This window comes from Porites lutea, chromosome 2 (genome assembly GCF_958299795.1).
Source record: "Porites lutea chromosome 2, jaPorLute2.1, whole genome shotgun sequence".
Taxonomy (NCBI): Eukaryota; Metazoa; Cnidaria; class Anthozoa; order Scleractinia; family Poritidae; genus Porites; species Porites lutea.
This window is the reverse complement of record NC_133202.1, coordinates 14,375,274-14,447,362: the sequence shown is the minus strand read 5'-3', so window position 1 is coordinate 14,447,362 and position 72,089 is coordinate 14,375,274. Positions and strand designations below refer to the sequence as shown.

The following is a 72,089-nucleotide window of genomic DNA, read 5'->3' as shown; positions in this document are numbered from 1 at the left end:
GGTTCCTGACTCTTTAATATAATCGTTTATTAATAACCTCAGTAAGGCTGCCTATCTTTTTAGCCCTCAATGGTTATTATGGGCAGCCTGTAGTCTCTCCATATTTTAGCTATTTTTTGTATCATGTAAATCAACTGGGGGTACCATTAAAGTTGTGGTTGTTGTTGTTGTGCAGTGCGTCAGACATGTCAGAGAGAAAGCACTAGAGCTGGAATTGCATAACAGTTTGTTGCTTCAATGAGCCCGCCTTTACAGTTGGTCATGATCGGTCACCTAACGTAAAAAGCGCTCTGCTAGAGGGGAAACAGCGTAGCAGAGCCAAAAAAAGGGGGGGAAACAAGACAACAACAACAAAAATAGCGACTCAATTCCACATTTCTCTCCTTTCTCCTGCCCATAGCCGTTCGCCCTTGCGTTCTTGCGAGGCTCTCTTCGCTTCCAATTTAGAATGGAAAGCTTGCTCACAGGCTTGTCTGAATAGTCTTCACTATCGTCACAAGCACTTTGGTAGGATGGGAATTGGGTCAGTTTGAGCCCACACTACTGAAAAACAGTGGTGTGAGTTTCAAAATGCATGTTTCTGTATTTCTTTGAAACCGTTCTTACCGCGACATTGTTTTCCATTTCCTGTATACCCAGCTTTACATGAACACGTGTGTTAGCCCACGGTATTTTGACAAAATAGCATTGACGTCAGATATTTATGGGAGTTAGCAGTGCGCTCATTTCTGTCTAAAAGTATTATGGCGGAAAAAACTACAAAAAAATGTTTTTCCAAAATAAACATTGACAACGCCATATTCACAGAGACGGCAAATATACCGTTAACACTAACGTTGACAGACCTTATCCCTTCCGCATTTTTACTAACAACTTCAGTATACCATTTGAATGAAGTCATACTACTGATGTTGTTCTTCATAACGTCGAACCATTTTCCTTTTAAAAAGAAACATAGGCGCATCTAACACGATCGATGTTGTCTTCTCAGAGAGGGTGGATGGGATGTCCCTCATCAATGTACCCGTATGTCACGCCCTTTTAGGTGGAGCTTTACCAGGGAAGTTCATACAATAGTTTTCAATAAGGTGAAAATTTAGAAACGAAATTGTTGCATTCATAAATCCATATTAGATATCGTCGGATACCCCTGAAACTAATTAGTGAAGATGGGTGTGGAGGGTCTTTTACGATTACATCACGGATCAATCCTCAGTTAAGGACCAAGATTTGTAATCTGTACAGCACCGAGGCCAAAAAAAAATTTCTTAAAGCTTATAGCAATGACCCTTTTGACTCAAAACTTAAAATCTCATCGCAAAAGCTGCTCTATCACCTTTACAAACCTTTGCAAGTGTTTCCGTTTCCAGAATAACCAACTTTGCATATGCAGGTACATGTATAAGACCCACGATTATTCGAGGAGCATTGAGAGAAAAAAAAAAAAAGAAAAAAAAGAAAACGAATCTTTTAATTGTATAAAACCTGTCTTCACTAGCAACATACGCACAATTATTTTTCCAAAAAAAGGTTTTTAAAACACTTTATATTGTCAACCGTAATTAACAATTTACACCAAAAAGCCTTATAAAAGCTACGTGCAAGCAGGCGCAACAACTCTCAACATTGTTGGACATTGGTGTGCAAACTTATGCATCAACTCCCAACAACACGCAAAAACATGCAACAGGGTGTGCAAACGGACGCAACATGTAGCATCCAACGATGTTGGGAGTTGTTGCTGGAAACAGTGTCGCGTCAGTTTGCATAGGGCTTTACGTTTACTTAACAGTACAAAGGCACAGAGTTAGGTTTATAAAAGATCGTAAAAGAGAAAAAAGAGGGAGAAAAACGAAAGGAATCATGGCTGCAAGATGAAAAGAGGAACAAAGATGTGTGTAAGCTATTGCACAGTAGCTTACGCGGATGATTTTGTTACTGAAAGGAAAAGCATCGCAAGCCCTGACAGATTTGATTGTATCCAGTTTCAAATGAATTTTGTCTTCTTTCCTTTGAATTAACCCTTCAAGGTTTTCCCCGACACTTGTAAGTTTCCCCTCATATCGTGGTGCGTGTATTGCACTTTTCTCTGTCTTCATTACCGAGAACATGCAGGGTGGATCAAGGCCGATTATTCAAGTTCAGTGTCCAAAAGCTCCTCGGAATCCATTTTAGACTATAGTTCAATGTGTGTCGAAACTGACTGAGCTGGATGTGTTTTATCACACACACAACCACAAGATGAAGTTTGGCCTTCATCCACTTTGTCCGGCGGAGTACCGTCAGGGTAATAGTATGGAAACTGTTTTACCCAAGGCCCAAAGTGACATGCTTCTTATTAAGCACACTGAATCACTGTGCTCATTTTCCTCGACTGATAAGATCTTACTTGAATAAATAAACAAGAAGTGAAATGAAATAAGGGAATACAAATCCCAAATGAAGAAATAACAGTCAAGACGACCTTAAAATAAACTCAGAAACAAATATTTTGCTCTAACAATTATTTTGCTCACGCGAGAGAAGCAATAGAGAGCTTGCTGTCAGTCTAGCTCTAAGAAGAAAGGGAAGTTATGATATACACCTGTTTCAATTAAGGTTGCCCTCCTGAAACATGATACACGGTCCATGTTTCATAGCCTACGGTAGGTGCATTATGGGACCAAGCACAGTTTGTAATATGCCTGGGTCGCGTACTCGGAACATCTCCGTTGGAGGGCAATTTGGTTTGGGCATTTTTGAGGGTATTCAGAGGAAGACGCCTGTTTTCATCATGGAATATCCAAATGGACTCCAAGGCGCTACATGCTTGGTTATTTTGTTTCGGGTTAAGTGGACGCAAAGAAGATGGTAAGATGGAGACAGCAACCCTTGAAGAACGTCGAAAAAGCAATTGGTCAATAAAGCAAAACAACAACTCTGCACGTGCATCAGGCTTTTTTTGTTCGTTTTGTTGCTGTCAATGCACGACCACGACGTGAAAAAGCTTAATTTTCACGTTTTATGGAGGACGTAAACAAGCGAAGACGAAATTTTCCCTCTCTTTCTTAACTTCTTAGGAATCTAGCTCTTAAAGAGAGGTCGCCTACATTTGACAAAGTGAGTTGGAATAATCGTATCCTCGGAGACCTAGGGGCAGTCAGTTGGGTCGAAAGTTTTGCAAGTGCAAGCAAAAGAGCCCCTGGGTACCGACTCTCACCGAACTATTTCCAAAAATTGAAGCAGATGCCGGCTCCTGATTGGGCACAAAAAATGCTTTGTATTATTGTGCCCAATCGGCGAACAGTTTCTCCTGAGTTCTTTTCGTGAGTTTGTACACGACGGCTATTGTCTCGATCAGAGCTTGTAGGGCTCATGCACCAAAGAAATGCACGCAGTCAAGAGACTTTCAGTTTGATATAAAATCCCCATCTGATTTTAAAATATTGTCTGCCCAAAACTAACGACGCTTTTCCAAAAATACAAGCTTGAGCTTACAACAGGTATTCACGATTGCATCGGTCACGTCTTGCATAAAGATTAGGGAGTTTTTAAAAGATACCACGACGGCTGACAGCCACGAAAACGTTGCATGGAATGGAGAAGTGAATTCACATTTTTTCAGTCTCTATCGTGATTATTCCAACTCGCTTACTCTTCAAATGCAAGCGAACTCTTCTGGAGCTGAATTTCTATTAACCATATTCAAGTTCATGAAGAGAATGAATTTTGTCATTGCTTGTTTACGTCCTTCACAAAACGTGAAATTCGGCATTTTCACGGGTAGTCGTGCAGTTGACGGCAAAGAAATGTACAAAAAAGCGTGATGCACGTGCAAAGTTGTTGTTTTGCCTTGTGAAGCCATTGCTTATTTGACTTTCTCGTCGCCGCCGCATCTTAAACCTCCCTATTATTTACGATACATTGTGATCCGTCAAAAACAGAATATTCTCGGGGCAAATTGAAGTGCTCCTGCTGATAGCATCCCAAACGTTTTTTCGACTCATCCGTAGTTCCTTCGTCTCTGTTAGGAAAGTAGAAAATAAAAGTTTCCCTTGCACGCACAAGCTTGTTGAAAAAACCGGGCAAGTGTGGCGAGAAAATAGCCGTCGTGTATGATTTCACGAAAAGAACTCAGGAGAAGCCTGATTGGCTGTTCGCCGATTAGGCACAATAATGCAAAGGATTTTTTGTGCCCAATCAGGAGCCGCCATCCGCTTGAATTTTTGGAAATAGTTCGGTGAGAGTCGATACCCAGGGGCTCTTTCGCCCGTATTTGAAAACTTTCATCCCGCCTTTTCTTCCGACCCGACTGACTGCCCCTGGGTCTCCGAGGATGGAATAATCGTGATGAAGGTTAAAAGAACGCGAATTAGAATTCACTTTTAATGCAACGTTTTCGCCGCTCTCCTCAGATCTTAAGAGGCTGTCCGCGTAAGAACCGATAAGGCAAATTTCGGTCTATCACGGATTGCCCTGATTTTTTCAGTGGAAGATAACTATCCTATCCCATGAAGAAATATCACATTTATTTGGACCAACTCAATTTTTTCTCTATTTTACAGGAAGATTTTCTCGGTCACATAAAAGTGGCCCGTTTGCCGTCAGAAGTGGTGCGATTTTGGTGAAACTTTAGAGCTCTGTCAAACCTACCTTACATAGCCGAATAAGCTGATTATTTTACAAACAAAAGTTTTAGCTCTGATTGACAGTTTCAAGGTTTAATGGTTGTATTCTGTAAAAAGTTGGCTGAGATATGATTTTTTTAAAATGACCTTTAATTTGCTCAGCAGGAAAAGTAATTTGCATAACTAGAGCTGAACGGTAATTTCGCAAAAGTGGCACCTGACCCAGACTCAAGTCTATGATAAATCAGAAGTACTAGGACCAGTCTACTTCTTAACGCAATAAAATTTGTGGGCACTCTTCTCTGCGTACCGTGCAAAGTTCCGTTAATGTTCCAAAATTCGCCATTTTGACATCAAAGCTGGAATTGTAACGGGTCCGCATCTGATCGACTTATTTCCACAGCTTTAACGTTTCTAGTTATCACTAAATGTCATTACACCCTTTAAAAGTTGGACGTTTGAAAACATGTGGAGAAACCTTAGTAATCGCTTTTCCATGGGTCTTTTTCTTGTCGACGATGAACGTTACTTCATTCTCGGTATGCAAATTAGCTTTAGTTGCGTTGATTCAACAAATTGACAGGAAATATACAGCTGAATATAATCCTTACATTTCACATTTCTAAGGGGAAAAATAACTCTCCTTTCCACAGAAAAACACAAACCATCACTTAGAATCCCCTTAAGGTCTGTTTTTCTTTTTTAAACGAGGAAGAAGCAGCTAAATAATATATCATGATATATGTTTGCGTGGCTTAAAATAATCCAATTACTGTGGCCTGTCACGCATTCCTTAAGAGGGGTGGTCGATTAGAAAACAATAGCGTTGTGTCGATCATTTCTATAATATTATCATCTTTTTTTTTAAATGATAGTTATTGATAATGATAAAAAATAAGAGTTCACTTGCAAGGTAAGTCCTCTTGTCAGCACACGAAAACTTTTGGGCACTCTTTTTTGCGTGCCTTAAAAAATAGCGTTAACGTCGAAAGCTTTATAATGATATTTGCTTATCAGGAGAAGGCAGATCTTTGTACATGGCACTATGATAAAAAAAAAATGCCCCACACTTTTTCTATCTTAAATTAGCAGTAAATTTCAGTTTCATTCAAAGATCTTTAAAGCGTTTATCGGCAGCAGAATGAAACGGGAAAAATAGTTCCTTTTTTCCGTGAATAAACGCAAAAGGGAGTATCTTTCTAGTTTTTGTTAGGGTATAACATCCGAATTCCAACGATGATCTTGTTTTGGTTTCAATCTGATTGAATTATAATGCTACAGGTGCCAGTTTCAAATATAGTTTTGTCAATGAAATCGCCGAAGAGATCAATTGTAAAAAATGGCTTTTTCGGCTATTTCATCAAGCAGTTCTTCCGCGAGATTGTAGGCAGAGTGAGGTCCCAGTAGGGGTGTGGAGGAAAATGTGTTGGTCACAGAGTGCATGGATGATATTACGTCGCCCTTAGCCAGCTGTCACTTGTCTAAGTTTAGCAAGTGTAGCAAAGACAATGAAAATCAACTCATTTTAGCGAGAGTACGTATTCGAGGCTTGGTGGGTATTCGGAACTGAAATGACAATCTGCCCAAGGCACAGACACCTACTTGACAGGTTTTTGCGAGCACCAAGGTCTTGTTAGGCTCGATTGTAAGCCGCTGTTCTGGAAAATGAGCCCCCAACGGACGGGGCCTAAGGTATTGTCGATACCCCGGTCACACTCTGGATCATACTGGCAAAATAACTTCAGTGGCAGGAAGACATGTCGTAAATTTCCAGATAGCCAGCGAAATAAGTCCAAGTTTTGTTCCATCACGTAAGTATATATCATTCTTTTTTTTTCTTCATGCCAAAAAGTTTCTTAACGTACAGAGATATTCTAATTTCTCTATTTAACATTTTATCTTGCGATGTTTTCTGAAGATAGTTATTGTTATTTCTATTTTTTTGACAGCCGTGTATCTTGCCCTAATCAATTCTTACCTTTAAAATACTATACATACCGGTTAATCCGTGTGTTTTAAAAGATAGTTTTCTGATGATTGTTTGAAGAGAATTATAAATGGGAAAAATAGAACTTTCTACACGGAGTCAGGATTCAACCTCGTCCCCAGGGCTTTCCCGCCCCTGCCATTTTCTAAGAAGAATGTCCTAGGGACGAAGCTAGGAGTGATTGTGGTCGAGGAGTCGTTCACGTGCACGTGTATAAAAAGTATTTCATTCTTGCAATAAAAATAATTTTTTTGAACTTAAACAGTGTTTAAAACATGTCTCTGATTTTGTAAAAATTAGTGAGACTTAAAAGTACCTTAGTGTTCAGTTCAACTTTATATAGCCGATTTTCTCCTCCTGTCGCAAGAAACTTGAAAAAACTTGACGCCGAAGGGTCGAGAAGAGTACGATTGAACAGTCAGCAACCATGTCCACACATTTGGCGGAGAGGTTTATTGGACAAGATTTCTCTGTTTTTCTTGTTTTGATAACGTTTTCAGTCTTCAAAAATGCCTCCAGATTGCTGTTTTTTTTGTATTTATACCCTCTAGAACAATGTGCTCCATCTCATCTCTCCATTTTTAACCTACTTTACCATCCACCCTCTCTCCCCACTGTTCCACCTCTACTTTTAAAAGCGTTTATACTTAAGGGGATGAAAGATACTCCTTTCGGGCGGAACCATCATAGGGAGTTCCCCCCACCCCCGTACCAATTCCGTGCTCACCTATTACCAGCCCATGTTGGACTCTAGGCCCGTTTGAGTCAACACGTAAACATAGTCCTAAGTGTATACAAGTTGAACTTGACCATAGAGATCTGTTGCAAGAAGACGAGGAGTTCGAAAGGCAAAAGCTTGTTGCAGAAATCGCTGAAGAATTGAGACCACAAAACCCTCAAGCAGAAGCTTTCAACCTATGTGTATGTCAAAGGAAGAACAACCTAGTCAGTTCAACGTGGTAATGCTAAAATCTTGTGTCACTTTAAAATACCATTCAAATCCAGGGAAAGAAAAGGAGACCTAATTGACAAACTTTCGTCTTTTATACAAGATTGCACGTGCTTTTCTCCATCAGCTCAGGAGTGAACATAGGGATCCTTAATTTAGTGTGATTAACAGCCGGCAAAAACTTTTGGGATTTAACAGGAGACGGACCGTAAACAATAACTTAATACCTTTTCTGTATGCTATTCCTCATTTTAACTCAAATGTTGTTAATTGGCGATAAACACAATGCTCTGTTAATACCACCCTAAAGTTTGTAGGGTAGCCTATAGTTAGCTAGGGATCTAGGAAATGTTTATGCGGCTTAAAGGACTTTGCAGGTGTAGTCCTGTGGTGTCGCACGGTATTTCTGAAGTTGTTTGCGAGCTATTTCCAAAATACTAATTGTTAATTCTGTAATTGAAAATATTGTACTAGTGCTCGTGAATAAGAGTGGCCGTGTCCAAGGTGACTACTATACTTTGTAGCTAATTGTCGTGTATTACACCATGGGCTGTCATATTAAACCCCATCCTCACGGTGGCGCCCGGGGATACTGACTCAGTTAAAAGTCGTAGAATGAATAAATACAACAGCACGGTATTTCCCACCCAGTAAAGAATCGGAATTAACAGTGATTAAATTGTATGATTATCAATAACTATCACTTCAAAAGAAATATAATCAGATAAAAGAACTGATCGACACACGGCCACTCTTGGGGAATGCGTGACGGGCGATAGTAATTGAATTATTTTAATTCGCGTAAACATATCTTCTTCTACTGCTTCTTCCTCGTAAAAGAAACAGACCTATGGGGATTCTAAGTCATATATCGTTCGTATTTTTCCGTGGAAAGAAGAGCTATTTTCCCCTTAAAAATGTGAAATATAAGCAGTTATGTTTCCTGTCAATTTGTTGAAACGACGCATCTAAGGCTAATTTGCATACGGAGAATGAAGTCGCGTTCTGATCGTCGACAAGGAAAGAAAACAAGAAAAAGCGATTACCAAGTTTTCTCCTCATGTTTTCGAAATTTCAACATCTAAAGGGTCTAATGATATTTGGTGATAACTAGAAACGTTAAAACTGTGGAAATTAGCCGATCAAATGCGGACCGTTACAATTCCAGCTTTGCTGTCAAAATGGCGAATTTTGGAACATTAACGGAACTTTGTACAGCGCGCAGAGAAGAGTGCCCACAAATTTTATTACATTAAGAAGTAGACTGGTCTTAGTACTTCTGATTTATCATAGACTTGAGTCTGGGTCAGGTGCCACTTCTGCGAAAAAAAAAAAAAATTGAGTTGGTCCAAATAAATGTGATATTTCTTCATGGGATAGGATAGCTATCTTCCACTGAAAAAATCAGGGCAATCTGTGATACACCGAAATTTGCCTTATCGGTTCTTACGCGGACAGCCTCTTAAGGTCCCTATTATAAGGCTTGTGTATAATAATAAAAAAACCTAGTTTGCTTTTCGAGTTTTTTTTCTTTTAGTATTTATTAGGGCTGAAAGATTTACAACACAAGCTACATGTAAGAAGGAGGACCGTAAATTTCAAAGCTGTCTCAAATTAAATTTCAAAGTAAATTTCAAAGCTGTTTCAAAGCTGTCCACGTTGACGGCTCTTAATTTCTATGTCACAGTATGAAATTCTTCAGCTATCTTGCACTTGAGAATCAATTCGGTATCTTTTTGAGCTGAAAACTCATTTTCAGTGCTTTCTTATCGTTTGTTAGTACTTTCAACAGCTGTTAATTTGCATGTCTTCATTATTTTATCGGTTGCCGAGCACAGGCGTGCACAAACATTACTAAAAGATCTACCACAATACACCGCAGGCCATGAAACGCGAATCATCATGCATCATGCATCATATTTCGTGGGAGCAACCTCGATTGAAATAGGTGTATAGAGTGTTTTCACTTACGTGGCCAGCATCTATGCAAATTTATTGAAAAAAAAGATCCGTTTGCATAAGAAAGGAGTTCAACTCCCACATGACGCATATTAACGTCGCACTGTAAACCATTCTTTCCAAACAACAAAACTAAGGTTCGTGACTACTCTACCTTCAATGCAAAGTCTTTCATTGACGACTTGCAGAATATTAATTGGAATAATATTTGCAAACATATCGATGCTAATCAATCGTTCTCCAGGTTTTACAAATGCGTCAACAAGACAATTAACAAACACGCTCCTTTAAGAAGTATATCCAATCGTAAACAAAAATTCCTTGCTAAACCATGGCTGACTGCGGGTTTAAGAAAATCAATCAGGGTAAAGAATAACCTCTTCTATACCTCAGACCGTGACAAATACAAATTATACAGAAATAAAATCATTTATCTTACGAGATTAAGTAAAGCGAACTACTACCAAAGTTTCTTTGATCTCAACATATGTAATATGCGTCAAACTTGGAAAGAAATTAACGAGCTAATTGGAAACTGTAAAAAGAAAAACAAGCGCAACTCAACTAACTCTATTCGCTCAAACCCGAATGAGGTTCCAACTAGTGACCCGAAGGAAATAAGCAATATTCTTAACAAATATTTCGCCACTGTTGGGAGCAAACTGGCTTCTAAAATTCCTCAGACCATAAATACATTCTATGATTATTTAGATCCGCCACTTAATCGCACTTTCTTCTTTGATCCTATTATTCCGGAAGATATCAATTTAGAAATTTCAGTTTTGCAAGACAACAAGGCCCATGGTCTTTACTCATCTCCAGTTAGGCTGCTGAAATTGGCAAAAAGGGTCATATCCGTACCTCTAGCCACGATTTTTAATCAGTCTATTTGCTCATGGATTTTTCCATCTAAACTAAAGTGTGCTAAGATTATCCCGATATTTAAGGACGAAGATGACACGCTGCCCGAAAACTACCGACCTATTTCTCTGCTCTCGATTTATAACAGGATTTTTGAAAAACTTATGTACTCCAGAGTTACCAAGTTTGTCAAAGATTGCAACATTCTCTATGATCAGCAATACGGTTTTCGCAGTAAGCACAGTACTCAGCATGCTGTACTTGAGATGGTTAACACAATTCTCCAAAACATGGACAACGGTAAATTTTCGTGCGGTGTTTTCATCGATCTCAAAAAGGCTTTTGATACTGTTAACCATGAAATTTTGTTAGCTAAACTTGAAAATTATGGTATTAGAGGTGTAATCAACTCCTGGTTCAGATCATACCTGACTGATCGGAAGCAAACTACGGAAGTTAATAATGTTGTGTCTGAGGCTGAAACGACCTTGTGCGGCGTGCCACAAGGCTCAGTCCTCGGACCACTCTTATTCCTACTGTACATCAATGATATTTACAAGTCCTCTTCGTTATTTGCCTTTTATCTATTTGCTGACGATACTAGTATAATACTTGCAAATAACAACCTAAAGGAACTCGAAAAACTTGTTAATCGCGAGCTTGGCAACGTCAACGAATGGCTAAAGGCCAACAAACTGTCCTTGAACATAAAAAAATCAAATTTTGTAATCTTTCGTCCCCGGCAAAAGAATATGCCCTTCATACCTAGGATTAGAATTTTTGACTCCGTGACTAACACCTACGCAAACCTTGAAATGAAAGATTATGTAAAATATCTTGGCTTAATGATTGATTCAAATCTTTCATGGAAATACCACATCGAATCTATCTGTCACAAAATCAGCAAGTCGATAGGAATTATAGCTAAAATTCGACATTATGTCCCGCGTCGTGTTTTACTTTCAGTTTACAACTCATTAATTGTCCCTTACTTGACTTATGGTATTTGTGGTTGGGGAAATTGTGCCTTTACATTTCAAAGAAAGATCGTAACTCTACAAAAACGCGCCTTACGTCTCATTTACTTCAGTAAGTCTAAGGAACACGCCGTACCCTTCTTTCTCAAATCAAATTCCCTTCCCCTGTCTAGCATATTTTTCAGAGATTGTAGCTATTTATTGTATGATATCAACAGACAGATAGCACAAGTTAGTATTCTCAATCAGTTCGTTAAAACAAGTCAGATTCATAACTACAGAACAAGATCTGTCTCTAGCGACTCGTTTTAAGTTAAGTTCTCTAGAACCGATAAAATGTATGCCTTTTTCACGAGAATCGGTGCCCAAATTTGGAACTCTATTCCGTATTCGATTAAAATACTTAAACGTTCGTCCTTTCGTAAAAAAATAAAGGAATTATTACTAAATTTTTTGCGGTCAGAAGATGATTATGTCGAAGTCTCCCGTCTTATTAAGTTATTTAATACTTTAGGTTAGCCTCTCTTCGTAATCGTTATGTACATGCCTTGTTTTATGTTAGTTTAAATTCTATTTACTGTATTGTAGTGTCTTCACTGTTATTTAGTCCATCTATATATAAATCTTGTTTTGTAAATTGTGTTCAGCTCCCCCCGCCTCGATTAGTTCATAAGCTATTTGCGGGTGGGAAAGTAATGTAATTAGTTATTTTCCGATTTTCAATAAAATTTGTTGTTGTTGTTATGACTGGTTTGGGACGTGAACATGGCCGCCGTTTCACTGTTTTGGGACACCAATATGGCCGCCGTGACGTTATGTGAAAACACTCTATACTTGCTCAAAAATCTTGCTCTCATGAGTAGATGTGGCCCAAGTCTGGTACAACTTCTCGCTAAATAAGTGATTTCAAGATCGTTTGTATCTTACAAATCTGAGGAGATTAAGGGCACCATAGAAAAGTCTTTGAAAAAACTACACCAACGTGCATATTAATGATGTCTCAAAGGTTCTATTAATGATCATCGATTTGATGCCGACAATTTCATTTCGAATCAGGGCCGTAGCTACAATCTTTGACAGAATAAAATGGAACAGCAAATCTCCATGCCCCTAAATCTAGGAAGAAGCCGCGCAAAAACCAAAACGCGCCATTTTCTCATCCTTGATTTGGGGAAGGGGCGGGGGGTACAAATTTCCCGTCTATTTTGTCCAAGGTGCAACGTCATGAAATAGTGGTCACTCTCTATTAGAGAGTCATCTTTCAACACATTTATCGCTTGAAAGCATTGGTCTGTGACCCAGTCACAGGCGTCATCGAGGACGTTCAGACTTACTACATTTTTGCACATCGTGTCCAGGAGGTTAGAGAAAGGCGTTCTTGAGCATGGCATTACTAGTAAATTATAAAAAGATCAGTTCTGCGACAGGGTAAAAAGGACCATTAAAGTCATTTCTCAGGAGTTACTAGACTGTGGACTTTTTAGACCTCGCTGAAATAACAACAATGAACTTAAAACAACAACAACAGCAACTTTAAATCGTGTAGCACACTCGAAGTTTGTTAAAATGACACGGTCGACGTTTCACTGGCGGTTTACAAAAGGTTTTTGTGGGATTTAAGATGCATTGCAACGGTTTTCAACGGTTAATTACGATTACCAGCCACATGAAATAAAAGTGACTCACGGTCTCTTTCTGTACCGTACCACGACAAAATCGCAAAAAAAAAAAACGATAAAAACCGTGACTGTTGTAAATCGTGCTAATCCTTATGTTTGTCAACATAAATCGTGTTCAATTTCCTAAAATGAAAAAAGAAAATGTGTATAGATAAAATGTCACTAACAATGATCTGTAAAGGCACCGATACACAAAATAGTGCCAAAGGTAACGGCCTCTCCATAGATTGCCTACAGGTCCAACGAGCAAGAGTAGCGTATCTGTGAGGTTTTTCGGCAGGTTCGATCGAGTCTCGTTCGCAGACATTAACTATTTTTTTTTCTTACTGTAATTATTCCTGCAATTACCCGCCGATGCAGTTTCTATTACGTTATAAAGCTTTCTGCCGTTAACCGTGTAAAAAAAATTACAATGTATCAGGCATAAGCATGTCTTTTTTTCGTTGTCCACGAAGAAGAACTCTCTCGTAGTTAATAATGCATCCTGCACTTCATACAGGCTTATGATAAGTGAAGTTTTTTTTCATTTCATATAAATCAAATAAGGGCAATTCTTCTGTTTTGTAGGAGTTCACTGATAAATGACCAGGTTTGTTTTGAAAGCATTTAGCTTTGAAGCGTTAAAAGCAGATTTCTGCTATGATTGCTACATTTGTACACATGAAGCTGTGAGGAACTTACCAGATTGACATGTCGAACGCCACGCCGCTGTGTTTTGCTAAAATTGTCATTTTTTGGATGAGCAGTGAGCGTGGGGAGGGACAAGCCTATTTACCAGATTTATTGCACATTGATTTTTCGGATTAGCGCGTTTTCGACACCTGAATTATGGAGACATAAAACAATAATCTCATAAAGGGGGGTTATGAGGGGCACCCAAGAACTCCCCGTAGTTCCTCTTGGTTTCACTCCTGAGCTGCCCACTGAAACATGCAAGTAAATCAAAGCAAGCGAAGGATAAGCAGAGAGCAAGAAGTACTGGCTGAGTACCATTTAACCTGTTTCTACTGTGCTCGCTTATTGAGATATGAAGACTGAAGATAAATAATTAAAAAATATATACATTAATTCAATAAAGGCTGCTTTTGGCAATTGGGCATTGGGCATTGCTTGAGTGAAGACAAAGCAATACCGATTACCAGTGCCCAAAGCAATTTTATTGAATCAGCTATATGGGAAATTTATTTCTGAAAGAAATAAATGGTTTTATGGTTAATGTGACTCATTAATATGTCATTTCTCCAGCTTCTGGGAAGAGGGCGTTACTGCCATCCGGGACATTATATATGTGTTTTTATGACTTGAAAGCGAGGCACAAGGCCTCTCTGCTCACTGCAACAAGAAAGTTGAAGAGCATTTTTCCCTCCCTTCCCTTCCCTTTGGCTCCACTTTCATCTCCCGGATGGCGGGTGTGCCCTCACCTTTTAGGATAAATCTTCTTGTGTATCTGGATTTTACTAGCTTGATGTGCTTAAAATGAAATAAACGGCCACTCTTGTGGCCAGATTTATCCCAAACTGGAATTGTCACTTTTCGGTATCCCAGCAAGCAGAGCTCAACCAAAGCGAGACTCCACCAACAGCAATAACTGACTCTATAATACTATATAAAGGAACATGGAGCATAAATGACACTGATTCTTTCCTCTACTAATTCGAGTAAACGATCATTGAAGTCAGTCTAAAGACTATAGAGATGTGACCGTTTTCGAAGAGTGCTTATATTCTACGTTCTTTATTTTTAATTACAGTCGAACAGTCGGAAATTCAAATCATAGGCCGATATCATGTTATTTTTAATACTAGGCAGACCGTGGCTATTTTACAGTCGTGGACTTAATATCCTAGCCTTTAAGTGAACGTTAGGCTGAGGTTTGACCTTTTGATACAATCCTCCTTCCTTTTCTTATGGAAACTATGCTTAAAAATACTAGTTAACATACGAACAACACGTTATACATAATAAAGCAGGAAGGGTTGTATCAAAACAAGGTCAACTCCAGCCTCGTTTCCACCTGTATAATTTTGTGCAACTGTAAAACTGGGTAACTGTAAGTGCTCTCCTTTGTACACGCATGAGCTACTAGCATGCCTCCTCGGAATTTCCCCTTTCTGGATCCCTGCATGGGCAATAACTTAATAATGCATTGTGGAAGGTATTACATAAACCTAACTAAGAACAAGCCTTACTGAGAAGATAAGTCTTCAACACCAGATCTGGCCATTCCATCGCAGATGTAAACCGTTCCAGAGTTTAGGCGCAGGAGCAACAAAATTGCGGTCGCCCAAGGATTGTTAAAGTTTTAAAATTTGGGAATGAAAGCACTATTGTTGCTGTCAGACCGGAGACTATACACTGTATCCAGAACAAGATCACTCAGTAATTACGATACAATTTTTGAAATTTTCACAGCACGATAAGGCGTGGTAAAAATATTCAATGTAATTACACAGTGGACAAAAGAGAGCTTACGTAATATTCACACTTGGTGCTCGGACGTGGAGCCCGGCATACCCCTCTGCTACTCTCGCCTTTCAAGATGGGGAGTTTATATGATTCAAAGCAAGGGGGCATTGTACTGACGGTCAGTCCAGTGATGAGAAAAGTCTTTACTTTGATATCTGTCCTTTGTCGTCCCGTACCTGCCGGTCTTATAAGCTCTGCACTTTACCTGGCTTCATTTTTATTATTTTTAGTAGTGGCTAAAAAGTGACTATAAAGGTTTCAATACATGGACAACAATCTCGATATCCACACTGGTTCACCATGCTCTACAATCTTAGGAACTTGTTAAACCACACTACCTGCTAAGTTACAGTTTGAAATCTATATCAATATTATGGTCACCTGACCATGTCAAGCTGTTTTATAACAGCATTCATTTCGCTGATTATTTCCAGCATTGTAAGATCCTCCCCCTCCTCCACAGGAGTCAGCTAAATTATTCCCGCTACTTCCCCCAGAGTAGCCTCCTCCACCTCCAGCACCTCCTCCCGCTCCATAAGCGCCACCACCCCCTCCAAACCCACCAACAGCATTGTAATACCAAGCTCTTCCACCCACTCCTCCCTGAAGAAATCCTTTGCCTCCTTCTCCGCCATATCCCATTGAGCCTCCGAACTGCATTGAGCTTCTTCCACTAGAATAAAATCCACCACCGCCTCCACCTAAAATGTAATTAAATAACATTATTATTCATTCAAAATATTTTCCCGATTCTGATTGGCTAAAAGCACTCGTTTAATTCACCATAACCAGTTACTGATGACCAAATTTGGAAGAATTTTGTGTTTAACGAGGAAATGACGTCAAAAATGCAGCGTTTTCGCAGGTTAGGGCACCGTTAACCGAGAAGACCTGGGGACGAGGTTGAGTTGTTTTGATTGTGAACTTGTAAAATGGCGGACATTTCACTCGTTTCAAGAGTAAGAACTAGTCGAAAACGTAGCTAAAAACAGGACAAGAACAGAAAAAGGACAACTCGAAGGGCGACATCTGCTATTTGGAGAATATTTGCGGAGCTGAACAAACCTAAACGTGCTCTATCGAAGATGAACTTAACATTGATGGATCGATGGAGGTTAGCATGTTTGAGCCATGTTTTTAAAGTAGGAATTATTTTGAATGAATAATAAAACAATTATTGAATTCGGCTTTCGTATCATATGAAGAATTATGGAGATCTCGGAGGGTGTTATCCGTCGAGGCCGTAACACCCTCCTCGATCTCCATAATTCTTCATAAGATACTCAGCCTCATTAATTAATTGTTAATTAAATAACTCTTAACTAAAAAAAGGTAACATGTGCAGGTGGATTTCCTGAAGCTTTTTCATTCAACAATTAAAATAAAGATTCTATTGACAAAAGTAAATATAGTCACATCACCTATATTTATACAATGTATTTTGGGCGCTGTAAATGCTGGGAAAGCTATTAACAATTATTCTTTTCAGCGACCCGTACTTTAGGTCTCGATGTGAGTCACTAATATTCCTTATTATTTGTTAAATACCACAAATTTCATCATACCATATGTTTGTATGTATTTATCTAATATTATTTGCCTTTATATGTATTTCATTTTATGTCCAGAAATCTCGCACGTCAAATTTCGCGCGACTTACATTCAGACTGTTTCGTAGTTTCGCAATCGTTTTACTGTGATTCCCGGGTTCATAATGTTCGGAAAGTTCGAGTGGTCAAATACGTACTGGTTTATGGTCAAATAAAAGCCGCTGGTCAAAAATATTGCCACAAACAAAAATGGCCACGAAAACTCAAAGAAATAAGCTTTCGAACAAGAGGTTTTTGAGACAATTTAGATGATTTTGGCTGAGATATTGTAGAGGGAAGGTCTTGGATTCAAGCCGTGTAGTAGAAGCGTATTCATAAATAGAATCAACTCCAACTTCTTTAAACGTGGGAAGGAAGAATATACTTTTTCAGTGGACAAAAAAACTCACGATAGAAACATAAGACTTTGTACTTGAAGATTTAATCGCATCCTCTGAGAGTTTCCCAGCGGAATTGTCATTAATTACCGAAGGAAAGAGGTTAATCAAGGTGGCAGTGCTCCATTTGCAATAGAATCATATGGAAGACGCAGGTAATTTTTTCGTATTTTTATTTCCATTCTGGGAAGCTCGACATTTGAAGGTAGGAGTTTAAGTTTGTCAAAACTAAGATTTAAAAAAGTCAACCTTTTAGTATCAATCGCGTCCTAGTGTTCATGTATATCGAACAACATGCTGTACGTATCGAAAATTATTTTACTAATATCATGGGTGACGAATTACTCCTTAATTTTGGCGCGAAATTTCAGCGTTAATTTGTAATTTCACATGTGAAATTACAAAATTACCATGGCGACCTAACGTACGTCTCAGTGTCAAGATGGCGACGAAGTTTTAAAATGCCGTGAATGAAGATGTCAGGGCACAAAAAGACGCTTTAGAAAACCTGAACACACAAGAGAACATCAAGAAGGATACAGAAACAGGTATTTTGCCGAAAAAGTCTGAAAAATTCTGAACTTTATAAGCCAAATTTAAGGTCCGTCTAAACATTTGAGAGAGTGCCGGAGTTTTCGATCGATACGATCCAGGATAAACATGTCAAAAATCCAAGATTGCTAACGTAATTCGTCACCCATGATATTAATAGGTAATCAAATGGTATACTCGTGAAATTAGGGAATAATTTCACTTGCGTTTTGTCCAAATCCTAATAATTTCCCTCGCCTAAAGGCTCGGGAAATTATTAAGATTTGGACAAAACGGAAGTAAAATTATTCCCTAATTTCACTCGTCACCAATTGATTACATATACTTATCCCACATTTCTTTGTAATGTTTTCATTTTTTGCTGTTGGAATTTTTTCTACGTGTCCACTGCTACCGCGCGTGCGTGAAATTAAATTCTGGCCATAGTTTATATGAGGAACAATAAAACAGAAATTAATTTCATGAATGATTGAAAGTTAAACAATTTTACCTACAATTCTTTCAAGCCATCTTGAGGAAACAAGGCAAGAAAGTCTTTAGAAGCTAAGAAGGCTGACGAGTGAAGCTCTTTCATTTTCAACGTTTTAATTGATATGAGAAAATGGTCAGCATACGATGGATGTGATGGTATTCGTTAATAATACCGAAAAAGAGATAAGACAAAGTGAAACTTAGCAATGGGAAAACTTTACTTTTAAACGCGGACTTTTGTCTTTCATGTCGTTAGGGACTTGTCAGAAATTAGCAGGGGGGGAGGGGGGGTGGGAATTTTAAATTTGGGTTCGGAAATTAGGTGACCCACCCCTGCAATGGGAGTGAAATTTGCTAACCCTCCCCTTGAGCTTGGTCTAAAATATCATGACCCTCCCCACCTTACAGAATTGAAAAAAAAATGTTCCAGGCTCTTTAAGGTGCAGGATTCCAAGCCAACAAGACAAACAAATGAACAAGAAAAAAAGGAAACAAAAGCAAAATAAAAGCAAAGCAAAGAAAGCTAGGGCAAAAAGAATGGAAGCTAACTGCAAAGGAGCTATTGAAACCATATTACACCTCAGCAAGAATCGCGTGATATTACAGAGGCTATTGGCCCATTATTTCTTCATTATGAAGGAAAAAGTGGGTTCCTCAAAACGCAAAGGCCATATATCTTTGAGAAGGGTTGTTCACCAATGAATCACAGGACATTATCAAGCAATATCTACGCTTCAACTTAAATGAAAATCATGATGATGATGAAAGTGATTGTATCAATGCGAAGCTAATAAAATAAGATAAAATAAACAAAATAAAATGCTGATGACATAAATGATGATGATCAAGATGCTCACAGCAGCATTGATAGTGATGCTGAAGACAGGGATGAAAAGGATAGCCAAAACTTTAATAACATTAACAACAACATTATTCGTTATTGCAATAAGACTCTATAGCATTTTTATAAATGAAAAGTAGATGTTTGTTAAATACTTCACAGTTTATATCCATAATATTCCATTGCTCTTTTTTTTTTACGAAATAAAGAAATTTTGTTTTTCTTCTGTGAGTGAACGTCTACATGATCACGGGCATATATTTGCATGACCCTCCCCCTTTTAACGGCCCATTTTTCATGACCCCTCCCTTTTCTGAGTCTCAAAAAGTTGTGACCCTCCCTCTGTTTCCACCCCCCCTCCCCCCCAGCTAATTTCTGACAAGTCCCTTAGTTCGCATCCTAAGTGGAGACAGAGTTTTTCTTTGTTTGTCTTTAATGCATGAGTGACGAATATAACGTCTTTCTTAAAACTCTGAAAAAGTGGACACCAAAGGTTGAGGACTTTGACCTCCATCGACGAAGGTAGTCTCCATATTGAAGAAGGCAGATGTAGTTAGATAGTAGATTTAGCAAAGATTGCTGTCGTGGTGACCCTTCTCATCTTGAAACACACTCGTCTCACCTGAGTTACTCCTGTCAGCGGTCGTTGCTCCTTGTCCACCACTCCCTCCCGACCATGACCTGTGCCCAGGATTCCCTGCTGTCCCCGTAGAAGCATCGCATCCAGAATGTCTCGACCGAGCAACTTCCCTGCCTCCTCCTCCGCCAGCTATTATCAAAGGCGTGTTGCGTCCTCTCACCACAAACGTACCTCCACCACCACCACTGCTTAGACCTTTAAGGTTTATACTTCCCTCTTGACCAACAAGTATTTCAGTTGTTTCTCCTTTGGATAAGCGAAACTTTCCTCTTAATCTGGCACCTCCTGCCGCGATACAGACCATTCCTGCTTCTGAAATCATATCCCCCTGCAGCTCCTATTGCCTCTATCCTGTAGTCACCTGTGTGTGGTACAGTCCATTGTTGAATACCGCTGACCAATGTAACTTGACCGTCATGATCCCGTCCACTGTAGTAACTACCAAGAGAAGTTGGACCCAGTCTTCCACTCGCACCGAGGTTTGCAAATACAGCTCTGAATGATACTGAATGACGATTTCATAAAAAAAATTAAAATAAACACCTACTCTAGTAATAATTAATCAGCTTTACTCAGATGAACTTTTCTACTTATGGCACCTGTCTCTTAAAAAAACCTTGACGTACTAATGATCAATGCATTCGGTCTTATTTGATGGCGTTACGTTGCCAAACTTACATCTAATAGAATAAATGCGGTATTTTGACACTCGAACTTATTTTGTAGAACGAAAGACTCAAAACTCACTGAATAGATCAGTCACCTTCCAACGGACTTTCTAGAACGAGCACAATGTAGAATAGCATGGAACATCATGTTGGATTTAAAGAACTCGCGGTACTGGTGTAATTAATCGGATTTTGGAGAGGTTCTTCGGTGGGTATGTTCTTTTTTTAAGGGAAAGTAAGCATAAATTTTGTTCACATAACATAACTTTATTAACGAAAAAAGGAAATGTTTTGTTTGTAAGTTTGTTTGCCTGTTTGAGTTTCTTTCTATTTAAGGATACTGAAGCTTTGAAACGAGTCTATGATTTCATAAGTGAACCAGGCTGCAGCGAGGCATTAAATTTGAGTTTATTGAGCAAAGTATCATAACCAAACTGATCTCGAAGAAAAGTATCAGAACACCCAAGAGTTCGCATATGAAGACCGGCTGCTATACGCTATCATATCCATGGACCAAATCATTTGCTATCCATGCCTAGGCTTACGTATGCCTTGCAGCGTGTTTTCTACACAAATAATAGTTCCATGTTCTCTTTATAAAGATGATGGTTTAGTTAGAGACAAGTACTAAATGTTGAAAATTTGATAGTATAAACTTCTATTTGAATTTGTCGAAACTTTGGTAAGTCACAGGCATAGTATTTTCTTACCAAGTACACATGTTGTACCATTTCCTGAATATCTAGCGTTGCATGCGCAAGAATACGATCCTGGGGTATTCGTATACACAGCGTTGACATCACAGGAGTAAGCGTTTTTGAAACACTCGTCCACGTCTAAAAGTGTAAATTTAAAAAAAAGGTAGTTTTTTGGGGGTGATATGTAATACTTTTGGAATCTGCTTTGTTCATTGCAATCATTTTTAAATTTTACCAATAATCAGTACAATGCTCTGACTGCTAATTCTGCCTCCTCCTCAGGTCCTTCTTAACGCACTTTGATCGCAACCCGCGAGTATTCGGAAATTGAGCCTTGACGTCACGAAGGGGAGAATTAGAAGCAGTGCATTCGCCAACATCGGAGTAAAAAATTCAATAGAAAGTCATTTTATTATGTGCTTTATCATAGGTGACGAATTACTCCTTAATTTTTGCGCGAAATTTCAGCGATAATTTGTAATTTCACATGTGAAATTACAAAATTGCTATGGCAACCTTCCGTACCTCTCAGTGTCAAGATGGCGACGAAGTTTTTAAAATGTTATCAGTGAAGATGCCAGGGCATATAAAGACGCTTTTAAAAAACCTGAACACACTAAAGAGCACATCAAGGATTCTAACAGGTATTTGTCGAAAAATTCTAAACTTGAGTCAAATTTAAGCCCTAAACGTTCGAGAGAGTGGAGTTCTCGATCGATACGATCCAGGATAAACATGTGAAAAATCCAAGATTGCTAACGTAATTCGTCACCCATGATATTAATAGGTAATCAAATGGTATACTCGTGAAATTAGGGAATAATTTCACGCGCGTCTTGTACACTGAAATCCTTATAATTTCCCGAGCCTTTAGGCAACAGCATCAGGCAGAATGGCTAGACATTTACGCATAATAATGAGCTGCCGTGGCGGGCTATTCAAGCATGAACGACGCTGCACAAAAGCGCCAAAATAAAAGAGAAAAGAAGGATTTTGGCGAAGTTCGCTCAGTAAAATCGTCATTTTAAATACCGATAGTCTACTTTTTTAAGAAAAAAAAGCGACTTTTTGTAGCTAGAGGGCTAATCTTCAACGGTACGTAAAAACCAGGAAAATTCAACGAGAATAACTTGTAGACTTTTTGATTTCAAAATTCGGTTTTTTCGGTATTTTTAGTATGGGTCAAGAGCGCATTAAGATGAGAAGAAGAGAAGCTATTATATATTAATGACTCACCAATCTTCCTCAGACTCCCTGCACAAAGCCTCTCTAAGCAACCCTACCTCCTCGGAAATTGCCTCCTTTTGGACCACCCTCTTCTCGGAATTTCCGTTGCCCTCCGGGCGGGGGGGGGGGGGGGTGGGGTATGGTGTATAGATATTTTGTGGAACTACATAATGCCAAAATTAGTTTCGTTCCGTTCTGCTTTCTTACTCTGTAAATTTTACAAACCACATTTGCGAATAGTTGCCTTTACTTCCACTTTCGTTAGCAACAAAATATCATATTTTGTTATAGAAGAGAAAGAGGAAAGAGAGACTATTGTTACATTTGCAAATACCTGACGTAATCGCTTATCCGCGGCCGGAGGATGCACAAGTTATCTGGGATTCCACAATTGGTTTTGACTTCATTATTAAAATCGTTAAAGGATACTATGTAGCACAGTATCATACTTATAATTTGATTGTACCGTGGCTTTTGAAGAATTTATCAGATGTTTTTGGAAGTACCGGCAGACTTGATGGATAATTGTTTAGATCGATTGGAAAGACGACTTAGTCTATGTGTATGAAATTCTACTACAAATTCTTGTTCAAATTTTTGCCTATCTTGCCAACTTTGATTTATAGACACCATAGGCATGATTGGCCGGAATGTAATGCTATCCATATGAGGATCCATACCGTACCTTAGACTTTTTTAATTTCAGTCCTATTTAACAGTTTTAGAGGCAAAGCAACCTTCAAGGATAGCAAAACGCTTTCCGACTGTTTTCAAAAAGACCTAATAAAGGCTTTCGATTAATTGGAAGCTCAAAGCTTTTTAAACATGTTTATCTACAGATAAAAAGGTTAACAAGAGAAAGATTTATCTTTGCTGAACGTTGAAATATGGGTATTCGCTCTTTGAAAAGAAGATCAAGATGCTCTGAAAGTAGACTGCAAAACAGTTGGGTTTTTTTGGGTTTTTAAGCTAAAATCTCCATAAAAGACTAAATGAATGAAAACAATTTTAGCATCCTACCTTTCTTACAAGTGTACTGATGACAATCCCTACATTTGACGTCATTCCATTCATAGTTGTATCTCAGACTGAGTGCGTGAACGCAGTCTTCTTCATTGAAGTTATTCGGCTGATTCTTCGCCCAAGCTGTAAAGTTCCCCTCACCGCGATCCGCCCAAGTAAAGTTACCCTCCGTGGAAATGTCATTCAGGCCCAGCCATGATTTGTCTCCATTATGGCGATGTTGAATATAAACATTTTCCTCATCGTTGGTAACATCAACAAGGACCGACTTTTCCTGACGACATTTGGTGAGAGCTGTTGTCCAATTGACGCATTTTTCACTCGTCAAATAACAGAATCCATTGAAATAGCTCCACCCAGGGTCACAGATATCTTTGGAAACATGAAGTTTCAAAAACGGCCTTCAGCCGATGGCTATTGGCTAATGCTGACAGTTATCATGTTACTTATTGGAGACATACCCGGCGACAGGAAAGACGGCTACATCAAGATAAGCCTGAGGTCATACATAGCAAATTTATGCGAAATTATACAATGTCGGTACGGGAAAACTATTTCTTATATGAAAAAAAAAGCTAAGCAATGATTCCACGTGACATCTGTGCACGTGACTTATGTAACAGTGCGACCAATAAAGGCATGATGGTTTGCTGTAGTGAACCGGTTACGTCATAAAATCAAGTACTTTTCTTGTTAACTGACCTGCTAGTACTGCATAACTCACTGACACAGGATCATATCTGGTGTCATACAACTCCTTCACACACACCCTGAAACCGGTTTTGTTCATGTTCTGCAAAGAAGATTATATGATTCTAGCTAACTGTGATGATCAAAACTTGTATAATTATTGCTTGTTTAGGGTTCTTCACGCATACGCAGCAAGTAGAAGCAGAGTGGACATTTGAAAATTGGCTTTTCGCTTCAACCTGCATGAGAAAGATTCCTCTTTAAAGACAAAGCTATCTAACAACTTCCCCCCTCGTATCTAAAAAACAAACACATACCTTAGAATGACGTCAACTAGCGAGAAACGTAAATGCCCCCGCACTCTCTCCTCCACAGAGGCCCCTTTATGTCGTAGGGAGGCTGGGGCAGAAAGAAAGGAAAGCAGGGGACGATGGGAGGCCGTTTTTTTTCCTCTTCCCATCGTCAATCGCGCGCTTACTTTTATTAAAATTTCTTGTCAGTATCCCAACGGGAAACTGCGAAGGAGAGAAGCTTCCATACGATCTTAGGTTTCCCGTTACGTAACCTTACTGCCTGTGATTTGAGAAAGAATGATGTCACTAAATATAAAAGCGATGCTGCTAAGCTACAGGCACGGATTCTTGTCATGGCAGACCTTTTCAGCAGAGTTTTGCTTTTGCCCTTAAAAAACTATCAGATTGATTTTTTTCAACCCAAAGTTGGTCATGGGACGCCCCATGATCCTCTGTTCTTATTTTTGGTACCTCAATCCATTTTGCAATCCCATTGTGCACTGGTGCGGAGTTTCCAGGAGCTGTGCTGCTGTGATTGGCTGTAAGTAACACCGAGGGTGTTGTGTTATAGCTTCTTTCAAACTTCACGAACTGCCATTAAAAACAAATGATTAGAATACTCAACAATTTTTAGTCATATTTTTAATTTTTCCCTCTTTATTCCTATTAGTGTGACATAAAATGTGTATTTCCATTTTTTTATATTTCATTTCATCGGCGTTTTTCCTTCTTTCACTTACCTGGCAATAAGCGTTGTTATCTTCGTCTTTTGGTGGCTTTGTGTTTAGAAATCCGACAGAATCACCCTCAGTGAAGAACGGTTTCCTAAGCTCAGCAAATACCAGCCAACTCTAAAACAAAATTATTAAACAGCATCAAAATCAATGACAGTTTGGATTGATTCTTTCCTTTTCTTACTTATATTCATTAATGCAGTTTTTAATGCATGTCACATCATAAGAGCACTGAAACCTTCCCACTTTTTCAGCTGTCGCAATCTCGCCCTTGGCACCAATATTTTATTCTGCTTTTAATAACAATATGATTTTGAAACATACCACTGCAATGTCTTCATGTTTTCCATCAAAGTTTTGCATTTCTCGAAGACAGACTTTAAATGAGTCCTTATTTGGATCTTCTGTTCATATTAGGGAAGCATCATACTCCTTTCCAGTCCTCAAGTGTTCTGCGGTCACAAAAACTGTAGGTGTTTCCTTGAACTTATTCTGTAAAGATTGAAGAAACTAGACATTAGAAATTTAGAGTCGGATGAGACCTCTACGCCCTCATCCTATTTTCAAAGGAACACACAACTGTTAAATATTATCTGTCAGCACAGGCTTATTTTGACGTTTCCTTTACCTTGGGATAAGCCACATTAGCACACTTCGTACCAGACCACCAGTTTTGCATCTTAATCCTTCCCGTCATTCCATTGGGTGGTGCTCCTTGGTACGCCAGCCAATCAACTGTCGCGAAGGGATTAAAGCTCTCTCCACTGTTCCTTCCTGTCTGCATGACGCATACTGTAAAGTTTTTAGTGTTAACACTTTCAGTCCATGATGTGACGGCATCGTGAACTGACACGGTGTCATTCAATTTCATGTGATTGACAGTTATTTGAACATGAACGTTCTTATCCGGGTAGAAGCGATACGGCGGGAAATCTATCGTCTGGCAGGTAGAATCTGTCCACTTTGAGATTCCGTGAAGGTCCACACGGCCACGAACAACTGGGAAACCTTTGGAAAGAGCACATGACGTAAATAAGAACGAAACTCATCTTTTGTGGTAACTATCTCCCCCTTCCCCAAACCCTAGACAACAGCGTTTTGTCTCATGCACCAACTCATTTTCATTACTTCGGGGATTGTGTTAGAGGGTCTCTCCCACCAACCTTCACAGCTCCCAGGGTGGTAAACAAGGTTATTGTCCAGTCCCCTACAGTAGCTCAATTCTTGTCAGCATTTGTTGTCATACGTTGTTCCGTTGGCAGTGCATACTGGGTCCTGATAGGTGGGGCAGTCGTCAAAACACACGCAGCGTGCTTCATGAGCACTGTATGTCTTGCAGACTCCAAAAGATGGGCAGTTGACATTAAGACAAGGATCCAGGTCTGAAAAACAAAAAAAAAATCCGTCTTACGTGATTTATCCGCTCTTCATAATACATGGCGTACCTCAGGGCTCCATTCTCGGGCTAACACCTTTTAGCCCGTACTCGACCGATCTACCTGAAGTCATCAAGTTAAGAAACATCGAATCTTACGTTTATGACACAAAGATATATTTATCGTTTGCGACAAAGGACATTGATTTATGTCTACACCAAGTTGCTGAGGATATCCAAAATGCCGCAGAGTGGTGAAGCGCCAACTTCCTTTGTTGCATTAATGGCATCGAACAGTTCCTTGAATTCAGGTTTTTCATCAAGGAATGAGATGTTTGGCCTCTGTGCAATAGTGTCCAAGGCATATCGATCAACCTCTCTTGTTATGTTAAGTAGCTGGTCAAAGTGATTTGCCAATCCATCGAGAATCTCAGGTTTTTCATGTATTACTGTCTCACCGTCAAGGGCAGTAAGCTGTGTTGCACCCTCTACAATGGTCCATATACTTCTTTCAGACAATTATAAATGCTTTCATATCGTTTTTATCTGCTGCCTGCTGCAATTCTTCATCCTTTGCCTCCCACCATTGAGACTTCATTTCCCTGGTTTACTGCTGTAGATTCCGTCGACCACCGGTCATTTTTGCCCTGTACATGTTTGATCTAGCTATTTCACCCTTGCATTAGTTCTTTCCTGTAACATGGCCTTCAGCTTCTGGCCTCCCCAGCTTGTCACTGTCGTCAAACCAATCCTAGTTTTATTGAATGGGTTTACCTAAGACACTCTCAGCAGTGTCATATGTAATTGTTTTTAAAGAATTCCAGTTTACTTCAACATCTTCTGACTCCTGATGTTTCAATCCTGCAAAAGCCCTGTCCTTTTTCTTCGTCAACTTCTGCTGGATATCTTTATCTCGTAGTTTCATAACATCAATCCTTCAGGATGGTTTGGCAGCAATTCTGGAATGTTTGAACGGTCAGCGCCTCTCATGGATCTTGTGCTCAAGATGTCATTTTGGTCTACCTGCCGTACTATTATATACTCTCAAAAGGTGCCAATGTTTAGAACGGGGTGCATCCATGTGGTCTTGTGATGTTCCTTGTGTTTGAAGATAGTGTTTGTGATGACCAAATTGTGTTCCGAGCAAAGTTGCCAGAAGAAGTTCACCGTTTGAGTTTCACTTCCCAACTCCATGCGGGCCAATCACAAGTGGTCATTTGTCCATCTCCTTTCTAACCCTGGCATTAAAGTCACCAGCTATTATCAGTTTATCAGTACTTGGAACTCTCCACAGTACCTCTCTCAGACTGTTGTACAACTCCACCTTAATGTCTTGAGGTTTGTCATGGTTGGAGCATAGACACTAATTATGGTGGCGTACACATTTCTCTGCAGCGGAAGTCTCATTGCGATTATCCAATCAACGACAGGTATTGGATCTTGTTTCAGCTGCTGAGTAATGGAGTTCCTTATTGCAAAACCAACTCGAGCGATTCTCTTCGCTTGTTCTCTCCCCTGCCACTCCAAAAGAACGTGTAGTAGCAAAGCTAGCGCAAACATCTCTGTTTCAGTAGTACATACATGCTGGGAATTTCACCTAGTTCTAGGACAGTGTTGTTTGGAACTTTGTCCTGTCAGGTGATGTCGAGTATGCGTCAGAGACAAGGCATGTGAAAAGTGCTAAGCTTCCTCTTCTATTATGAGTGACGAGTCCATGAATCGCTGCCGTACAGAAGTGTACTCAAAACACAGGCTCTGTATACCAGGATCTTGGTATTTTCCGTCAGCTTCTTATTTTTCTTTTACATATCTAACACGCTAGAGCGAACAATAGCACGAAAGGCGAAGTACAAATTACAGTTTAAATGCATTTGACACCTAACGGATCAATCAGTGGTTCGCAGCAGCTTACACGAAAGAAAAAGAAAAAAACGAAAAAAAATTAGAACTAAACAGTCAGCATTTTTCCATTTGTAGTCAACATTGCAGGAGGAACTTGTGCAACCGGCTCTTAAAAGACTGAATTCCCCGTGTCATTTATAATGCCGAGGATGTTGTCCAGCAGGCTGCTCCACATTTTAAGAGCGCGATGGATAAAAGCTCTTCCTGAAGAGTACGATCTTGACTTCGGCTCTTCCAGGGCATGGCTTGGCATACTCAGGCTTGCGCGGGTTTCTCGTATTGGGCTGTAGGGTCGCGGAAGTATCGTTTTCAGATCAAACGGGAACAGACTGGTGTGCATCCTGTACAGGAATGTCGCAACTGCAACTTGCCGCCTGTGATAAAGAGGAAGCATGTTCAGTTTCGATCGTGCTTCTTCCTCATCTTCGTTTGTTGGTCCATACTCTCTTGGTGAGGCTGGGTCAGGCTGAAAATGGTAGTAGCTGCCTTGCCGTTGCGCCTGTTTAGCTCGGTTTCCCGGCAGAGAAAGAGTGTCAGAGATTGTCGAGCCAAGCTTAAGGTAGCTCTTGGAACAGTCTTTCAGAAGATAATCAGAAGACGTAAATAAAACATTTACACGTAGTTTGTTGATCTATTTCAATTAATGGGTTATTAGCTTTTCAATTCAGAATGTTAGTCCTAAAGAATTTAATCTCAATAGTAACCTCATTTTCTCTTTTATATTTGTAATGTTTTAGTAATTTCGAACGTTATTTAGCCTAACGAGTTCTTGTAAATTAATTCTGAAAATTCCCAGTTGGGAGAATTAATAATAAAAACATTAATTGATAAAACGTATTGTAGCGTATTGTTATGGGATAGTAAGTTTACTCCAACATTTTGCGGATAAAATCCATGCCTACAGTGAATTTCATGAATCTGGTAAAATGATCATTCAAGCTCGTCATAGAGTTTGTTACTGTGCATTACTTACCTCCGGTAACAATATAACTGACAGAAAGAGGATCATGTTCCCGTCCTGTTCCACTCAAGTCTCTGACACAAATCCTCATGGATTTTAGGCCAACTTCCTGAAATAGAACGAAGCTCTCTGCGATGAGATACTTCATTTTTCTGCTAGACAAGAGAATTAAGAAAATCTGTAGAAAAGTAACGTACCTCCACCCATGCCGTGACAATATTATTTTCTGGTAAAATGACGTTTTTCTGAAACTGAAACCAGGACCACAGGTGACGCGTAGAAGGTGGTGTTGTAATGAATATTCTGTGAAAACAGTGAATAAGGCTGTAACAGTTCATTACGTACTACATATTCATTTGATAAAACTGCCAGGGCAGCGCAAATCTGACTCCCAAAATGAAATTAAGTCAGAATATGGTATGAGCTATTTTCGGATCATGACTTAAACACTTAACTCATTCTCTGTCAAAAGTAAACAGAAGGAAAAATTCAAAAATATATCTGCTCACGTCTTTTTGCAATATGTTGTAAAACAAACAGTCTATCTTTTTTAAAAGTCGGTAAAAGAGGTTAAATACTGCAGTATCATAATTATATTATAGTTTAGAAGAGCTTCATAATACTCTGTTATTCACTCTAGCATACGCGGTGAAAGGATTGATGTCGAGTGAGGATTTCTTTTATCAGGTGTCCAGCTTTTACCTATTGACAAATAGCTACTGTCAAATAATATGGAGCCGACAAACTGTAAGTGTTAAATTAGAATAAAGGTACTTGACAGAATCCAAAGTTGTCATAGTTGTCATAGTTGTCGGTGTGCCAAGGTTCGGAAAGGTAACTTCTCCTGTCATGGTCAAATTAAAATTAGAACCATTTCCCACTAACGCGAACCAGTCCTGAAAGGATAAAATTTTAAAAAAATAAACGTCGAGACACTGCTATTTCCGTTTGATAGTTTATGGAAAAATTTTCTCAGTTCTTGTAAATCAAATAGTAAGATACAAGTATAACGTGCAAGCTTATTTCCATTCAGTGAGTGTCGGCTAGGCAAAACACATTGTAGTTTGTATGTGTTCAATAACAATAAGCCAACAACCCTTATGCCACCATAGTCGAGGTCCCGAAACCACGAGGATATTGCAAATGTACATTGGTCCCTCTATACCAGAAAACACCAGGTTAGTGTCTGGCACGGTATCGGCTATCTTGTATATTGATCTCTCTGAGCTTTGGCTAGCAATCCGTCTAGTGATGGTGGCACGATAAACTATTGGTTACTGGAAACCTTAAAATGAATAATTTAATGAGAGAATGCCCAATTTTACCCTGACGACGTCAACAGAACTGGGGTGCTCGGCGAAGGTGTCGAGTCAGGCACGTGTCCTGTTGATCAACAACGCAGGCCCGGTGGTCATCCTGTTTCCGCTGAACGACTCCAGAAGAGTTTGAGGTGGTGAAAGGTGAACAGCAAATGACTGTTTAAGGGTTACATCTGGAGTGAGCCAAAGGAGCGAGGCTAAAGAAAAAGGATGCTAGACTTGTACATGGAAAACTCTTAACACCACATTGAGTTAACAGAATTAACTGAGCAGAAACAAGACAAGAGACGAGACATGATCTCTCAGTAACAGCATGGTGAACTTGTAGACTTGTTGACATCAGATGGTGCGGAGCTTGGGCAGGTCGACATCAGAGAGGACACTCTCAAGTTATTCCTTATCACCCTTGCTGTTTATAGTAGTTATGTTGCTACTGAATGGCTGTTCACACACCATAAAAAATGTCGCCAGACTGTATCTTTCCATCGAGGAAGGAAGAGAGAGGGGGTCCATTAGCATTGACGAGTTAAAAAGAGTGTGTGCAAATTCTTGTATGGCTACCCGAAAGAGAGCACAGCGAGGATAATGCTGCAAATGGCTTTAAAGGAAAAGGGGCTTGTTGAAGAAAAGAACCCTCAGGACTACCAGAAGAAAGAGGAGAAAGTCAGGGACCGGAAGGAAAAAGTCCTACATGGAGAGTTTGCTCGGCAAACTTCAGGTGGTTGGAGAGGAGTTCTGGAGATGGTTCAGGAGTGATTTTATAAAAAAAGGGAACAGAACTGATCCTCGCCGCTTAAGAACAAGCTTTAAGAACAAATTTTGTCAAGCACAGCATAGATATGATAAGACCTCTAAGACACCAATATGCAGATTTTGTGGTGACTGAAACAGTATGGCGTATTGTCAGTGGATGAAGGAAGTTTTCCCAGAGAGAAAATAGGAATGGAGAAGTGAGGATAACTTGGGATATGACTATCTTTGCGGACCAGCGGCCAAAGTAAACTCGACCAGATATTACTGTGGTACACAAAGGCACACAGGAGTGGACACTTATCTACATAGCTGTGCCAACGGACCAAAATATCTTTATTACAGAAGACAAGAAGGTGTAAAGGTATCAAAACCTAGCACTCAAAATTAAAACAATCCAAAGAGCCTAGTGGCAGTAAGATCCATCGATCGTGATTTGTGCATTTGGAACCATCTCGAAGAATGCAAATGACTGGTGTGGGAGGTTAAGACTGCCTTGCATTTTTGGAAGGCATGAGTTGTCAGCCATGCTTGATACGGTTCACACCTTCCGGAAAGTGTTGTATCTCTAATCTGCGAGAAGCTGCTGAGAAATGGCTTTGAAAGACCCAGAAAACACCAGAGAACTGGAGAGTCGTTGATGATGATGCTGGTGCTGATGCTGCTGGTATTGATCACAATGTCGATTCTAACGATACCAATGATATTGACGATACTGATAATCGTACTGATGATTATGATCATAATGATGATGATGATAATGGTGATGAATAAGGTGCTAATGATGTCGACAATGATAGTCAGCCTAGCTATGGAACAATTGAAAAGCAAATAGGTATACCCACCACCACTGTATCTTGGTGTTTTCCATCAAATGGTAAGAATTCCTTGATGCACACCTCAAAGCTTCTGGAACTGACGTTCTCTAACCAAACATACACTGCGTCACCGGGCTTTGTAGCTCGAGTGTACTTCGCCGAGACAAAAACAAAGGGCCTCGCAGCAAAGCTCTGGAATGTATATCAAAGGGAAAATCGTAGGACAATCGTTTAAACTTTCTTCAATTTGGGAAATCAGTTTCGCGTACTCGATAGAATAAATCATGAGCACATAAACTGAGGAATGAATAGATCAACACGGACGTAAGATAAAAGGCAAAAATTATTGATAGATGACCTAGATGACATAGGTGACCTAGCAGTGCATAGCAAAAATGGAAAAGATAATATATATTTTCTGCGCCTTTCTTTTTGCTTCTAACACTAACCTTTTTAAACGTCACTTTGTCGCACTTGGTTTCTGTTGTCCACGTTCCACCAAACGTTATGCTGCCAGATGAAACTTGTGGTTGATCGTGGAACGCCATCCAGTTTATGATCCCAGTTCCATTTGATCCAGCACCAGCCTCACGTGCGCATACCTCAAATCCACGTGTACTGACAGAATGAACCCACAATGCAGCAGGTGAGTGAACACGTGAAAAATTCTCGCCGTGACTTAGCGATACGTGCACATGAACCTCAAAAAAAAGTTTGAAAAAAAAAATTAATAATAATAATAACACAATAAGTAAAAGATTGAGGGTGGTTTTGTCTGTGTAATTAACTAAATTTAGATTGCTATTCATACTTTTTATTTTTTAGCATCTAGAAAAGTTAACTGACCTTTCCTGATCCGCTAAATGTTTCAGGGAAAGGAATTTTTGTGCAGCGTGGTAAATAACAGTGTTGAGGTGGTGAACATGCGCTGCTGCAGCTCCACTCTTGAAAGCTATCAGACATGTTAAACTTTTTTTTCCAGCTTGAAAGGAGGTCACATCTCCTCCTGCGACAAACTAGAACAAACGAGTTTGCAGAGAAGTACTCAGTTAACCTTCAAGTTTTAAAAATCTAAGGGTTCGCTGCAACTTTCAACCTGCGCAATATTGGAAGCAGACAGTTGCTTAGAATAATAAAATTGTAATTGGAGAGTCACTAACAAAGTAGAGAAATCTGTTAGAAGCAGCGGGTGTCTTTTTTGAAATAATGAAACTGTTATTTTGACAGAGAAATCTGCGAGTTCTACTGACTTTACTTGTTCGCCTAGTCTTGTAATTGTGCGTTGTGTGAGGTAGTGACATTGCGTTTAAGTCATGTGTTTTCGTTGTGAAATGCGGGGTGTCAGTCACTAAACCCTTTGCCTCTGGTAACGAGATCGCGCATGCGTCAAAGCTAGCTAAGCTAGCTACCAAGGGAAGCACGAAAATACTAAACACTTGTGTGACAGTGACAATTGTAAGCTCTCTGATTTGTTGAAGTTTGTGTATTTTGTTATGGAGCCAATTAAAGAATTTTCGCGCATTCTGTACTTCGGTTATTTGAAATTGTGCCAGTGTTCTCGTTTCATTAAGCCCAACTACATTTTACCTTTTTAAGCACGACAAAAACACGTTAAAATTAGTATCTTTATTTTATCATAAAAGGGGTTGAGGATAAATGAATCATTCGATCTACGGCGGAAACAAATAATTAAAACTGAAAGAGGTACAATGCGACGGGAGGAAAGCGTTTCATAAATTGGAGGTTTTGGACACTGAAATTATCAAATAAGTTTACGGGACCGGTCATTATTTATCGCCGAGGGAGGGGGGGGGAGAGGATTTGGGGCTAAACAAGGTGAAATTTAGCCGATCCCCCCTTTGAATGTTACTTCACCGAAGTGATCCCCCTAATAACTTTTAATGACTTTCGCGATTCCCCCCCCCCCCCCCATCTCTTCACTTTCCAAGCAAATTTGAGTGGCTATAAATAATGACCGGTCTCTAAAACTACATTATAAAAGAGCCAATGAATGCACTTCTGTTTGGCGGATTAAGGCAGAATCTTCCGTCAAGTTTTTCTTTAACAGGAATGGCTCATAAAAAGGAATTAAGTTACAACTTACGCCTTTTGGCTGATACACCAAGGAAAGCAACAGCAAAAAGCCGACTTCTTTCATCCTCTGAAAGACCCTATCTGGAAGATATTCAGGAGCAACGCCTAGAATTAGCTTCCTATCAAGTTGCTTTCACAAATCAACTGCACAAAGTACTACTACAAGCTATGTTCCTATTTATCTGATCGACGCGAGTTGAACGCGTGAAAGTCAATTCCCGAATATTTGAACGAAGCTACAGTATTGCGACAGGCTAATGCTACAGGGGGTGATGCTATTCAAACTGAGCATTCTAAGCGACAGGTCTTATATCACCTTCAATCTTCCGTGACAATTTCAAAGAGGTTCGCTTGTAGATCCGCCGGTTCAGTGTCTTTTTGGGAAATTGCAATGTAGTAGTTAGTTTTATTTCGAAGTTTTCGAAGTGGAGCTAAAATTATAGTTTCTGTTCAATTAGTATTCAGTAATAAGTTGTACGAGTGCCTGTAAGTTGCAAGTGATTTCCTTATTTTGTTTCCTAAATTGTATAACACTCAGCGATGGTTTTCCACTAACCGCTATCTTTTAAACTCTAAGACAATACCAACCAGCTGATTTCAAAGGTGCTTGACGGCTTAAAGAAGTCTATACAGCAAGCTCACTTTTACACTGGTGAAGAGAGAATTGAAGTCTAGCGTGTAGAGAGTTGATAGGCTTGTTTTTGTAAACACTAGAAACATGAAAATTTTGTCCATGGGCATGTTGTTTTCATTGCTTCAGGGCTCTTTCATTTCTTAAGACAGTACTCACTGGTTTATATTTTACTTCCGCTTTATCACACACTCGTTTAAATCTGCTTTATTTTTTGAAGATTAAAAAAATACGAATATTGCAAAATAAAAACATTTTTATTATTTTTTTCCCTTTCTGGCTGGGAAATTGAGCAGTTCGGATATAATTATACGAAATAAGCTTCGTGAACATGTTATTTCTGTGTAATTTTCTGCATAAATTTATATGATAAATTCTGCCCTCTTGCTACTTGGGATGATACATGTCGGGATGCTCAATAAAATCTTTGCATTTTCAAAGGCAGTCAAAGACTCCTCTCTCATGAATAAAACGGTATAAAAATATTCGATCTGTGATGAAACAAATATTAGGAAATGGAAAATTGAAAAATGCATATTACAGGTAACCTGCGAAAACATCGGCTTCTCCTCGCTCTTCCTCGCCGCTGGGGACGTTTCGCGCCAAACGTCCCCAGCGGCGAAGAGCGTGGAGAAACGGATGTTTTCGCAGGCTACGTATATCACAGGCGGCAAGCTGACTCAGAGAAACTAGCCGGCATTGGTTTAGTTTGTAATGTCTGAGCTGATTCAATTCTCATCTGCCTCCATCTTTCGACACCTGCAAGCCTTACCCTACCCCCGACGCTGTACACACGAAAGCTGTGAACAGCACTCCGAGTCACGGAGGGAGTGAGGCGAAAGCTGTGTTTGTTTCCCAAACACTTTATGCTGTGTTTTAGTTTTCGGTTTGTTCTAGGAAATGTCTGAGAATCGTTTCAAAGTGTCGAAGACCGATCCTGATGGAACTAAAGAGCCAAAGGAAACTTACAGACGAGTCAATCTGTCAACGGATATTGAAGTAAATATCATCGAGCCATGTATGTGACACTTTTTTTTTGTGAAATGTTAACCACGTGCGATCAAAATATCTCTCATATTTTGTCACACTTCAGTTGTTCAGTGGATTTTTGTCAGACTGGCATTCTGCTGTTGTTTTTCACTGGTTTAAGACGACAGTTTGAAAAGAAAATTGTTAAATTGGAGTGGACTTCACATTGTTTTTTCTCGTGCTGGTAGTGTACGCGTATAAGGTTTCCTACGAATTTTTTATCCTGCAGCGCCGGAGAGATTAGGAAACAAGAGCTTCAAAGAGGTTTTGGTTCCCGGGAACGCGGGAAATCTAGCATTATATGAGGTATTTTAAAACTTTGTTGATATTGTCAATTAAATCTTGAGAGTTTTCTGGTTTAGAGCGTCTTTAACTTCATTACGCAAGTACACTGTTCATTTTATAATACTTTCGATCTCTCTTTTGTGCAGGATGAAATTCAAAGACGACCGAGGATTTCGACGCTGCTCGAGAGTTTATCAAGATACGAAGCTGTGGCTCCTACTCAAGAAGACGATGAAGAAGGAGCTGAAGCAAAAACTGCGACAGCCTCTCAGGTAAAAATGAAAAATAAAAAGCCCATATTACTTTGAACAAAGCGGAGTCTAGTGATCACTTTGTGTACATTTCGGTCAAGATTATGCAAATTGTTCTTTGAAAATGGCGTAAATAATAGATAAGGTTAAAAGTTCACGACGCGGCGTAGGATTAAATATAAACTAAATTCGCTTACATTAAAGTAAATAAACATTCCCGTCAAAATATTTCAATGAAGTCTGAGGGTCGCAGCGAGAGCGTTCTCATTAAGTAAATTTGTAATTAAACAAATAAGTTTAAATGAGCTTCTTCTAAACTAAAGCTCTGTTTTGTCTATATGACAATTGAAGGTGTCTACACTAACAATCGCAAACAGTTTTATTCGTGTTCCTTCCTCAGTCGATCATGCTTTGTAGAAACATTGCCTTTGCTTCTCTCAATAAATCATTTAAATTAGAATCTTGAACACTTTCATATTTTTTGAGAAAAATATTGTAAATTGGTAAGGTGTTAGCCTGTGTACAGACGTCCCCCCTCCCTCAGCAAAAATCGTGGGAGGAGACGTCTGTGAATCGCCGACGATAATCGTGTTCCCGTTTCCCCGGAATGTTGGGGACAGCCTCTGATTGGTTGTAATGTGAATGCCATGACGCAAATAGTTTCCGGTGTTGTGATCGGTGAATGAACCTCAGAATAGATTCCCCGAGGACAAGCTCAGCCTTTGTGGATATTTGTTTACCGGTATTTGTATTTCGGCTTTCTCGTAAAGGCATGAGAAGTTAAGACCACCGATGTTTGCTGCACCGGTTGCGGATGCTTCTGTCTGTACTGGTCGGTATTGTAAATAAAATAGAAGGCATACAAAATCCAACGTTAAGAGCCAAGGCAGGTCAAGCTTACCCCAAAAAGATTCTATTACTGAATTGATTATTTGAAAAAATGAATCCGTTAGTCGTTCCCGTAACTAGTGTCAAATTTAAATCGGCATTCCTCTATGCTGAATGTAGCCTGAATTTCATCCGATTACTTCGAGTCGTTATTACTCCCTCAGTTGTTGAGAGGAGAAAACGACTCGAAGCAATCTAATGAATTTCAGGCTATGCCGAATGAGGAGTGAATATTTTGAGAGAACTTCTCTGCATTTGGTCAGATTGAAAATCTTTGAATGGATTAAATGTCTTAGAAGACATTTACATCAAATTCAGGGAAACTGAGCTGGTAGAAATTTCGTAACTGAATCGCGTGTGAATTCACGGCTCATTACGCATGCAAGAATGCCCACAGAGATGAATCTGAAATCTACAACTACCAACGGTTGAACTTTCGAATAATAAGTAGGATCTTAGGAGGTACGCTTGACCTGGCTTCACTGTAATCAGAGATCTTATATCTGGATTTTTGGGTGGACATTGCGTGAAGATGTTCGGCTAGCCTGTGCACAGACGCCATGCAAAGCTATTTTTCGACCTACATGTGCCTTTTCAACTGTCAGCGAAAGAACAAAAAAATAATTTATGCAAATGTTTACCGGAACACGATTAACGACGGCGATTCACAGACGTCTCCTCTCCCGATTTTTTTCCTGAGGGAGGGGGGACGTCTGTACACAGGCTAGTAAGGTGTTTTTCATAATTTAAAATAAAGTGATGGAAAAATCCTCTTCTGTTAAACTCAAACAATGCAGCATTGCTTCGATATTATGCTGAATTTAAGCATTGTTAGTTAAGTAAGTGCAAGAAATATTTTGAGTTTTCCCTTTTTGGCATCTGCCAAAAATTTTGTGGCCCCTTAATGGGAGTGGCCCTCTCGTACAAGAGGTCTTACTACATGGTATAGTGCTTGGAAAAGCACTTGACTTTGTATTTTTGTGTCTAAGATAGGGATCTTTTACAACAGGTCCCTGTGGAAGGGGGTGTACATATGTCCCTGGTCTGCATTTCAAAACCTGTTGTTTTTTTATATTTTATAGTGTTGTTTAGATTCTCTCTGAGTTTTGTCACTGTTACAATTTCAGCTGATGTTTGTATTGTTTGTTGCCATTTCGTCTGCCTTGTGTTGCTGTCGCAGTAGCATGTCACTTGTCAGAATTTTACCATTAGCGAGGTTGTTGCAAATGAAAGTTCCAATGCTTATAAATTAATTTATGCAATGAATAAATAAATTTATCAGAGAAAAATTTTAATAAGTTCGTTATTAAGCTACAGGTGTTAGATAATATGAAACCAAACAAGAACTTAAAACATAGCAGAAGTTTTATTCTCAGGCTACTAAAAATAAATTGTTAATAATTTTTGTGCTTTACTTTTTGACTATAGCCAGCCAAAATGGGTACGCTTATGGGTGTGTACCTTCCTACAATCCAGAACATCTTTGGTGTAATCCTGTTTATACGTTTATCATGGATAGTGGGGGTCGCAGGAATACTACAAGCTTTCTTAATAGTTTTCATCTGCTGTTGTTGTGTAAGTGAATCACTCTAAGGCCAGAAAACAAGATTCTCCCAATTCAGTGTATAATCATACTTGTAAGTAAACAAATCAGACCCAGCTACGTGGTTGCCTGCTTTTGTTAATCACTCATACTATTACCATTAGGATTGGACTCCACTCAGTCCTTAATTGCCATTTCAAATTTTACTTGAAAATGGGTTTACGCTGTCTAAGTCTGCTCCTTAAAATCTCTTTATGGTTGCTAAAATTGTAGGAAACTAAAGAAAAAAAGCTCTAAACCTTGCATTATTCAGGTGCTGAGCATTAAGTTCTTGTGTAAACGCTAAGATTTCCTAGTTGCCCAATTGACGAAAATAAGTTGCCAAGGGCCACCCACTAGTAGCACTGCAGCAAAGCTCTGTTCTTTGTTTTCTTTTCCCTGCTCATTGTTGATACAGAAAGGGGGTAGCTATAGATGAGGGGTTAGGTGGGGGCAATATACCTGCTGACTTCTGCTAAGTCAATTGTGTGAGATTTTTGTCTCGTCAAAACTGGAATTTTTGATAATGTTCCAGTGACTTCTGAGGATTTCCAATGGTTTTTGAAAGGCTTCTGAAGCATGCCGGCAATGTCCACAGATGTCCAGGCAATCTTTGAGCTTTTCCGAAGCTATTTAAAAGGCAACAATTTTAGCTTGTTGTGATACAACTCAGGGACCCAAAGTCAACATTAAGGACCTTTTTGGAATAATTTTGGGATATTGAATTTAAGTTTGGTTACTAACATGCATTAATTAAAGAACAATTTGTCTGGATTTGTGAGTAAGGCATGATAAATAATTATCGCCTTGATGCGCAAGGTCAATCAGTTTTGTTTGTCAAGGATAACTTTGTCTGCTAACTTGTGCAGATCAGTGAAGAGATCTTTCAAACCATACCAGAATGAGCACAATTCAGTCAAGGACACCAGACAAAAAGGCAAAAAAACCATAATGTAGCATTGACCTAAAAAACACCATAGAAAAAAGCCAAAAATGCATGTAACATTGACCTGAAAATTTCTACGAAAATCTTGTTCCACTACCTTCCTATCTTTCCGTTTATTTAATCCTAAGATCCTAAAAGCTTTCCGAAAAACTTTTCCCACCAAACTGAAGCCTACTAAATGCCCAGCGAGAGAAAAAAAAATGAGGCAAGAAAAGCGGAAAAGAGGGGAGGAGAGAACGGGAAAAGTAAAAGTCGAGAAATTTTCCTTTCTGCGCATGCCCAAACTTTGCAAGCTAATATATGGCATCTGGATTAGAAGGCCACAAAGTGTACGACTTTGTGGCAAGTTTTAGCTCTTTACAGCACCACAGTGACCAGAAACCCTCAAATAGCTTCAAAACGCATTTTTTGGCAAAATCTCCATTGGTGAATGGGTTAATATGAAAGCTAAATTTTGATGGCTAATTAAATGAATTTTTTTTTTAATGATTGTATCCCCTATTGAAGTGTCAATGTGGGTTGTAGACTGTAGTCCAGTTGAAGAAAAAATTTTAACTTTATTTTCTGTTTTTCTCCTTGATTTTAGACAATGTTGACTGCCATTTCCATGAGTGCCATTGCCACCAATGGAGTGGTTCCAGGTGCTAATTTGCTTTCCCTCCCTAATTTTGCAACAAACAAGCACACTGAAGGCCATTTTCTATATATTGCCTGCGGAATGTGATCCTTCCTCTTAAGGGACACAATGTTCTTAACTTGACTAGCTTACTGATAAAGCAAACTGAATTAATTTTAATGAGTGGAAACTACATTGTGTATTTGCATTGGGAGATGAGTGAGATTTGGGAAACTGTACACATCTAGATATGCCCCTGCTTTATAATTGACTCTCGTAGTGAAATTGTTGATTAATAGACCTGTGTAATCACTCATTGTAACTCCATTTTTGTGATTGTCTTAGGTGGAGGTGCCTATTTTATGATTTCACGAGCTCTTGGCCCTGAGTTTGGAGGAGCTGTAGGGCTTCTGTTTTATCTTGGAACTACATTTGCTTCTTCTATGTACATACTAGGTGCTATTGAGATACTTCTGGTAAGTAGTGCTGTCAGGGTTTTCTGGTTTGACTTCTTGTCTTTTATAGACCTATTACCAGTATAAACCTTCAAGAGACGCTTCCACGTCTGTGCTCTTAAGCTCCAATAGACTTATCCGGCTAACTCAATGTTGTACCCAATTGAAAACCTTAGAGAATAAACGTTTTGTTTCAGGAATTTCCATATCATTTAAATGTGAATGTGAATACAATATACAAAGAATCTTAATCCCAGGAGATTTGAATTGGGTACAACATGGAGTTAGCCGAATAGGTCTATCCTGGGAATTTAACTAGGTTGTCCAGCATTTTTTGGAAAACTAAGATTTTTTGCCACCCAATAGTAAAAGTGTATGATATCTATGGTTAGAATGGTGGGGGGTGGGAGTTGGGAAAGGATACTTGCTAGTAATAGGCTGATGGGGATGCGCTAATGGTTGGGGTCACATGACTGGATTGACTTGATGTGGTTACATATTTGTCAATAGAGTTACTAGAATGGGGTCACATATTTTTTGGATTCTGGGAGTAGCGATTCAAAAAATGTTGCGGTTCATTTCAGGTTGATCTAGTTAAATAAGGCTCTGTAAGGTAGATGCATAAACAGAAAGCAAATTACATTTGCCCAAAAGTGACTAAGATGGGGTCTATAATTAGCTACAGAATAGACCTTAATTAAGGTTGGGGTTCTGAGAGGTCTGTGACACCCCACTGGGTTTGAGGGATGCTTTGCTAACTGACTGGAAAAAAAGTTCAAAGAACTAACTTGGTGAAGTTCAGATCCAGCCGTCTTGAAATCAACTCAGTGAGTCATGTAGGAGTACTGACATTTGCTTAACCCAGCCACTTTAGTGTATGTTCCTGTATGTGTACTTCCAAAACGACCAGAACTCCGTGGTAAAGGTCCATGGAGGGAGTTTTTACTTTTAGCCTAAGAATCTTTGTTTGTTGTTTTATCGATATTCTTTTTTTTTTTCAGACATACATGGCACCGTCAATGTCTTTATTTGGAGATGTAAGATCAGGAGGTGGAGCCACATCACCTGTAATGCTAAATAACATGCGTGTTTATGGCTCCATTCTCCTTGTTTTACTGGCCGGAGTGGTTTTTATTGGAGTCAAGTATGTCAACAAGTGTGCATCTCTTTTTCTGGCCTGTGTTTTGTTCTCGATTCTGGCCATTTATCTTGGGTTCTTTTCAGCTCAAGCACGAGAAATGCCAAGGTAATTCTAACAAAGCATTACATTATTATTTGTTCCAAATTTATTAGAGGAACCTTTTTTTCTTGGCTGGGCTGACAGACTTAGATGTTCTTGGCAAATTATTCTCTTTGCTGTTCAAATACAACTTTGTTTCTATGCATAAAATAAGTATTTATTGCTTTGGGGCGAAAATTTGATCATCTAGTTTGCTCTTAAAGTGAGGGACAAAAGTGATGAGACGCTTCCGTAAAATGCCCCTTTTTGGCGTAGTGGACATACCCATCCTCTTCCCCTGTCTACCCAACCCCTTCCCCCCAAAATCGATGTGTATTTTGGATCCTCAAGTCTTTCTTTTACTTCAGACAACATTGATTCGGGGGGTGACGGGATTTATGCTGTTTAAAAGGAATGAAATAGTAAATGAATTAAATTTTTGATAAAAGCACCCGTTTTAAACAAGTGTGTCAATTGCTTTTGTCCCTGATTGTAGAAATCAGTGTCATTTTAACACATTTACAAGTGTTCTGTTAATTTCTAAGTTCTACGACCCGACTCTGGATCGATCCCAAAGTGTGACCATTGATTCAAAATGATCGCTTTATGATTAATGCTTTCCTTATTTGATGCTATTTAATAACACAGTTTGCATGAGAATATAGTTTATTTAGTTTCTCTTCAAAAACAAAAATATATAGCTACACAAGAGTGTACAAGGCAAGAGCATACAATAAAAAAAGGTTACAGTAGTCATAAAATACATTGAAAGATAAAAAGATAATAATCGTTGTGATCCCCACTGACTCCATTAATTCTTTCATTTCTCTCTTCTTCCTAGAATTTGCTTGTTAGGTTCCAAGTTGTTAGCCAGTACCAGTTATCATGAATGTTCAAGAAATGACACATTGCTCAGTCAGGCTTATGGAAATGATGAACAGTTCTGGCAAAACAATCCACTGTCTTACGTGAATGGAGTGCCCGGAATCACCAGTGATTCTTTTGTGGGTGAGTACCTTACAAAAATAAACTGTGTCGTCAAAAGGGGTTCAGAAATTAAAGAGAACGTAACCTGCAAGGACTGCAGACTTATTAGGGACCTTATGAAACTACGACGGCGACGGCGACGGTAACGTTTAAAGCGCAATGGTTTCTACGAGCAAACAACAACTCTGCACGTGCTACCTGCTTGTTCGTTCATTTCTTTGCCGTCCCTGCACAACTACGATGTGAAATGAACAAATTTTGAGTTGACTTGAGAAAGGAGCGGCGATGAACGCGCTCCCCTCTCTTCAGTTCCAACCAAACTTCCCTACTGTAAAGTAACTGAGTGACTTGACATAAGGGAGAAAAAGTTTCAAAGGATGTGTAGTCTATTTTTCAGCGACGTTTTCATTGGCGTCGCCGTTGTTGGATCGTAAGGTCCCTATTATTTACTGGCGTGAACCCAAGGGGAGGGGCGGGGGAGAATACTCAAGACAGTTTATACGGCAAGGCTCCTTCCCAAGGTCCAACCCCTTTCCCTAAGGCTTTTATCCGTTTATACCAATTTTGACAGAAAATGTACCCCTTTCGTATATGAACTGTAATAACAAAACAGCAAAGAATAAAGACTCGAGTATTCCCGATATTTCTAACGGACAAGCCGTTCTTCTTCGAGGTACAGTTCATTGGTCTCTGTTAAAACTGCAAGATTTGGACTATCATAACTATAAAAGTCCCTTTACTCAGGGATTGCAAATTTTATTGATGAGTGGAGTCACTGTGACTTCCGCTTCACAAATTTTGGAGTCATTTTGGAAAATTTGGAGTCAAGTATCACAACGAAAAAAGCCATTTTCAGACTTTACAGCACGTGGTCCTGGCATAAATAACTATCGTGATGGATACACGGTGTAGCTGTGGGGGTCCACTGACCTAGAAAGCTCAAATCCATGATGGCGGTCATCGAGTAAACTTTGATCGTAATTTACCCTCTTCCTGTTTTGTCGTGCAGTATCATTCTTTAATTTTGATGATTTAATTAAGGTTTACAACTTTTACAATTAACGTAAATTGCATTTGTTGCGAAAAAGGTAGGGACAAAACTGTGTTTGTTGCAGAAAATTTTTGGAGTCGAAGTGGCTCCCTGTTTGTTACCGAAAATTTCTGAAGTCGAAGTGACTCCCTCCGTAACCGCTGTGGAGTCATCTGAACAATTTTGGCGTAAAATACGCCAAATTTGGCGTATTTGCGAACCCTGCTTTACTATACCCCCTATTGACAAATGGTACCCCTTTCACATACCTTGTTTAGGACCATTATAGGGGGCACTCACTTGGGGCATAAAGAACATTATTCTCACGTTTTACAATTTTGCTGACCCTCTGTATAAAACACTTACTTTCAGGCAAGGTCTGATGAGGCATTTTTTTAAAACTATTTTTGTCATTAGGGAGCCCTAGATTTGAGGACGAGAACGAGAACGAGTACGAGATTTAACTTAAAGTTTTTGCGTGTGTTCTTAAAAAAGGAGACACCCCGGAAAGCTTCATATTACTTTTTTTTCCCGATAGCAAAATGATAAAACTGTTTATTTTTGATAACTTGTTCCCACTATGCATTCTCGCTAAAATTGCAGTAGAATGACGACGGCTACCACATTTTCCCGCCAAAATGAGGCTGGTTCAGGCGTGAGCAATACTCCGATTGAGAGAATCTCCTACTCGTAGTCGTCCTTGTCTCAGAATCTAAAGCTCTCTATTGGCTATGTCCAAACCCCTATATACCTGGCAGTCAATACATTGTTGGCATTAATTAAACAAGAACGTGAACCTTCAAATTAGTGCGGATTGTCATAGTAATGTATCTGGGGCTCAATCAAAGATGTTGTTTGTGTAAAAGAGACTCATTCTGTGAGTGAATTGAGATGGCAAGTTTCTCGTTATTACCTTGAAGTTGTTTTGGGTTCATGGGTGGCCATTTAGTATATGCAGAGAGTAAATTTCAAGGATTTAGGATAGATGGAAAAAGGGGAGAGAGGAAAGAAGTAAATTGTATGCAAAAGAGGAAGTCGAGAACTTTGAATTAATTCACTTCTGCAGTAGTCTAGTCATACCCATGGTGTTTTGCTGCTGGAGTTCAGGTGACCCAAATATTACTAGAATTGAAAAGAGCATGCCTGGTCAGATCAGAGATCAGTAACTGGCCAAGTTTAAGACTTATGACATTTACAAATGAGTTTTAATGAAGATGTAACTGTTGCCTATGCCCCCTAAAAAAAAAACAAACAAAACAAAAACAACAACAAAAACATTTTTCCTCCCAATTAATTATTGCGGCCATTTTGCTAACCTTTGCATGCTCGTTTCTGAATTCGAGATTTTATTCAATGATATCTGAAAACCGGAAGTTGAGATGAATAAAAAATTATGACTTAACTGCAATTGACCTGTTGCAATAAAATTTCACTCTTTGTCACAGAAAAAAACGAAATGTTGTGTCCATTTTTTTGTGATCAGTTCATAATAATTCATTTGCATTGCTTGTAGATAACTGGAACAGCAAGTATCTAAAAAAAGACGAGGTTTCCCCTGGAGTAGAGGCTGGTTCATATGAAGGAGAAGTGAGGTCTGATGTCACAACCTCATTCTTTATTCTCTTGGCAATTTTCTTCCCTTCTGTTACTGGTAGGTAATTGCGCAATTTTAAGTCACCCAAACGTTTTGTACAGTGTCTACCTCCAGGATTATTGATTTTTACAGTAATGGAGCGATTTCACATGTATAACTTGAGTGCAATTTTGGCAGATTTATTTAACGATTTATTGGAAGTTTCTCCGTGTTGCGGACGAGTGCAGTCACCAAATGACGTAACACAAAAAGTTGAAAAGACACTCATCAATACCAACATCACAACACAAAAGCGAATCACAATGGTTTCCGCAACAGCAATAAAGACCCGATTTATCTAACGGCACCTTCAAAATTTCCTCTTGTCTTTGTTGTCTAGTGCAATTTGGGCCAGTTGTAGGCTCGTTTTCAGGAGGTGAAAGTTTTGTGGCAGTAGAGAGGAGAAGTGTGACGTCACGTTACCGTGGTAGCAAAATTTTTGGATGACAACAAAAGGGAGCTTAGGCAACAACGACGGCGACGGCAACGAGAACGGCAAAAAAAGCAATAAGTCTATATTAGTAACACAACAACTTTGCACGTGCATCGCGCTTTTTGCATATTTTTTAGCCATCGTTGCATGACTGCGACATGAAACGTCCTAATTTCACGCGCCCGCTTTACGGAGTAAGAGAACACAACGCAAAAAGTTTCTTTTTCGCTTTCCAAACTCAGGTACGGTGTGTTCGGATTCAATCCAGAAAATTTCGCTAATATTTGACAAAATCGATGAAGTTTGAAACAGTGCGAATTTACTTTTTTAAGTGAATTTTTGGTTTGTTGTCATCCAAAAATTTTGCTACCATGGCAACGTGACGTAATGACTTCTCCTTTCTATTGCATGCGAGCTAAATTCCTAACTTGCAACTTTCAGCCTAGCCAGTTTCTTACTCGCGGTTTTTTACCGTGTACACTTACATATACATGTATGATTTTGTTGTTCTAAAGGGATAATGGCAGGCTCAAATAGATCTGGTGACTTAAGAGACGCACAGCAGTCTATTCCCAAGGGAACAATAGCGGCAATTGCAACCACTTCTGTGGTCTGTATCCTTTTATGTTCTTGTTAAAGACAGTACTGTTTGTTCTAAGAAATTATCGGGAGTGGCGAAGGTTTCTTAACTTTCAGACCAGCTGAACCCAAAGGACTAGCAAGAGTTATTGTTGTGCTTGTGAGGTGATTGTTTCTCATATCCCTTGGGCACTGCGATCCAGAATACTTGTGTTTTATTATGATCTTCTACGTTAAGAACTTCATGTACTTCTAAAGAAATCGTGATCTCAAAGGTCTCTACCTAAAAAATCAAAAACTACTGTTGCACAAAGTTGTGAACGTAACCTAAATCCAAGCAGCAAAGGGTGAATAGTCATTTAACCATAGGAGAAAGTCTCCCATCTAAAACTACCTTAACTCTGAGAATCTTATGATTATTACTATAACCCTCCCCTTGGTGGTTAATACTTCACCAGTAACTTTCCCTGGAGATGCGTATGCATATCCGCAGTTTGCGTGATAACATATCTTATAACTTAATTTGTTGATGACTCATACTCAGTCTGTAAACCTTTCTGGCCTGTTGGATGTTACACATACCTTAACAAAGGTTCAGATCTCACATCAGTGCTGCTGTTTGGTGCAACAGTTAATGGAGACCTGCTAAGAGACAAGTACGTACGACGCTCTGCACTTCAAGTTCTGGCCCGGATTTAAAATAATCCAGATTTTTGCACAACAAAATACTAAAAATAAAGACAATCTTTTGTAGATTTGGTCGCAGTATTGGCAGTGTCCTGGTTGTGGCTGAGATTGCCTGGCCTCCTACAAAATGGGTGATTCTTATAGGTTCACTTTTGTCTACTGTGGGTGCAGGGATGCAGAGTTTAACTGGGTGAGTATTATGACGTTGGTTATTTATGCTACTGTAGTAACAAGGGTATGGGTCACTGGCCGTTTCGCTACAAAGACATTTCGCTGCTGATTAAAGTTGTTTCGCTGCAAAGACTTTTGCATCAGTTCGGAAAATATATATGCGAAAAGGCAATATTATTGAAAATGTATATGCTCAAGTTATTGATACCCTTGACGTATTTCAAACTTAGTGGCTTTTGAAAGAGCCGTTAGTTCCGCGTTACTCTTAATGCAAGACATCAAATTTGTCAATTCTGAGACTTGAGGATTTCCTAGACGTGGCTTGATGTGTGAGTTTGCAATCATTTTTTATTGCCCGTCAATGGGATCGCGTAGTTTCGTAGTCTTGCAGGTGTTGTGATCGGCACTAAATGATTCAATAAAAAAATTGAAGAGATACTTAACCAGACTTACAATCACACGACAACCCAGTGGCTTCAATCTCATGGTGTTTACATGAAGGGACACTAAATGTTCCTCAAAGTAACGGTATTTCGGGCGGGCTTCTAGTAATTACTTGCAGTGTATGTAGTGCTTATAGTTGTATTATCAGGTTGCGTTCGTTACCATAATTGTATGTTTTGAAGGGAGCTTAAGCAAACACGACAATTACGGCAACGAGAACTAAAAAAAACACTGAAAAACAAACAAACTAACTATTGGATCATTATGAACAAAACAACAGCTGTGCACGTGCATCACACTTTTTGTTTTATTAATTATCAGTCAAGTCAACCAGACGCGGACTAAGACGTGAACTTCTTAATGCGATGTTCTTTAAGGAGGAAATGAACACTCGACGAAGAATTTTCCTTTCTCTATTTTAACTTTTACGAAATCAACTGCTGGGAAATTCGCCTACATTTGACAAATTGAGGGAGGCTAAAGTTTGAGTGAACATAAATACACTTTTTGCCCTCGTCGTCGTAGTTGCTTAAGTTCCCTTTTGTGTCATTAGGGTTTAAAAAGATGTTTCAGGTTTTTAACCTTTTATTTCGGCACTAATTTTACAGGGCACCACGTCTGCTGCAGGCCATAGCTAGAGATAATTTGATTCCGTTTCTGAACATATTCAGTTATGGCTCCAAGTCTGGGGAACCCACTCGAGCCTTGATGCTTACAGCATGTATTGCCGAGATTGGAATATTGATTGCCAACTTGGACTCAGTCGCGCCTATCATAACCATGTGAGTTTTTCTCTTTATTCCTTCCTCTATTCGCTACTTTGAGGTTGCGTGGGGGACCGGGTCGAGATGGTTGTCAGAGTGCATTGTGGGTCTGTTTTGGGGGACGAATTTGCCGTCATGTTGAAAATGCGTCCTCCAAAACAGTCTCACAATGCACTTTGACAACCATTTCGACCCGGTTTCCTACTCACAACATGGTTGTGAAAGTGCATTGTGGGACTGTTTTGGGGGACGAATTTGCCGTCATGTTGAAAATGCGTCCCCCAAAACCGTCCCACAATGCACTTTCACAACCATCTCTACCTGGACTCCTGCGCACATGGTTGTGAAAGTGCATTGTGGGACTGTTTTTGGGGACGAATTTGCCGCCAAGTTGAAAATGCTTCCCCCAAAACCGTCCCACAATGCACTTTAACAACCTCGAACCCGGTCTCCCGGGCAACCTCAAATCAGCCTCGGTTCCCACGACGAATGGAATGCAGAAAACCCCCTCCATTACACAAGATTTGAACCTCACAAATAGACAGTGAACGTCACATTTAAGTTGAGAATTTCTTAGAGTAGAAATAAGCAGACAAAAACTGTCCAGAACATTTCTTATGGATGAAACAGGCGTGAGACTACTTATTTTTGAGTAGAAGTAATAAAAAAGGGAAAACTTGGTCATGTGGTACGAATTACCGTAAACGTGAATCTTAATCTCTCTGATGTCGGACAAAAAGGGCGGGAACATGTTCGAAAGCAGAGGAAGACTGGGGAGAGTAAACGTTGCAGTGGCGTCAACAGGCCATTTTCCTGATGACAACATTTGACTGCGACTATCAGAATTTATTTCGTTTTCGTTTTTAATTTAAATTTGTCAATTCCGCTGAGGTTTAGAAAGCAATAGCCCTAATTTGCGCAAGAGAATAACAAATTGAGGATTCTGGTAGTTGTAGTAAAATGACGTCATCGTCGAGAAGGCACAACCTGGGGGAACTCTTTTGTTTTACGTCGATAACTCGTGACAGTAATAACTGATAAACTTGAGGTCGACGGTGCGCTCATTTTATCCCCCTCTCTCCATCAATGCTCTGTTTTATTGGTATTTAAAGCTAGTTAAATCTACACAGAAAGGAGAGAAGTTGAAACAAGGATGTCATGTCAAGGGGAATCGAACTCGGGACCTCGCGCACCGAAGGCCGCGCAAGTTAGCTATAATCATCTCATATCCAACAAGTGCGAGTGGAATAATTGTTTAATTAAAAACGCCAACAAAATATCGAGAATTCTTCCCGACTTTATTTGTAAAAATAACCGATTTTCAGCTTGTTTTTAATTTTGAGCAGATGCGTACTGTTACCATATTTGGGGAGCATGGTACACTGGCTCATATAACATGATGGCGAAGCCAACCAGAGCTCTAGAATTGCATTATCCAATGATTCAGTTTTTAATAATTCCTAGTATTTTTGAGCAGTTGTCATGGGAGGCGTCCATTAGACAGGGGGTGTTTACTAGAGAGGGGTGTCCAATACAAATTTAGCATTGTAGGGGTGGACGTTTATTAGATAAGAGGCCTTTATTTCAAGAGTGGGCGTCTATTAGATCATTTACAGTAATGGTAGCCGCTGCCCTTTTTGTAGTGGTCTAAAACCAACAGTAACTTATGCCATAACTGAATTAGTTTTTTTGTAGGAGATTTTAATCACCTGGGCCCAGTTGTGCGAAGGCCGATTAGGGCAAACCCAGGGTTAAATTTTAACCCGGGTCTCTCTTTCATTTCATCTCTTTTTAGAGTACCCAATCATCAAATTGTCAGTGACAAAAAGAATTGAACTGAATTTGCTTTTTAAGCTTTCATATCTGAATTCAAATTTCGAACTAACCCTGGGTTATCTTAACCCAGCTTTAAACAACTCGGCCTTGACATTTATTATAAACTAGTACTCCCGCATGAACTTGATGACTGTATTCTGCTTTTAACAGGTTCTTTTTGATGTGCTATGGGTTTGTCAATTTGGCCTGCGTGCTGCAGTCTTTGCTACGAACACCCAACTGGAGACCGCGATTCAAGTATTATCACTGGTAAGTTGAATTGATCTTAGAATGGAATAATAGCTATGTGTGCGATAAAGGAGTCGTAAACAGGCCTACGTATGCTATACTAAAAACACCAAGTTGACCCCCTTTGGAGACGAGGTGCCAAGCAATACCTCCACTGGTTACAGCTGTTTTACAACTGTTTATACCATAGTTAGAACTCGCCTCTATGTAACAGCGCAGCGAAACACAACAATAAACTGAAGCACTGGTATTAATCCCATTGTGGGCGAAAATGTATTTGCCGAGATAGCTACCTCTCAATGACAATAATATTTAACAAACAGAGAACAATTTTCCATGGTCTGTACTCTTATAGTCCATGGAAATGACGTTGAAATGTTCAAATCTTAAGTGGAACCACGAGCCGTAGGCGACTGGTCTCACTGCAAAGTTTCATATAGTTCATAGGGGGCCATCAGCTTATCAGTTCCTATTGTAACTGTCAAATGTTACCCTCTAAATAAAGTCTCCACTCCACTCCACGGTTTTATTACAGTATATCTTTGTCTTTACCAGGTTCACGTCATTCCTAGGCATGTGCCTGTGTTTAGCTCTTATGTTTATCTCCAGCTGGTATTATGCTTTGGTTGCTATGATTATAGCTGCTGCTATTTACAAGTACATCGAATTTCAAGGGTAAGAACTTCTTTTAGCACTGTGTCACCTTTTGAGCCATTCTAAGACCATTTCCGAGCAGCCACAAGCCTTAGTTTTAAAGTGAAGGTGTGTGCAAAGTCTTTGATATACGAAATTCAAAATTATTTTTTCTTCTTTGGTAAGGAGAACTCATTTCGACAATAAGGGTGTTGAAATTACCCCATTTTGAAAGTGGTGGGGCCAACCTTCACCTGTTCCAAACAAGGTTTGTGATTGGCTGGGAAAACAATAGGGATGGTGAGTCAGCATAACAATGCCCCTATCCCTGCTAGGTAGTGCAGGTTATAGAGACCAATGAAATAAGAGGTTTAGATGGGTGCAAGTCAACCAAAGTGATGGTTTTGCGCTTGGGCTTTAATCTATTAGGGAGCTTAAGCAACGACAACGGCGACGGCTAAGAAAACGTCACTTAAAAAGTGAAGTCGTGCTGCCTCAAACTTTATCGTGCTTATTCCATCTCACTTAATTGTTCAAACGTTGGTAAATTTCTTTGGAGTGTAATTCTAAAGGATTGTATCAAAGATCAGGAAAAGAAAAAGAAAATTGTTGTTTTGTGTTCCCGTCCTTGAAAAAATGTGAAATTAGGCTCTTTCACCTTGTGGTAGTGCAACGACGGCTAAGAAATGTATTAAAAAAGCGTAAAGCACGTGCAAAGTTGTTATTTTGCCGTTCTCGTTGCCGTGGTTGCTTAAGCTCCCTATTAGTGACTTTAAGATCCAACTACGCGGACGGCAACGAGAACGTCGAAAAAACAATAGGTTTTATATTAAGCAGAACAACAACTTTGCACGTGCATCACGCTTTCTGTACATTTCTTTGCAAGTTTTTGCACGACTACGACGCGTTTTATGGACTACGTATTAAAACAAGCATCGACGAAATTTTATTTCTTTTCCTGAACTTGGGTATGGTCCCTGGGAATTCAATTCCTGGAGGGTTGGCTACATTTGACAAAGTAAGTGGGCAGAAAAAAGTGACGTTCTCGTTGCCGTCAAGTCGTTGAATCTCAAAGTGTTTATTACAGTGAAACCTGTATTAAGCGGACACCCTCGGGAATGCTGTAGTGTCCGCTTAATACAGGGTGTCCGCCTAATGCAGTTTTCGATAGATAACGTCATATGAGGTGTCAAATGCCACTCAATTGAACAGTGGAAACGTCTACAATACTCCCAGAGACTATGACGATATACGTTTGCATAACCAATTGATCATAGTACCATAAACATAGATTTCAACTCAAATTTGAAGAAATCAGATGAGTGAAACAAGCTCTATACAAACAAAACGAAATAGAAAACAATACAGTACGGTGAAACTAATAAAATAAGTTCGTCAAGTCAAGTTTTTAAATGTAAAAATATAAAAAAATGTGAGTGGCGATTCGAGGCAATCTTTCGCATTTCCGGTGTCTGGCATGTTGGGTGGTGGAATTTGATTACAAGTGTCCGTTTAATACAGGTTGGCAACAATAGAAATGACCATTTCAGGTACTTTTTAGGTGTCCGCTTCCGCTTAATAGAGGTGTCCGCTTAATAAAGGTTTCATTTAAAGTAAATAAGGAAAATAAAGTTTGGGACTTCGGCTACTGTCCGCTTAATAGAGGGTGTCCGCTTAATACAGGTTTCACTGTATATGGCTGAATTCGCGACCGGGCAAGGTGAAGCAAATCCTGCTTTCTGATTTGCTACCCGAGAGGGCAAGATTGGCCCATCTCGGGATTTCCCGCGTTGGTCCCGCAAGAAAAAGTTCTCTTATTGGCCATATAATGTATCCTTAATTGACTAACTTGTACGATTAAGATGGCTTTGACTGGCCTCGGTCTTTTGTTTTTTTGCGTTTTTTTATTGACCTCGAGTTCGTCTCGGTCTATAAAAACGCGAGCATGTTATTGTAGCAAACCTGGAAAATTTAATAAAGTGCATGATTTTGAATCCTTTGCTATTTGCAGCGCAAAGATCGAGTGGGGAGACGGATTTAGAGGACTGGCTCTGAGTGCTGCCAGATACAGTCTACTGAGGCTGGAGGAAGGTCCACCCCACACTAAGAACTGGAGGTTCGTAACAGTTTTTAGTAATATCCAACTAGTGGTCTATTATCAATGCTGCGTTCTGATTGGTTGAGATACTACTAGGCTATATGTTATATGTTTTTGGCGGCAAAAAGGGATTAAAGTCCAGCTTTAACTAGCTAAATTTTTTTTATTCTCGATATTTTTGACCAACTAGTTGGATTTTACTAAAACCATTATTCCTCCCGCCCTCATGGCCTCTGAGTGAATAGCCCATTCGGCCTTCGGCCTCATGAACTATTGACTCAGAGCACATTCGGGCTCGAGAAATAGTTGTTAAATAACTCACCCACCTAACAATATACACTTAATGTCAGGTGCCGAGGGAAACAGTTAGTTTTGTTTTCCCTAGAGTCCTGATGTTTCGCTAGACGAATTAATAAATACTTTCTGGGTTAATTTCTTGAATTTCGACTCTACATCACTCGCTGATAACCGTGAGTTAACGGAGCTGCGTTGTATTTTAAGAACTATAAAAATAATGAAACAAACATCTAACGAACACAAAAATACAACAGAACTTGGTTAGAAGATGAACAAAACTGAAGAAGATTTCAACGAATTGCATGCATTGTTTAAACTGTTCAGCTTTTAAGCTAACAGTATTTCAGCGGGGACCCCTGTTGTTTGTTATTTCGAAGGAGATACGTGTTTCTCACCAAGCTGTTATTTTTTCATTTGGAAGAAAATTCTTCGCTGTCGTTGATTATCATTGTTAGTCATTAGGCACGAAAAAAGGAAACAAAAACAAGCAACAACAACAAAATGGACTAAGCGGCCGTGACAGAATCCTTTAAAGGCAAACGAAATGTCTAGGTTTTCCCACCGGCTGTAATCGCCTGTAAAGAACAATGGAAAATGTAGACCTAAACACACTGTGGTGTTTTTATTGTGTCTTTGCAGACCTCAGATTCTTGTTCTGTGTGCCTTGAAAAAGAACTATGAACCAGAGTCAAGGCGCTTGTTGAGCCTGGCTAGTCAACTAAAACATGGTTAGTATTTTTCTCCGGATTGTTATTTCTTTTTTTCTTGTTTGGTTGGTAATTTTTTTTTTCTGTGCGCAAATAATTTTCAACTATTAGCTGGACCAACAACTAGGGTATGGGGTGCTACCAGAGTCAAATGAAAAATGAAACCAAACTTCCAAAATTACAGTTTGCCGGTGAAATTATAGGAAACGAATGGCACTATCAAGACATTTTGGTGAAGAATCGTTATTTCAATGGTCACTCCAATGATTTTATCCACAGGGTCAAAAGTTAGAACTAAATACTAAATGAATAGTATCATGTGAAATTGCTGCGAAACAGGTTTCATAATACAATACAATACTTTATTCAAGAGATAAAAAAAATATATATATATATCTCCTCTCGAAAAGGGATATCTAGAGGTTTTGAATGGTCACATCCCAGGAATGAAAAAGTTAGAACTTGTTACTAATTAAACAGTACCATATAACAGTACTGCTGAAGAGGTTTCATTTTGAAAGGTCACACCAAAGGACTTCATCCACAGACGCAAAAGTTGGAACTGCGAATTAAATGAATAGCCCCATGTGAAAACATTGCTGAAGAGGTTTCATTTGAATGGTAACACCATAGGGTTTTCATCCCCTGACTCAAAGGAGAAGTCACATACTAACAGGGAACAATCTTGCTTTGCAGGGCGTGGTCTTACTATAGTAGGCTCCATTTTGGAAGGAGATTTTAACGAAAGGGCTGAAGATGTAGCTTTAGCTAAAGAGGTAAAGGACAACTGTAAGTTTAGTTTAGCCGCTGCGCTGGTCGCGAATAATAACCGCAGTGATAAGTTCCAATCAATTTTGATGATACCTCTGAGGTCAGCCACAGCGGTTGTTTTTGAGGTACTCTTAAGTTTAAGCTTTTAATATGCATTTGGCTCTAGGCAGGTTTAGCTCGCCAGGGTAGAATACTATTTGAAAGAAATCAAATGTTTAAAATGTTTTTGTGGTACATTATTTCCCTTCAATGTATTCCTTTTAGTTTCAACACAAGGAGCCAGTAATTACAACGTTATAATGGACTAAGTTTTTACATTTGTCCAACCCTCACAACTAAACATTATTGTAGTTGCTGTCACTGTGCTACATGTAACAGCTGCAAAAAAGGCTTATATAGTCTAGAAAACAGTGGCTTCGTGCATGTGTATGGTATGTCTTAGCCATGACCGTGGTTCATGTTTAATCTTACAGGTGTTAAAAGACTGCATGAAGGAAGAAAAAGTTAAAGGATTTATGAAGGTCTTAGTAGCCTCAACAGCTGCAGAGGGAATATCATTTTTGTGAGTCTTTATATTTTTTGTAGCTTATTGATTGAAGTGCAGGCCCTGTGGCTGGATTTATCACTGCCCAGTGGATAAGCATGCATATCACTGCGCTTTTCACAAACATGCGAACTATAAAGTTCAAAAGCTGCCTTCATAATTGCGTTTTTCGCTGCCGTCAATCATAATTACGATCACAAGTAACGAACCTGGAAACACGGAAACACACAAAACGGATCAAAATCCACCAATTGCAAATCAAAAACCATGACCTTTTGAACCCGTTGAAAGAAAGTTTTAAGATGATTGACGGCAGCGAAAAACGTTATGCCTTAATCTTTAACAATGGAACGTTTAGAAAAATGTCAACAATAGAAATAAAAATATATTAAGTCACATTGCGCAAACATCGATCCAAAAATATTTTTTCATATGCGCATTACATACATTTCTGGTACAAATTCTGTTTATACAAAAAAAGGTCCGAGATAAGCGACAATTCTAGCACGTAGTAATACGCAAGCTTAGCAGTTGAGAAGTAGACCCCGCTTAAATAACCCGAGTCAGGTCGTTAAACTCCTTTAGTATACAAGGAGGATCTGGTGTTTGGTATAGAGAAGGAGATAGAGGGGGAATCACTGTTGGTTGATAGTTGATGTAATCTCGACTCCATGAATTCTTTTTAACCCTCACTATTGTTTTAGAGCCCAGAGTTCGGGTCTCGGAGGCCTGGAACCTAACACATTGATGATCAACTGGCCTGAGAATTGGCGGGAAACAGAACAATGGAGAAGTTTTGTTCGTAAGTGAAGAATTGTACTGACTCATACCCTTAAGGGCCCGTTTACATGGAGGTTGGGGACCCCAGATAGGTGAGGTAAAATGTGGCGGCTCACCCCACCTGTCATGTAAAAGTGATAAAATTGAAATTAGAGATTATATAGACAGGCGGGTTACCCCACCTAAGCGGGTTACCTCACCTACCTGGGTTCCCTCACCTCCATGTAAACATGCCCTAAGAACTAGCCCATGTAACGGGAGGAATAGACCTCTTTAACTTGTATATTTTGTTTTCCTAATAGAGGTCCCATTATGCGTAGTTATGCTCGTGAGTAAGACGAAGTTTGAAAAAAAATCTTCTCTAGAGTATTATCACATGACCTGTATTGGGAAAGCAAAACATACAAGCTAAAGAGGTCTATTGGGATTATTCGGGTGAGGGTTTTTACCTGTCTGCCAGAAAACCCCGATACGAAAAATATTCCATTATTTGTATGTTTGACCTTTTCTTTCCGACACGAAAGGCTATCCGGTAAAGTACGAATAGTAGCGGCACAAAACTGGAAAGAGTCGTTCACACACATCGAACATCGTGCTGAAGCAGTTGGCCAAGAGGGTTTGGTAAACTGAATACCAGTCCTCGCTCCTGAATATTTACTTCCGTCTCAGTGGATTTCAGTCCTAGCTCCTAATTTTCACTTCCGCCACGGTCCGAATACCTGTTCACCCTGCGCCAAACTGTGGCACAGAACCTATCCGAAATGTGACTCTCCACTTTAGAGATCGGCGCAGTACAGCTTCGCTCCGTCACAGAAATCGCGCCAAAATCACTGTTCTTATGTGTGAATAGAAGCCCTATCTGGTATGATTTTCGTGCCCTCGCAAGAGCTATCATGTGTAATGAGAACTTTATTTTCCTCCTTTTTATTTCTTGTCAGATACCATCCGCTGCATTTCCAAAGGTCAGGAGGCGCTGCTCGTGGCGCGTAAGATAGACGCGTTTCCAAGCAACACAGATCGCTTAGAAGGCAATGTGGACGTTTGGTGGATCGTACATGATGGCGGCCTCATGATTCTACTACTTTTCCTTCTAAAACAGCATAAAGTTTGGAAGAAGTGCAACCTCAGAATATTCACAGTGGCTCGTATCCTGATGATACTGATGCTAGAAATTAATAAAGTAGTAGAGTTGTTTAGATTTGAGAACGAGGACGAGATTTAACTTGTTTTCTTGTTTTCAGAGCCATCACTGTGAAGTCTTCTTTACTTGGGTTTTCGTCTTTCACTGTGTAAACACGGTGAACACAAGACTGATACCCGTTAAACCTACTAGATTAAATAATAATAATAATAATAATAATAATAATAATAATAATAATAATAATAATAAACTGAAGTTAAATAATAGATTAATAATAGTAGTAATAATAATGATAATTAAATTAGTAACAAGTTTGAAGAGGGTTGACGCTTTGTTTGCAGTAACCTCTCCCTTCGTGTGGCTCTGTAACAAATAAAACGCGCTGGTTACGTTTAAGAGCAACACTAGTCGTATTTAAATCTGAGTTTCTCTTGACTAAGCTGAAAACAGAGCTCGAAGACAACAGTATTCAAATGAAGAAAGACCTGGAGTCCTTCATGTACCAGCTTAGGATCAAAGCTGAAGTGGAAGTTATCGAAATGGTGAGTGGTATATCTTCAGACGCGTCGTCCGGATAAAACAAGCAAATTAGGAACACGTAGACGTTCTTCGAGGGTGTGAAACGCAGACAGGCAAGCGCGGGAAATCGCGGCATGGCAGACAGGCGACCTCGTTCCCAGGCTCTCTATTCTTTCCATCCGGGCGCTACGAAGCTGTTAAAAGGAGTTTTCTTTATCTATGGAAACTATAGATGAATGACCCAAACAATGTCTCTAGCCCTTAAATTAACCTTCGACCCTTTCTGCCTCAAGTCCTGCTCCCTGGAGCGAGAGAGAAACGGGAAGAAGAGATTGAGAGAAAGTTTGCAATTTGTTTTCGTTTTATGCGATTGGTTTTGAACTTTTCGCGATGGTTTTTTGCCAGTCTTAAAGTTTTGAAAGGTGCAATCTACTAAAAACTACTGACCTTAAAAGACAGGAAACGGGACAAAGTTTTCCAAGATTTCGAAACAATGACATCCGGAAGTTACTTCGAGCCGGCAAGCAAGTCATGAGTAGTTTTCATTTAATCAGTTGATTTATAAAGCAGTGCGAATGTGGTTAATCCGTCGTAATCAAAGTGTTTGTAAAAGCTCCTTTTCTTTTCCTCTTAAATGATTTCAGATGGACCAAGATATCTCAGAATACACTTATGAACGCACGCTGTTAATGGAACAGAGACACCAGATGCTAAAAGAAATGCAACTGTCGAGAAAAGAAAGCAGACGGGAAATACAAGACGTCGTAGAACATTCTTACAGAAGACGGTCACTCTCCCGCCGAAGGTCTCAGTCCGATCACAAATATGATACGAAAGCGGATTACACGAGTAATCCCGACGATGGCTCGACAATTCCCGACCCGAATGCACCCGACAAGCGCAGTCAAAGTGCCGACAAGAACCGTGTAATGAGTGGTTCAGGAGAGTCTGATGTTGATCATAGTAAGGCGAACGATGGGTACACTACCCCTACTAAGAACGAAGTTACGATGCGTAGCATCAAAGGAGATGAACTTGTAGATAAAAACTCGCACAGTAGTAAAATAACAGAGGACAGTATTGATGCAGGTACAGTCTGCGGCAGAAGCAGAGTTGATGGACAAGAAAGCGGGTTGAGAGGAACGCCGTAAGTATTTCGTATTCTCTGTTCTAACTCGTAAGCACTATGCGGCGATTTTGTCTTCCCCGGTAGAGTATACCGTATTTTCTCGAATAAGCGCCCGGGGGCTTATTTCAAATTTCAGCTTAAAGGATGGGTGCTTATTCGTTTATTCGAGGGGCACTTATTACGTTTTCCTTGGAACGAACTAGAGAATTGTATAGTTGTTCCTGGGAAGTTACGGCATTTATCAAAAGCGCGGCATTAGGGCTATAATTTGAAGAAGAGAGAACATACGTGAGAAACGCTGCAAGTACACGGATGTAGAAATAAAGAAACTATTCTCCTTTACTGATTCCGCTGTAGACGAAGCCTTTAAAATTAAAATAAATTGGCAATATAAGCTGTATTTCTTGTATTCCTACTATTTGAAAAAAAAAATAGGGGGAGGGGGTGCTTATAATTATTTGATAATATGGCCTTGGAGTGAGCGCTCATTTGAGGGAGGGTGCTTATCATAGCGTGGGTGCTCATTCGTGGAAATATGGTATATGGCGAAAAGATTCCATGTTGCTGTTTGTCGAGTAATGGAGACTGCTAAATACTTTCAATAAATCTCTTTACGGTTGTTTGTTTGTATGTCATTAGAAAGGAGAAGAACCTTCGACGCATGAATACAGCTGTGAAGTTAAATCAGCTTGTGAAAGACAGATCAAAAGGAACTCAGCTGCTCGTCATCAATCTCCCAGGACCTCCATCAGACGAGAACGATTGGCAACACTGTATCCTTTTCAATCCCTTGGTGGTAACGGTTAGTGAAACATCTTAATGAGTCACTTGCGATAGTGAGGGAAGATGAGTTATTCCTTCAACAGACTAAAACTAACTTTCCATGGGATGGAGGGGAGGTGATCGTAAATACTTTTCCTATTTAATTCTCGGGGAAAGTGTTCGACCGGCCACGCTCCACCTTAAACTCATGGGGTGGAGGGCTGTCTGGTTTACTCTAAGAGACTTTTAATCATCTTTTTATTTCCCTGCGTAAGACGCAGTAGTATGTGAACTGGCCCGTGAATCGGGTCCTGGAGAGGGAGAATTCAGGAGAGATAAAAGGGGCGGACAGGCTCCCTTGCTCCTCCCCCCTCCCTTTCATGCCTTTTCTTCTCTCCTCTCCTGCCCTATTGGACACTAGAGAACTTTTTGACCGTAAAAAAACAAAACAAAACAAAAAGCAGCTCCCACGTGCTTTTTGTAAACATTGGTCACTGGTTCTTATTCACACGTTAGCAACTGTAAATATACCACTTCCCTCTGTTTTAGTAAAAGGTGTATCCGCCTTAGATCAATAGAGCTCTTATTAATCTCTTTCCCAAATCCCCTCTTCGTCCGTAGGCTTGGATATGGAAGATGTCCCTTCCGCCTAACCGTTGTAGAATTAGGTACGAAATTGTTTATAAAAAGAGCGCAGCGTGCATTGTTACAATGTCTTACCGTCTTATGGAATGATAACCCTTACCTTGACTGAAAATCAAAGGGAATTTATACGTCAATTTGTCTTAGTTTTCATTCTTGACTCGAAACAACAGATATGGAGTTCTTGGACGAGCTAACGGAAGGACTGGATCGAGTATTAATGGTGCGAGGAGGGGGGCGGGAAGTCATAACAATTTACTCATGACGTCATCTAAATCTTCCTTGGTTCGAGAGGGTCACCATGGGAGAAATTGTTTTCGTCGCTTATGTTTATGTATATAAAGAAGCTGAAGGATCAAAGGTTATTTATTTTTGCTTAAGTTTACCGGCGTAATACGTCGATTTGCAGTGATTTATCACGTCCATGAACTGTTTTTACAGGCATTTAAATTCCATACTTATATATTAAGTGATTAACGAGAATAAAAAGGTTAAACGTTGCGATATCATCAGTTTCCTCGTTCGCGTCCTTTCTTACCTCACCAAACTCTTCTTATTCAGGTCTCTTCTCTTCTAAGTTCTTTCACGTATTCACGATAAGTTATTAATATAAATTACGGAAGAAATAGATCACAAAAGCAGCGACGCACGTTACTTAAGGTGTTTGGATACAGTTTCTCAGAGGCCATACCGATATTTTTCAATCGCCTTAAAACTAGTTTTTACCTTTTCCGATCGCTATAAAATTTTCACCAGTAATTGGCTATGGATTGAAATTTGTGAAAATGTAGTTTTAAGTAAAATCGATATTACTATGACAACAGTAAACAAAAAACTTTGAAATTGATAAAAGCCGAATTTTGTGTGATCTAGACCTGCTGCTGAAAGTCCAACACTAGGAACTTAAAGTTTGGTGTTTAGCAAACAATCTCCGTAAGAAGTAAAAAATTCTGTATGTTTGAATTCGAATAAAACGAAAATATATTTCAAACCTTAAATTTTCAATAGCCGTGATAGGTTATGTAATAAAAACGTTATAAATGACTCAAATTATTCTTACGTAGCGTACGAATGATGCTTAATATCATGTTTTGATACTAGGAAATTTTGGTGTACTTTCGTTCATGCGATCTTGAAAACTAACCCATTTTCTCACCATCTGTATAAGTGCAACTTCATTCAGAATTTGGACTTTTAGCGCTTTCTTGTATATCTTCGAAACGACTCGAACGAATTTTTTTCAAATCTATTCACATAATCTTCATAATGTATATAAAGATGTCCGAAAGTCTCATTAAGATTGATTCACTGCAACACCTTGAAATTTCAAGACAAACCTGTCCTACCAACCGTTCAAAAATCTGCGTTACAACATTCACTGTTTTGACGTTATGCTAATTTTTCCAGAATAATGCGCACTATACATACCTCCATGACTAGTACATCTTAGTTTGAATTTATCGCATCTTTTGAATGTAAAATATTGGCAATACTCACACTGAAATGTACTAGTCATGGATATATGTATTGTCCGCATTAATTTGGAAAAATTACCATAACGTCAAAACAGTGAATGTTGGAGCGCAGATTTTTGACGGGTTCGTCGGATAGGTTTGTCTTGAAATTTCAAGGTGTTACAGTGAATCAATCTTAATGAAAGTTTTGGACATTTTTATATACATTATGAAGATTATGTGAAGAGATTTTGAAAAAATTCGTTCGAGTCGTTTCGGAGATATACAAGAAAGCGCTAAAAGTCCAAATTCTGAATGAAGTTGCACTTATACAGATGGTGAGAAAACAGGTTAGATTTCAATATCACATGAACGAAAGTATACCAAAATTTCCTAGCATCAAAACATGATATTAAGCATCATTCTTACGCTACTTAAGAATAATTTGAGTCATTTATAACGTTTTTATTGCATAACCTATCACGGCTATTGAAAATTTAAGGTTTGAAATATATTTTCGTTTTATTCGAATTCAAACATACAGAATTTTTTACTTCTTACGGAGATTGTTTGCTAAACACCAAACTTTAAGTTCCTAGTGTTGGATTTTCAGTAGCAGGTCTAGATCACACAAAATTCGGCTTTTATCAATTTCAAAGTTTTTTGTTTATTGTTGTCATAGTAATATCGATTTTACTTAAAACTACATTTTCACAAATTTCAATCCATAGCCAATTACTGGTGAAAATTTTGTAGCGATCGGACAAGGAAAAAACTACTTTTAAGGCGATTGAAAAATATCGGTATGGCCTTTGAAAAACTGTATCGAAACACCTTAACTTTTAACCCTGAACAGACAGGATTTCCTGTGAACATGGTTCGTACAATCTTAAAAAAGGTCTTGAATGTTACTAGTCGTCTTGAAAAGTCTTTGAATTCGGTTTAGGTCCTTGTAAAGTAAGTGATTTCTTTATTAGGTACTGAACCTTGAAAAGTCCTCTAAATTCACAACCTTGTCTACGCCAGACACCTTTTTCTGTAAAATAAGGTTATTTTGTAAGTTGGGATTGCGAAAATTACATTTTTCCCAAAAGTGACTAAGATGGGGTCTATATTTGGACACAGAATTGACTATAATGGGGTAGGGGTTTTGAGAGGCCAGCGAAACATACCTAGCAAAAATTAACCCAAGTACTCGCCCCCCCACCTCCCTCCCCCCCCCCCCAGTGGGTACCCAGGCATTACGGTCAAGAACACTTCACAGTTGTTTTAGACATGATCGTAAATGAAAAGAAAGTGAAACGGTTCTCTTTAATTACATTTTCCTGTTATTTCAGTCATCTCGGCAATGATAGGGGCTAGTTTGACTCAAGAAATTCAAGACTTCCCCTTGCACTGAAGCCAGTGCTACTTCCCGGTACTTGTTTGTAATCAACACCGATTTACATTAATGTTCAGGTTACACTTCAGTAGTAAAGCGACGAACGACGTGACCTTTTTTTAAGCTTCATTCTAAGTCCCAGCCTTCAAAGACTGATTTTATCGACGTTGTCAGTTACTACTCCTTTTCACTCTCTTGATAAACTGTTACACGAAGAACAGCAGAGATATGAGGCCTGAGAGTTCCAAAGAGAAGCAGACAAAGGAGTGCAGAAACCTTGGGACGGGGGACATTCAAAAGAAAGTTTGGGTAGTGGTGTGCCGCCGAGGCCTTCAAACCCTGACCCTCTTTAACACAAAAGTCGTTCATTTCGTTACCTTGTTTAAGACAAGTAGACTTAATTTCATGACCCTGACTCATTTCTTTTCGCACAGAATTAGTTAATTTTTTAAATTAACATCATGGAATGATAATAGAAACTACAAAAAATATGGTTGGTACCATACATGAAGATCACTTGTCGCCAAGGTTCACACTCTTCTAAAAGGCTTCCATCCAAAAAGACAATCTGTTCAAAATGCTATTAGAAAAATTAGTGAAATTATATACCCTGTTTAAGACTTAAGACCTTGAATATGAATACCATGGCTTGTTCAGCGTCACATACCCATCTGGTCAAAAATGGGAGTACCCCCCCCGGGGGGGGGCAGTAAACTAGACGCTCTATTTCCTCGTTCTTGTCAAATAACTTTTCCAAACACATCTCTAAAATAGTCATGACTTCCTCTAGCGCTGGAGGGTGTGTTATTTATCACTTACACTAGCGTTCAGCTGGTTACAATCGGGGTTACAGTCAACGGAGCAGAGGCAATTATAAAGTACAGTCCTTTTCCCTTCGTCCCAGTTCTTAGTTTTCACATAAAAGGCCAGCTTGTATTAGAAGACTCTGGAAGACATTGCTGCTTTTCTGTTTTCTTGATTAAGTCTTACACCACGGAAAGCGGAGACATGGGACATGAGAGCGGTGAAACATATACAAAGCAGACGAACAAGGGAAGAAAACTGGACAGATTGCTTTCCACGTCAAGCTTGCTGTTGTCTGTTCTTTGTTGTATCGCTATAATTCACGTGGAACTCAGAACACAAGAACATCATCGATTAATATCACACTCTACCTCTGGAACATTCCGAGACGAAATAGAAACAGAAATCCTTCGAAAAGTTCTGCTTGAGTGCGGAAGATGGCGAGAAGCCATAGTCAGCCATTTGGAAGGTGAATGCCAGAAGACAAGACGTGAGTTGTGTTACTTTTTGTATTCTTGACTTTTATTTGCCATGAGTATATCAGCGCGGGTTGTCACGCCCGGAGGCTTGATTTATAAGTTCCTTTTCGTAAGTATTTGAGTTTTTACTGGTAATTGCTACCTTGCAGACAACAAGTACATCCCGTTCAGATCTCCAATATACCGTAAAGTTCCGGAAGTAACGACCCTCGTTACTCAGTTCGGATTTAGCAGTCTTTTTCTATCGCTGCTTTCGAAGGGTCGCTTAGGAGGTCGCTACTTTTGGGTAGCTAAAACGTGCATCGTACATAAGCCGTACGAAGTTACGACAACACAGGATAACTCTCTTGTTAATTGGTTACGATTATAGTAATATCGCGACAATTATGAAAATATCCACACTCTTTATTTGGAGAAACGTATATTTTATGTTATTGGTTTTTAAATAAATTGTTCAAAAGAATTGTTTGATTACGGTGTGGGTGTTCAAAGAGGAAAGGAAGGCTTTTTGAAAAAAAAAAAAAAGATGTTATGTCCTATTTGAGTTTGAGTGTCAAAGATCATTATGACCTTAAAAACATAAATCGCGGATTAGTTTCGTGAAGCTTGTTTTGACTGTAAATTTCGCTAATTCTAGTAAGGAGGGAAATCACTTTTTTAAGTCGCTACTTTCGGGGAGTCGTTTCTTTGAGAGCTTTACGGTAATGCTCTTAAGAATACTGTTTCCAGGCAAGTGGACATAGAAATCAAAAGAAAACATAAATAACACATTGTCCGTATTAATCCCTTGATTGACTTTGACCCCGGGGGTACTCCCTTATATGGACTATACAGGAATGTGCCGCTGGACAGGGTGTGGTTTTTGACCTCTCTTCCTAAACAGGGTATATAATTTCGAGCCAGTCTCTCCTAAACAGTGTATGTATTTTAGGATTTTTTTGTCCTAAACAGGGTGAGGGTTTCAAATCATCAGTCGTTCACCTATACCCAAATACAGGTTCACTATCCCCTCCGGGACTTCGACAGCGTGCAAACTAATTTGTAAAAATTTTTGATGTTTACATTTATGGGTAATTCATGCAGGGCTGAACGTATGATCTGAAGGACTTTTTCATGTCATCAGGTGCGTAATGTTTACACTTGAGTTTATCACCCTATGTTCCAGGTCAAAGAGAAGAAGTTTCAAGACAAAGGCGGGCATCAGTGAGCAATGCACAAAATAAATCGACTCAAACATCGGCTGAAGTAAAATTGCTTGTCAAAGAAGAACTTCGTCTGCTGCAAAACCAAATCTGTGCTAAAGATGAAAAGCTCTGCCGCTCAGGACCAAAAGGGAACAGAGGACGACGTGGAAGACCTGGAACCCGAGGTAGACCAGGTTCCCCAGGTTCTCCTGGTAAACGTGGATCAGTAGGACCTCAAGGGCCAATGGGCGTAAAAGGGGATCTCGGAGTTCCGGGTGTACTTGGTCCCGTGGGGCCTCGAGGCCCACCAGGTGAAAAAGGCGCAAAAGGTGAGCCGGGCCAGTCCATCTCGGCTCCATCTCTGCTGCATCGTCCTGTTGAAACCATAGTCAATGAAAGTCAGAGAGCCGTCTTAAAATGTACAGCCAGTGGTAATCCAACACCACAAGTCACATGGTCAAAGATGAATTCTTTGCTTCCAGTGGGACGTCACCTGGTAAAGTCCAGTGGTGCTCTAGTTTTGAAGGACGTTAGGCCTGGAGACGAGGGTTTGTACAACTGTCGAGCTGAGAATTTGCTGGGAAGCGTCAACCATTCAGCAAAACTGATTGTTCAGTGTGAGCTGCATTATTTGAGTTGTCATTATTCTGTAACGATTTAGGTCCTTCCGTAGCAAAAATTCTATAAATTTTAGCTGGGATTAGGACAGGCGGTTTGATTTTTTTAAAGAGACAAAAACTGTTTCATCTAGTTAGAAAAGTCATTAATTGAATATGTAAAAATTGTGTAGAACTTTCGGCAGTTGGTTCGTGTCTCTTCGCTTCATATATTTGGCAACGATTGATTTAACAGTCCCATAGTATGAGATAGTATAATAGTAATGTCGAGAATGCAATTTTAGTTTTATCTGCTAAAACAACGCTCAGCAGAAACGTATAACGGTGATTTTTTACCCAGTTTCAGAAAGATCACTGCAACGAGCCCGTTTACACACTTAAAAAGACAGTAGCTTTCGAGTGGATCATCTGTTTGAGAATTAAAGATTTTCCAAGAAAACCTTTGTTTCCTTTTATAAAATCACCTTTCTTTTCTTTTTTCTTTCATTTTATCCAGTTCATCCTCGATTGCTTTGGTTATCTAGTCGACTTATGGCGGAAGAGGGGCAAAACGTAACAATCTTCTGCAACGCCTCTGGTCAGCCGCAGCCTAAGGTCACGTGGCTAAAAGCCGTTGGAACTTTGCAGAAAAGAAGAACCATCGTGGTGAAAGGGGCCTTGACAATTTACAAAGTGACGAAGAACGATGGTGGAACATACATTTGTAAGGCTGAAAATATTCTGGGGTCAGTATCTGTCGCGGCTCTACTTGTGATATTCTCCCCTTTGCGCTTTAAAGTCCGTCCTCCTCAAGAAGTGACTTCTGGTTCAACTCTACGGTTGCCTTGTGTGGCTGTGAGTGATTTGAGGCCGAGAATTACCTGGATAAGGGATGGCAAGTTTTCACTTCCTAAGGAATTTTTTGTTCTACTGAATGGAACACTTGTAATTCAAAACATTAAGAAATCGCACCAAGGATTTTACACATGTAGAGCGACTAATGCAGTGAAAACAATAAAAGCTAAAGTCAAAATCAATGCCCTAGTTACAGCTGCTTCCTGTTCTGAAATAAGGAAATACGTGAGCAGCGTAAGCGGAAATTATGTCATTGATCCAGATGGCGAGGGGGGCCTGGCTTCATTCTCTGTTTTTTGCGACATGACCGATAAGAATGGAGTTGGCGTGACAGTCATCAGTCACAACAGTGAGAGCAGGACATATGTGTCTAATCAAAACCGTCTTCGTGATATTCACTATACAGGAGCGAGTCTGCCTCAGTTGGCGAGTCTCACCAGTGTCTCTTCTCAATGTGAACAGTTCATCAAGTACGAGTGTTACGGGTCCCGTTTGAGAGGCTCGTGGTGGTTGTCACGTGATTCTAAAAGAATGTCATACTGGGGAGGAGGATCACCTGGCAGAAAGTGCGCATGCGGGATGACCAACTCATGTGCCAACACCAGAGATCGTTGTAACTGTGATAAGAATGACAAAGTATGGCGTGAAGACAGCGGTCTCCTGACTGACAAGACAACGCTTCCAGTAAAACAACTGCATTTTGGTGATGTTAATGGCAACAAGGAACAAGGTTATCATACTCTGGGAAAATTGAAATGCTATGGCACAGCGTGAACATATTTCATCTTTTATCTTTAGAGTGCTTCCCAGAATTAATTGAATACTAAATTACATCATCTTATATTTGAGAAATAGAATTAAGGTGACTCGATCCAGTATTTATGTAGGTACACCTTTCGTCTTTGCACCTCTAACACCTAAACAGCTTGATCATCATTATAATTCCTTCGCAACACATGGTTACGCATAGACGTTAAAGATGATATTCTTTTATTTTTCGAGATCAGAATTATTATCAGGTGACAATCGTGACATCAGAATTGTTTTAACTGTAAGTAATTCTTGTGCACTCTCTAGCCTTGTGTAACTGTGATAAAGATGACGGTGTATGGCGTGAAGACAGCGGTCTCATGACTGACAAGACAAAGCTTTCTGTAAAACGTAACAACTCTATTTTGGGGATGTTGTTGGCATTGAAGGATGCTGCCATACATGGCACGGCGTTAAGAAATTTTAGCCTTAACCGTTAGAGTGCTTCACAAAATAATTTGAATGAGACATCACATGACCTCAAGTGTGTGTAATGAAACTGTTCGCTAGAAAATTGTTTTAGAATTTTAATAATTTAAAAATTTTCGAGTAATTGGACATTTTGCGTCATTACGGGTACTGTTCCTGTACGAGTGTATTAAGAGCGACTGTCTGTAATTATCGACCAAAATCGACTTTTTCAAAACAAGTTCAAAATTCGAATTTCGCTCATTTTTGGCTCATCGATAACCCTTAATGAGTAATGAAACATGCTGCAGTTAGTTTTCCCAAATAACGTGTTCTTTTGTTAAAATTCGAGAAAACTCATTTTGCCCGTTCGGAGCTCAAAATCCACTTCCGGTAAAACGAAATTTTACACAAATTCCATTGACTCGTACGTCAAACCACAACGATTTGGCAGCCTTTGAAGAACACGAATAGTTTTTATGACCCTTTCTTTCTTATAAGACGATAAATTTGTGAAAGCTGTAATAAATTTGTGGCCAAAAAAGTATTGTTAAAAATAGGCCCTATTGACAATTTCACCGGTTCAAAATTATAGGGTTAAAATAATGTAAAAATTTTTACAATGCGCTATAACTTAGAATTTCGCAAATTGACTTTCTACGGCTCAACGAAGCCCCAATATATCAGAAAATCGAAACAAATCTCTGGGCAAGCGATTTTAAGTAGCCCGCAAGACGCCGAGTTCAACCGCGACATTTCAGTGGTTAAAAATAGCGTGACACGGCCCGTCACGCCAGCGGTGTTAAAGACAGATTCACTTTCAACATTCTATTCAACGCTGATCACATGCCAAATTCCAGCATACAATCTCTATTACATCTTTCAATACACTTATCTTATTTAGAAGAGTTGTTTGGATACAATATATAGTGTAGAATTGCCCAAAAGTCGGCTGTTTTGAGCGACGTCGGCAAGACGTCGACGACCGGAGCCCAACGAAAACAAACTTTTTAAAACAAGTACAGTGGTGTGTTTTATTAACTTAAGCATCCGTCAAAAGGCATAAATACGTTAAATTTAAGACAGGGATAACCAACTACTATTACTTTTGGCGCTTTGTTATTGATCAGCAGGAACGGATTTGGTAGTACTAACTTTTCAACTGCTCTTAGACTGCGAAATTTTTTTTCTTTCTTTTATTTTTTTTCTTTGTCATTTTCTATTGTATTTTTTAGACTTACTTTTCGATTCTCTCCCAAGTCTCACTTACCTCCCCCCTCCCTCGCCGCACCCCCTCTACTCCAGACAGACAAGAGGGAACGACCATTTTGTTTTGCTCCAGACCATTCTTCGACTATTCCGCGTTCTTGGCTTACGCAAAAAGTACGGGCTGCTTTGTGGTCTGAAAGACTTTGCACTGATTGACGTTTTAGTGTCATGGAAACTCTAGCTGTGATGACAGGTTAAAAGACTGAAAGTTCCTTTCAACAGCGTTTGGAAAGAGAACATCGTCTTTTCCGCAAACAAAAAAAAAAAATAATAATAAAAATAGGGAAACAAAATAGCGTATAATACTAAACCTAAGAAGAATCTTGTAACGAACGAATGGGAACACCTAAAAAGGAAAGACAGACTTGAGGACTTTCCTCATCCTCCGTAACCTTAGTCCAAGAAACTTAGACGCCCAAGCAGGCCTCCAAAACCTTACCTTTGTCTTTGTCACAAACCGAATAAGACTGAAAGCCTTAGTCTGCTTTACGTAAGTACCGTGTAGATCTCCAGAAGAATTGTTTGCAGCCGGCCCTCAAAACCCCAAGAGACTTCGCCTGCTGCTGGTCAATATATAGGAAGGCTATTCCAAAGAACTGCTCCAGAAAAATTATTTTTCTTAACATTTGTCTGGGGTAGAAGAACAGCGAGTTTTCTGTTGGTGTCTCTTAATAAGTAATTAGAGATATTGCAACGATCTGCCCTTGCTACGATCTACTATGCACTTAATAAGGCCCCTCAAGGTACTTAAGATATATGACGCATAGTCTGCGATACACCCGCCTCTCACCGCTCTTTGACGAAATGTCCCTAGCGGCAGATAGCGATGAGAGGAAGCTGTATCGCAGGCTTTTGGACACAAGGCTTTTCTACTATTTATATTTTACATGGGTAAACCGGTCGCTTCACGGTTTGGTCAAATGGTGAGGAGAATTCAGGACTGATTAATTTTGATTCCGTTCGGTAATCGCGTTTATCATTTTCCTAAGTCAGTTTTGTTTAATGAAAAACGGCTGCGAAAGCCTGGAACTAATATTCAAAAAAGGTTTGAAGACATGAAATCCGAACTTCCATCTGGAAGTTTCCAACCAGGAAAATAGGCGAATGCCTTTTCAGACGTTCCCTTTGTTTCAGGAATTTTCAACTGAAACGCGCGTCGAAAGCAACCCGAAACTGAGTTAATTGTAAGCCTGGCAAAGTACCAAAGTGTTAGTTTGTTTTAATGGGTCATGTATATAGTCATGCAGTTGCTTCATGATTCATACACGTTGTCATACAAGTATATGCTCCTCTTTGGCATCCACGTAGCTTTTTTTTCAGTTTTGAGAGCCCGCAAGGGTAAAAACTTCGAAAAGAACTATTGCACAATACTTAGTCTAAAATATTTTTATTCTTTAAAATTGCTTCAAGGAAACTAGTTTTTATAAACCAAATGGCATTGATTGGCGATGATTTAATTCGTAAATATCTCTCAATGCAAAAAAATTCATTCAGTAATCAGTTTTAGTTTTTAGATTTTGTTCTGTTTATATACCATTTTGTGGGGGAAATCGCCAGTCTGAAACTGAACATGAAAGTGTGTGACGCTATCCCAGGGACCCTAT

The 72,089-nt window shown here is 39.4% G+C and overlaps 2 protein-coding genes and 1 pseudogene across 2 annotated transcripts; 2 read left to right on the top strand and 1 right to left on the bottom strand.

Annotated features, from left to right (window-relative positions):
• Window positions 1-15,875: 15,875 nt before the first annotated feature.
• LOC140925680 (uncharacterized) lies at window positions 15,876-33,397 on the bottom strand (annotated as a pseudogene).
• Window positions 33,398-35,996: 2,599 nt separating this feature from the next.
• On the top strand, window positions 35,997-61,876 carry LOC140927810 (solute carrier family 12 member 4-like). The gene is made up of 25 exons (XM_073377495.1): window positions 35,997-36,177; window positions 36,418-36,494; window positions 36,620-36,745; window positions 39,041-39,187; window positions 40,727-40,781; window positions 41,102-41,232; window positions 42,213-42,457; window positions 43,272-43,438; window positions 45,961-46,098; window positions 47,029-47,127; window positions 47,691-47,748; window positions 47,847-47,969; window positions 49,003-49,176; window positions 51,145-51,243; window positions 51,778-51,897; window positions 53,867-53,971; window positions 54,890-54,978; window positions 55,654-55,733; window positions 56,202-56,290; window positions 56,977-57,074; window positions 57,991-58,197; window positions 58,644-58,735; window positions 59,357-59,859; window positions 60,481-60,614; window positions 61,419-61,876. Exons 1-25 carry the CDS (start codon window positions 36,060-36,062, stop codon window positions 61,508-61,510), a joined length of 3,366 nt encoding a protein of 1,121 aa, XP_073233596.1. The 5' UTR covers window positions 35,997-36,059; the 3' UTR covers window positions 61,511-61,876.
• Window positions 61,877-65,088: 3,212 nt separating this feature from the next.
• On the top strand, window positions 65,089-69,235 carry LOC140925679 (uncharacterized). The gene is made up of 3 exons (XM_073375581.1): window positions 65,089-65,374; window positions 66,529-67,164; window positions 67,661-69,235. The coding sequence occupies exons 1-3, from the start codon at window positions 65,089-65,091 to the stop codon at window positions 68,770-68,772; spliced, it is 2,034 nt and encodes a 677-aa protein (XP_073231682.1). The 3' UTR covers window positions 68,773-69,235.
• The last annotated feature ends 2,854 nt before the right edge of the window (window positions 69,236-72,089 follow it).

Bases quoted from the DNA above. Each gene is read 5' to 3' on its own strand.
- LOC140927810 (XM_073377495.1), top strand. From the start codon at position 36,060: ATGTCTGAGAATCGTTTCAAAGTGTCGAAGACCGATCCTGATGGAACT. The intron at 41,233-42,212 runs GTAAGTAGTGCT...TTTTTTTTTCAG, and splicing joins GTGCTATTGAGATACTTCTG to ACATACATGGCACCGTCAAT. The intron at 59,860-60,480 runs GTAAGTATTTCG...GTATGTCATTAG, and splicing joins AGCGGGTTGAGAGGAACGCC to AAAGGAGAAGAACCTTCGAC.
- LOC140925679 (XM_073375581.1), top strand. From the start codon at position 65,089: ATGGGACATGAGAGCGGTGAAACATATACAAAGCAGACGAACAAGGGA. The intron at 65,375-66,528 runs GTGAGTTGTGTT...CCTATGTTCCAG, and splicing joins TGAATGCCAGAAGACAAGAC to GTCAAAGAGAAGAAGTTTCA. The intron at 67,165-67,660 runs GTGAGCTGCATT...CATTTTATCCAG, and splicing joins AGCAAAACTGATTGTTCAGT to TTCATCCTCGATTGCTTTGG.